General features: G+C 33.0%; 1 protein-coding gene and 1 long non-coding RNA gene across 3 annotated transcripts; one reads left to right on the forward strand and one right to left on the reverse strand.

Annotated features, from left to right (window-relative positions):
- Window positions 1–17,309: 17,309 nt before the first annotated feature.
- On the reverse strand, window positions 17,310–49,782 carry LOC149567339 (metal transporter Nramp3.2-like). Of its 2 annotated transcripts, XM_089820515.1 has the most exons (5): window positions 49,183–49,782; window positions 40,205–40,341; window positions 39,383–40,035; window positions 33,959–34,170; window positions 17,310–17,662 (listed from the first exon to the last, which is right to left on the reverse strand). In XM_089820515.1, exons 1-4 carry the CDS (start codon window positions 49,752–49,754, stop codon window positions 33,964–33,966), a joined length of 1,569 nt encoding a protein of 522 aa, XP_089676641.1. In that variant the 5' UTR covers window positions 49,755–49,782; the 3' UTR covers window positions 17,310–17,662; window positions 33,959–33,963. The 2 variants fall into 2 exon arrangements, with proteins under 2 accessions (XP_089676641.1, XP_089676642.1); XM_089820516.1 differs by lacking the exon at window positions 33,959–34,170.
- Window positions 49,783–54,130: 4,348 nt separating this feature from the next.
- LOC149567340 (uncharacterized) lies at window positions 54,131–57,270 on the forward strand. The gene is made up of 3 exons (XR_016362403.1): window positions 54,131–54,232; window positions 56,755–56,819; window positions 57,001–57,270. It is a non-coding gene; the product is annotated as an uncharacterized LOC149567340 (long non-coding RNA).
- The last annotated feature ends 14,263 nt before the right edge of the window (window positions 57,271–71,533 follow it).

Here is a 71,533-nt window from a genome sequence, read left to right on the forward strand (position 1 = left end):
TGGTGAGACAATTACTACCTAAGTAGAGTGCCGTATCAAGATGATTGATGAAGAGGATTTAAGAAGTGATAACAAAAAGACCTAATGGAAAGCTTGATTTATGTAGAATTACAATGGGCACTTGATCAGTTGGATTTTGACAAGATAATGTGTTGTTCAATCATAAAACTTTGTGCAGAAGTTAGTTGAGTTGAAGCCTAGAAGAGATGATCAATGATGGATCAAATACATAGCTTAACCAAGCTTCAAAGCATAAGATCAAGGAGCTTATAGTTGAAGCTGAGCTATGCTAGTGTTGACCAAGTAAATAATAGTAGCTAAGAAAATATAGTGTCAATTGAGCACCATTAAAGATAGAGCATCCAAAATTTGAATCAAGTGAAGACAGTATAAGACAAGAAAGAGAGTTAGTATTGACCAAGTTATCTATTGATGACCAAGGTTGAGGAACACAATTTTGGCTAAGTGTCAACATTTGTTATTTTGTGAAGGAATTGAGATCCCTAGCTGACATAGCTGAATTTTTGGATTGGTCAAAGTGTGTGAAGGATAAACATTGATGACATGGATCATTTCTAGACATGAATTCAAAGATAAGTTTTGAGAAGTATCTAGAAGGAGAAGAAAGAAATGAAATGATGGAAGGAATCCATGAATCTAACCTAACCCTAAGATCAATAGTGGTGTTTAAGAAAAAAGGGATCAAAGTTACCTATTTAAGGAGGCACAAGGATTAACCTATCAAGGTTAGCAATTGCTAATTTTGTTGACTAGTGAACTAGAGTAGAAGGCTGTGAAGGAGTAGCACAGAGGCAGAGAGTGATTGCTTGAAGGATTTTCCAAGAAGATTAGAGACATTGATGGAGGTATGAATGGAGTTTAGTCAATGACTTAGAAGATGAGCTACATTGTGATCGATATTTGCAAAGTGAGTTATACTTATTATATCAACCTCTTGTTACTTTGTAGCCATTGTATTAGTTAAAATCCTTTAATCAAGGTTGACCTAATAGTCATTTGTAAATCCTTTAATCAAGGAAACATTCTAATGTAATGTTCTTAAGTCCTCTAACAAGGCCTCTCCTAATAAGGTGATTAAATCCTTTAACATGGACACACCTAAAAGTGTGTATTGTAACCTTTGATAGGGTTGGCTCCTAATAGAGCTCACTTTAGAAGAGTGAAAAATTGGTGACATATTACTGGTGGTGTTTTCCAAATTGGGTTTCTACATGAAATCCTGGTATCTTACTTGTATGAACATTATTTGAGATGTTTTATTGTTTAATGTTTTACATTCTGCAAGATAGTGGTTATTGGGGCAATGGTCCGCAAGTTTATGTTACTATAGAGACCAAGCTACTTAATGAATAGATCTAAGTTGTTTAAAGAGTTCAAAAGTTCAATTGGTACATCTAGACCTGAGGCTAACTAATTCACCCCCCTCAGTTATTCTAAAAAATTCTAACAATTGGTATCTGAGCTTGTGGTGCTTGTGAAGAAAATTTTGAAGGGACTTAAAGCTAAAGATCAAGATATATAGAAAGGAGGTACCCAAGTTCAACATGGAAAATTTCCTTACATGGAAAAGTTTGATGAAGCTTCACATTGCTGGAATTGGAGACTCAATGATATACTACCTAGGTAATGAATACATAATAGTACTTGCACCTATGACAACCTAGCAAATAATGGAGAAACAAGAGCACAATCATGCAATGTTGGAGATAACATCTATCCTAAGCTATTCAAAATTTGATGATATAAAGGACTACAACACTATAAAGAAGATTTGGGAAAAGTTGGAAAAGATTCATGGAGGAGATAAGAATGTGCTAAGAGCCAAATTAGAAATCTTGAGAGGAAAGTTTGATGAAATGAGGATGACAAAAAGTGAGAACATTTCTCAATATGTTGGAAGAGTCAAAGAAGTAGTACATGCTATCAGAGGAGCTAAAGGAAAGACCAATGATGAGACTATGATTAGAAAGGTATTGAGAACTTTACTTTCTATTTATGCTATTAGAGTTTTCGCAATACAAGAACTGAGATGTACTCCTGCTAATGATTTGACCTTGGATAGTTTGGTTGGTAGACTTACTACTTTTGAATTGTCAAATTTGATAATTTTACTACCCCTGCTATTGAATCCGCTTTCAAGTCACAATTGGTTTTCTATAAGTCTAAGAAGAAGAAAAGAAAGTATGAGGATAGTGAGAGAGTCTTCTGATGATGATCTTGAGGATCTTGAAGCATTAATGGCTAGAAGACTACCAAAAGAAAAAAGAAAATTCAAAGGTAAACTTCCTATAATCTATTTTTCATGCAATAAGGTTGGTCATATTGTTGCAAGATGTCCTGACAAGGATGAGAAAGATGGAAGGAAAGATAACAAGTTCAAGGGAAGAAGAGATGGAAAAGATAACAAAGGATAAAAAGACTACAAGGTAAAAGGTAAGAAGTCTTGTTAAATTTTTAAAGAAGAGACTGATGATGATTTTGATAGTCATAATGAAGAAGTTGTTTATGTTTCTATGGAAGATGACTCAAATGAAGATGAGAAAACTACAATTATTTCATATGTGAGTGAAAGTGATAGATGGATAATTGATAGTGCTTTCTCATATTACAAGACTAGTGATAAAAGTAAGCTTGAAATCATAGAACATTATAAAGGAGGAAGTGTCAAGTTTGGTAACGATGCACCATGTCTTGTGAAAGGTAAAGAATCAATAAGATTGACTAATAAGATCAGATGTGATAATGCTTATTGGGTCGAAGGACTTACTATAATTTGTTGTGTGTGGCACAATTGAACAATTTAGGCTAGAAAGTTGAATTTCAACACAAGAAGGCTAAGATCTACAAAGGTTCTAGTGAATTGATTGGTAGTGGAGACCAAACCAGAGGTAACTTGTTCTATCTAGACCTATCTGATGATACATGCTTGTTTGCATAATGTGATGATATATGGCTATGGAATAAGAGGCTACATCATGTGAAATTTGATAATTTGGTAAGCATTAGTAAGATGAAGAAAGTAAGAGGATTACCAAGATTGAAGAAACCTGATAATGTAATGTGTAAACAATGTTAATTGGGAAAAATGACAAGTCTAGTTTCGAGAGAAAGACTTACACTTCTGATGCTATTTTAGAGTTGGTTTATACTAACCTTTCTAGACCTAATTGAGTGTAAAGCTACTATGGTGACAAATACTTTATTCTATTTTTTGATGACTACTCTAGAATGATGACTATGATGTTTCTTAAAGAAAAATATGATGCATTTAAAATGTTTAAGTGGTATTTGGCTAGAGTTAAAAAAGAAAGAGGTAAAAGCTTAAAGTGTCTGAGATTTGATAGAGGAGGTGAATCATATCTGAGAAATTCAACACATTCTTCAATAATAGAGGAATCAAGAGACAAATGTCTTCACCAAGGACCTCTCCACAAAATGGTATAGCTGAAATGAGGAATAGGTCAACCATGGACTATTCTAGGACATAGATGATGGAGAAGAATGTTACACCTAAGTAATTGAAAGAAGCTATAAGTACAATAGTTTATACATTGAACAAAGTACAAATCATGAAAGGTACACATATCACACCTTTTGAGTTATGGTATGGTTATGCACCTAATGTGAAATATTTTAAGTTTTTTGGAAGCAAATGTTTGAATTCTAATACTAACAAAGTTGTGGAAAGTGTAAATGTGAAAGTTGATGAATATACATAAAATAATAAAGTTGAATGTAACAAGAAACCTAAAGATTGAGCCCAGTACCTTACCTAAACCTGAGAAGAAAGTTTCCAAGTAGTAGCAGCCAGTGCATACCAAGTTACAAAAACAATGTGTCGAGCATTGGGTAATTGGTGCTGAGCATTAGGAAGAGCATGCCAAGAATCAACAAGTGATTGTTGAACAACCAAAAGAATAAGATGAGATACATGAAGTTCTCTTTGAAGCTAATTTACAAGATGAACGTAAAGAAGAAATAAGAAGACCTGAGCCTACCCTCAAAAAATATGTGAGAAGACACCATGCACCTGATCAAATCATTGGAGACAAAGATTTAGAACTTATGAAAAGGAAAAGATTGAGGGGTGATATATGCTTACTATGTGAATTTGAGCCTAAATCAACAAATGATTATTTGGATAATGAATACTAGATCCAAGCAATGAATGAAGAGATTGAACCAAAAGAGAAGAAAAAAACTTAGTCACTAGTACCTAGACCAAAGGACAATAATGCTATTGAAACAAAGTGGATATTTAGAATCACGCTGGTATATAAGTTGCAAAAAGAATTGTATGGATTGAAACAAGAGCCTAGAGCTTGGTATGAAAGGTTGCACACATATTTGGTAAATATTGGTTTTACAAGGACAAATGATAATGGAAATCTTTACTTGAAGACTAAATCTAAAAAAGGTATACGGCTAGCAGAGATATTTGTGGATGATATCATATTTGGAGTAAAAGATGCATTGTGTAAGTCATTTTTAGATCAAATGAGGCAAGAGTTTGGGATGTCTATGTTTGGAGAGATCAATTTTTTTGTTGTCTTGCAAGTCTATCATATGAAGAAAGTTATCTACACCACACAATCAAAGTCTATTAAGGAGATACTAAATTTTTTTGGTATGGAAGACTCAAGACTAGTTGGAACACACATGGCTATTGGACATAAACTTTCAAAGAATGACAATTCTACTAATGTAAACTAAACCTTGTATAGATTAATGATTGGAAAACTACAATATCTTGTTCATAGAAGACCAAATATTGCACTAGTAGTTGGGATAGTTGCAAGATTTTTTGCAAATTCTAAGGAGAATCACATGATGATAGTGAAAAGAATACTAAGATATCTAAAAGGCACAAAGGATTATGGATTGTATTACAAGAACAATGACAATTTTGAATTGAAAGTCTATACTGATGTGAATTGGACTAGAAATGTTGATGGTAGAAAGAGTACAAGCGATGGATCTTTCATTCTAGGAAGAGACTAGTTTCATGGACAAGTAAGGAGAAAATCTACATTTCCCAATCTACAACAAAAGATGAATATGTAGTAGTAACAATAGTTAATTATTCTAATATAGTGTCAATCGATAAATTATTGAAAGAAATGAAGGAAGAGATCACTGAACCTGTTGTTACATTCTGTGATAACACAAGTGCTATAAACATATCTAAAAATCATGTGATGCACACCAAGACCAAGCATATTGCTATCAAGTATCATTACTTGAGAGAGTTGGTACAAGATAAAGAAGGAGATTGAAGTATGTAAATACAAAGGAAAATGTTGCTAATATTTTCACAAAATCCTCACCTAAGGATGTACATGAATACCTAAGAGGTAAATTAGAGGAAATTCTTCTAAATGAGGCTACTTAAGCTAAGATGGAGATCTGCATCAAATGTTTTGATCAAAATATCTTACAAATTGATGCAGAAGGTCACACTTTAGGGCCTACCTAAATTTGTATAGAGAGTTTATTGAAGATGTTGAAGTGTCTTTGGCATTGTTGAAGTTTAGAAATTACCATCAATAGTGCAAAAAGATGGAGAGATCATGAAGTGGTTTCCTATGCAGTAATGAGAAAAGAGGGAGTTCATGTTCTGATATGGAGTTCTAAGATGTTACAATTGATGTCTAGAGGTATTGCATATCAGAACTACATGAATGAGAGTTAGAATGAAACTAAGGATATTAATGAAGATCTGATACTAAACATAGAGGGAGTTGATTGAAGCAAGTCAAGAATTTTGGATTGTATGGTAACTAAAGATGTTGCCATTAATGCCAAAGAGGGAGATTTTTGGAAACTATGATTAGAATAATTGTTATGTTGTCATTAATGTCAAACCTTATTGGTGAGACAATTGCTACTTGATTAACATTATACATCAAGATGATTGACGAAGAGGATTTAAGAAGAAGTGATAACAAGAAAACCTAGTGGAAAGGTTGAGTTATTTGGAATTAAAATGGGCACTTGATCAGTTGGACTTTGACAAGATAAAGTGTTATTTAATCATAACACTAAGTGGAGGAAGTTAGTTGAGTTCAAGCCTAGAAGAGATGATCAATGAAGGACCAAAGACACATGCTTAATTGATATTCATAGCAGAAGATTAAGGAACTCATAGTTGAAGTTGAGATGTGCTAGTATCGAATGAGTGAATAGTAGAAGTAGGGAAAATATAGTTTCAATCAAGCACTAGCAAAGAAATAGTATCAAAAAAGTTGAATTGAGCAAAGACAATATAAACTGAACAAGACACTTAGTATTGACCAAGCTATCTAGTGATGATTGAGGTTGAGGAACACAATTTTGGCCAAGTGTTAGCATTTATTATTTTGTGAAGGAATTGAGATTTCCAATTGACATAGTTATTTTTTTGGATTAGTCAAAGCAAGTGAAGGATAAGTATTGATGAGCTAGATCATTTAATGTGAGAGAAATCGTGTTTAAGCATTTTTAGGCATGAATTCAAAGAGATGTTGTGAGAAGTATCTAGAAGGAGAAGGAAGAAATGAAATGATGGAAGGATTCAATGAATCTGACCTAACTCTAAGATCAATAGTGGTGTTTAAGTGAAAACAATTAAAGTTACCTATTTAAGGATGCATAAGGATTAACCTAGCAAGGTTATAAGTTTCTAATTTTGTTGACTATCAAACTAGAGTAGAAGGCTATAAAGGAGCAGAGCAAAGGTGAAGAGTGATTGCTTGAAGGATTTTCCAAGTAGATTAGAGACAATGATGGAAACATGAAAGGAGTTCAATCAATGACTTGGCAGATGAGCTACATTGTGGTCTATATTTGCAAAGTGAGTTGTACGTATTAGATCAACCTGCTATTAATTTTTAACCATTGTATCAATTAAAATACCTTAATCAAGGTTGATCGAACAATCATTTATAAATCCTTTAATCAAGGTGACATTCTAATAGAATGTTCTTAATTCCTCTAACAAGGCCACTCCTAACAGGGTGATTAAATTGTTTACTAGGGTCACACCTAAGAGTGTGTATTGTAGCCTTTAACATGGTTGGCTCCTAATAAAGCTCACTACAAAAGAGTAAAAAATTGGTGAAATATTACTGTACTTTTTTCCAAATTGGGTTTCCATGTTAAATCTTAGTGTCTTACTTGTGTGAATGTTATTTGAGATGTTTTACTTTTTAATGTTTTACATTCTACAAGACAGTGGTATTGAGATAGTGGACTGCAAGTTTATGTTACTCATAATTTATTGTTAGCATGAATGTTGATGGTATTTATTTGGGGGAGTATCCTAAGAATTTCTAGAACACTTGAGGAGATTGTTGTCATGATTGATATGTTGCATTAATAATTGTGTTTTTCATTGATTTTAATATAGCATTGTTTCTACGAAGATTGGTAGAGTAGAAGATAGAGAACGAGTTCATACTAACTATGTATTGATGATCAGGTCAAGAAAAATTTAGTGTGAATTCTACACTGTATCATTATGATGTTGATAAGTGTGCATATAGAGAGTCAAATAAATGCATAAGATATGCTTCATTTATAGAAGATAGCAAGTAGATAGAGTACTTGAGAAGCAAGTTTTGATGATTGGTTGGTATCCCTTTATAGGGATAGAATCGTGATACATTCAACTAGATAGAAATAGTAGACATACTAATGATGGCATGAGTGAGTGCACAAGGTCTCAGGTCGCATGTGTGGTAAGTTGTAATGACTGTGACATGGTAGTGTTGTGTAATTGCAAAAAAATTGTATTATCTTAATCAGGTCCTATTATAATTAATTGAGAAATCCTCAAAGCCGACTCAACGAATTATTTTGAGGATATGGTATAAAGGAAAGATATTTTCCTTGTTATGAGACAAGTGATTGAAGTGTGATATGCAAAGTATTTTGTAAATATAAGTAAGCGATCCAAGGGATTATTAAATATGAAGTTAGTGATTTGCTATCAAGATTAGAAGAGGTTTGGTCTAGTGGGAGGACAAAAAAGGAGCTATACATTTATATTATTCTACAAGGAATAATATGGAGACTAGTTAGATAGTGAGTTTGGTGGCCTTTCCCCTAAAGCATTTTGGATAGTGGGTCCATCCGCCTTCTACAACTCCTAATAGGGTTGGAATCTCCCAATAGAGGTTTAAAGTCTCCTAATAGGGGCTGATATGTAATAAATGTATTTATTTGGCTCCTAATAGGGTTCATCCTCTAACAAGGAACTTATATAATAGTGCATCATTTTGTGGGTACCATCCTCATTGGGGTTTTTCCTCTGATCAAGGGTTTCCCTAGTTAACATATTTTTTGTTATTATGTATGAGTATCTTATTATGGTTGTTGATTATATTGCTCACACACTTAAGTATTAATATGGTTGATAAATGTTTTAATAGTTGGATAACTGATTCACACCCCCCTAGTTATCTTGGTAGAATTTACTTTCTAACAATTAGTATCAGAGCCTCAAGTTCTTGAAGAGAAAGCTTAACAACTTTGGAGGATCAATGGCAAGTAACTTCAGAAAAGAAAGACCTAAATTTTATGGAGTTAACTATGACAACTAGAAGGAAAAGATGAAGACTAATTTTCTATATATGGGTCCAAGATATTGGCTTATGACAAAGACAAAAAAGTCAATTGTGGAAGAATGAAAACTTGAGAAATACAGTGAAGTTGAAATAGATCTATTTATGTGTAATATGCTTGTAAGAGAATCATTATTGTCATCTCTTCCTAAGAATGAATACAATTAGTTAAAATCCTTAGAAACATCTCATGAAATTTGGAAAGCTTTAGAATCTACTTATGAAGGTGATAAACATGCTAAAAGAGTCAGACTACAAAATTGGATATGTTTGTTTCAAGATGATAAAATGATGAAATATGAATCCGTGGGAAGCTATGTTGGTAGAATATCTGAGATTATTGTACAAATTAAGTCTTATCAAGGAAATAAAGAAGAAGATGAGATTATTTGAAATATTTTGAAAATACTAACATCACCTTTTAGACAAACAACACATGATTGAGAAAGTTATACCTTGGACTGAGAATTTTACTAGAGAGACCTTACTTGGAAGATTGGAAGCATCAGAAGGATGCTTGAAGCAATCTAGAGATTTGTCCATAGTGGAAACAAGATTTAGTGCATTAAGTGTTCGTGCTTCTTTATCAATAAGTGCAAGCACCAATGGAGACTATGCTAGCAGCAACGGATCCATATTTGAGGAGGATAGAAGAATTGAAGAAAAAACTACTCTACTTGTAAGAAGAGAACCAAATGGTAAAACAAGTTTTAAATGTTGGACTTGCAATGAATTTGGTCATTATACTTCTAAGTGTCCTAAAAGAGAGAAAAAGTATAAAAGGAATTTCAAGCCTAGAAGACCTAGAGGTTATTTGTATGCAAATGAAGATGATGAGTTTGAGGAAAGAGTTTAGAGTGAAAGTGGTGATACATTAGAATTTGTGGCATTAAAAGGAAAAAAAATATTGAAAAAGAAATTAGAGAAGAAAAAGCCCTAGTTTCATAAGTTGAAAAGAAATATGTTTGGATTATAGACAAAGGATGTTCACATCATATGACTGGAGATATGAATAAGTTTGTTATGTTTAAAAATCATAATGGAGGAATTGTTAGAGTTGGTAACAATGCAACTTGTCACATCATAGGGATATGATCTATTACTCTTGATGGAAAGACCAACACTGATGATGTTTATTTTGTTGATGGGCTAAAACATAACTTATTGAGAGTTGTACAGTTGATTGATAAAGGTTATTAGTTGTAATTCATAGAGAAGACACACATTATCAAAGATAAGGATGGAAAGTTGATTGGAATAGGTACAAGATCTAGAGGTAATGTGTTTCAATTGAACCCTACTGAGATGACTTGTTTGGTTGTGAAAGTAGATAAAAGTTGGCTATGACATAGAAGGTTTTGTAATATAATTTTGATAATATTGTGAAGGCTAGCAGTACATTTCTAGTCAGAGATTTAGCTAGAATCATGAAGCCTAAGAGTATTGTTTGTGAATAATGTATTATAGCTAAGAAGAAGAAGGTTTCTTTTCCTAGCAAGAAGTTCACTACCACAAAAAATTTGGAAATTGTTCATATAGATTTGAGTGGTCCTACCATAATGAGAGGATTCTATGGTGAAAGGTACCTTATGATTTTTGTTGATGATTTCACTAGAATGATGTGGGTAGCATTTCTTCAAGAAAAGTCTGAAGCATTTGAAAAAATCAAGTTGTTCAAGAATAGAATTGAGGATGAATCTAGTGTAAGATGAAGTGTTTGAGATCAGATAGAGGTGGAGAGTTTACTTCTAGAGATTTTAACACTTTTTTTTTGAAGAAAATGACATTAAAAGACAACTATCAACACCCAAGACTTTTGAGCAAAATGGGATTGCAGAAAGAAGGAACATGTCAGTAATAGAAGAAGTAAGAGAAATTATGTTTTAGAATGATACATCCAAAACATTTTGTAGTGAAGAAATCAAGACAACAATATACACTATGAACTATTGTGAGGTTGATTGGGAAACTAATATACTGAGAGGGGGTGTTGATCTCATTTTGGTTTTGACAAGGTAGTGACAAAACACTTAAGTCATTACTTAACAAAACTCAATATGTTCTGAAAGTAGTGTATGCCAAGAAATATACGTAGTTAGTGCCAAGCACCAGTATGTGTCGAGTAGATGGTATGTGCTGAGTCACTCAAGTGCTGAGCAAGTCATATATGTTGAGTGATTTAGATGCTGAGTAAAATAGTGGATGTCAAGTCATTTAGGAGTTGAGTTACAACATTAGGGATATAGTGGATGTCAAACATCAGAGCTTTCAGCTGCTGAGTAAACAGTTTTTGGCATAGTTGTTTGTAATGGCAAAAAATCCTATGGAAACCATTTTTTGGTTGACTTAAGAATTGTTTTATGATTATACAAGATATATATGAAGGTATATTGATAATCCCTATGTAGTGCATGCGACCAATTAGAAAAAGGGATGTTCTAAGCAATAAAATGGATGAATCACAATCATTGATTCCTACCTAACCCTAGCTCACCTAAGTCTTCTTAAGGAGGGAAAACCCTAAAGAGTTTTTAATTTGTGAATAAGAAGAGAAGGTTAAATGCTAAATGCAAAGAGAGTATTCATGGTGACTATGGTGTTTATGAAAGAGATATGAATTGTAGAATCTATTAGAGAGAACAAAGGAGAGCAGTTAAAGGGCATAAGAGATACATCTAATCAGGAGGATCAAGTACACATCAGGAAAGAGGAGATTTGGTATCTAGCAGAGAGGTGCTAACCAAAGGATCAAGACTGAAACATTCTAATAGGTAAATCAATGAAAATATCTTAAACAAGTAGTCTTAATAGGATTTTGTAAATCCTTTAACAAGGTTCTTGTTTTATTTAAGTCCTCTAACAAGGCACACTTTTAGCAGGGTGTTGAAATTCTTTAATAGGGTAAGATTTAATAGTCTTTGTTAGCATTTAACAAGGCAAACCTTTCACAGGATAGATCATAGTTTATGATCAAATAATTGTAACCTTAATTGGATACACTTTACAAATGTAGTAGTGAAGATTTTTGGGTGTCATCCCCACTCTAGTTTTACCTTCTCATTGGAGGGTTTCTGGGTAACAAACTTATTATGTTATGTGTTATTTGTTCCATGGTATGGATGAACATGTGTAGTTAGCTATTTTAGTTTACATGTTAAATTGTGAGATGGATGTGTGGTGAATGTTTTATGGTTAAAGTTTTGAAGTACTGATTCATCCCCTTTCAGAGTTTACTTTCCCATTGTTAATTCCAACAATTGGTATCATAGCTTTGTTCTCTAGAAAAGAAAAACTTTACAACTTTGACGAAAGATCTTGAAGATGAAAGTCTACAAGTTGGGATAGACTATTGAGAATTAGAAGATTAAAATTCAACTTTCCCTACACCAACTCATGGAAGAAAGAGATGAACTACATCATTCATTAAAGAGAAGGAAACAAGTAGCTATTGAGCAAAATGACACACATTACCAAGAAGAAGGCACTACTAAATTTTTTGTATATGGAAACTCAAGTGAGTTTGATGCAACAGTTGCAGATCTGATGGAAAAGAATGGTGCCCTAATTGAAGAGGTCAAAAATATTAAGATAGAATAAGAAGTCCAATCAGTATTGCTATGTGAGGTGACCAAGTAGAAAAAGAAAGTTGAGGAAGATAAAGTCATGATTGAAGATGATAAAAGGACACTGACCAAAAGGTTGGAAGAGAAGATATTGGAGGTACAAAGGATTTCTAACATGCAACTAGGTATAATGAATTAATTAATGATTGCCAATCATGAATTGAATGGAAAGGACTTTGAGATAACAACCCTAAAGCTACAAAATGAACAACTAGGCAATGAGCGAAGAAAAGAAAAAGAATTTTCTAAAAGCTTCAACAAACCTACTAAAGCCATCAAATACTTTGAGAGACTAATGAGATCTCCCAGATCTAGCAATGATACTACTAGATTGGGATACACTAGCACTAAAGAAGGAGAATCATCTAAACGTAGTGAACAAAGAAACAACAAAGGTAAGAACTATAAACCCACTTGTCATAATTGTGGAAAGTTAGGTCACACAACAAATGTTTGCAGGACCAACAATGCAAATCAGAACCCTAAGTAGGAATTCAAGGGTTACTATCATAAGTACAACAAGTAAGGACATCAGGCACATGAATGTAGGACGAAGAACTTAAGCACAAAGTTTTGAAGGATATTGCCACAATTATCATAATTATGGACATATAGCATATGAATGCAGATCAAATGCCAAGTGGACATCAAACAAGTAGACAAAGGTACAAAAAAATAAAAAATCCTACAATTAGAATTACAACGCAAGGTACAGTTGTCACTATTGTCAAGAGTATGGACATGTTCCTGAGAATTTCATTAGAACACATTTCAGAGGCAATTATAATAGATGGTTGAGTGAGACTGCATGCTTTAACTGTTTAAAGACTGGTCATATTAGCAGAAACTATCCAACTAGATCACCAACACTGAGTAATGTCAAATATTCTTTTCTCACCAACAAAAATATTGAAGGACTTAATGGAAAATAGTACAGTATCAAAAGGAATACACAAAATAAGAGTTGAAGAAAGAGAAATTAGACAACAAACACAAATATTCTCTAATGCATAGAGAATATCATTAAAATAATAGAATGACACAATAAACATTTCCCCTAAAGATTGAATGATAAAGACATACCATTTTGTGTGTACCTCTTCTACTTTGAAATAATAAATACAAACCCTTGCTATAGAAAATTCAAGAAAGACAATACTCAACATATTAAATGACCAATTGACACCTAACACTATACAAAATAGACAACTATCAAGATACTGACAATTGAAAATCCAATTTGAACCTCATTCATATGATATGTCAAATCCATTTCAATGTGTGAGTCTTCTCAAATTCGTGATTTTTTGAAATATTTCACACTATATTTATAGGCAAAATGCATAGTTTTTTAGGCAAATTTAGAATACTAGAAAAAAAATTTAAATTTTTTTTTATTAGTTTAGACATTTCAAAATCTTTTAATTTTTATTCGAATTTTGGTATTTTAATTTAATAAAATAGTTAATTATATTGATTATTTTAATTATTATAAAATAGATAATTATATTGATTATTTTAATTATTATAAAATAGATAATTATATTGATTATTTTAATTATAAAATAGATAAAATCAGGCAAGAGCCTACAACACAACAGTAACGTGTAAGTCTCTCATGTGGGAGGTTTTGGGTTTGTATTTGCTTAACACATAATAATAAATAATTACAAAACATAACAATAATTAATCTAGGCTTCGGCTGTTTACTGATAAAAAAAAAAGATAATTTTTTAAATTTCATTGTCGAAATTAAAATTAAAAATATATTTTTTCAATTAATACAAATTTATTATATTTAATACAAATCTATTTTATTTAATATTCTAAAGATTTAGATATTTTATTATTATTTTATTTTTATTTTGGTATTTTTATTTAATAAAAAAAGTTAGTGATTATTTTACTTTTATTTTTACTTATTTTTTGATGGAGGGTTTAGACTTATAAGGCAACCCAATGAAGGCACGTGGCCTGCAAGCTATCAACCAACAAAGATCACTACTAAATGATTTAGAAACTCAATATGGGTCCACTCGTGCCTGGAACCTTTTTGCTTAGAGCCAAAGACTGAGGGGCATCCACTCCGCCAAAATCATCTTAAGCATGATCCCTACCTCATCCCTTATGGAGTCACAACCTTGCACTCAACAAGACTTGATTGATCCCTGGTGGACTCTTTGCGAGTCACTCTTTTGAATTAGAAATATTATTATGATTTATCTCAATTTTGATATTTTTATTTAACAAGGAAATTTAATTTTATTTATTATTCTATTTAATAAAAAATAGATAAATAAGATTTTTCAATCATATTATCGTAAAAGTTTTAAAAAATATTTTTCAATTAATAAAAAATCAATATTATTTATTATAGAAATTTATGATATATATATATATATATATATATATATATATATATATATATATATATATATATGATATTTATTTTTATGAAAATAAAATATATTTATTTAATTTTCATAAGTAATATTAAATTTAGCATATAAAGTTTTGAAATATTATTATAATTTATTTTTTTCTATTTTATTATATTATTTCTTTTTAAATTATTATAAAAATATGTAATGATTATTTTAACTAATTAAAAAATAGATATAAAATATATATTTGTTTTTAGTACTAAAAAGAACAATTAAATATGTTTTTGTTATCCTAGTACTTTTCTTTGATTAATACATAACTTTTTAACAATAAAAAACATAACTTTTAGATCTTATAATTAGTAATCATTATTTTAATGAATAAAAAATAGATAACAAAAAATATATATATATAATAAATATTGAACATGGTTTTCTTAATCTAACTCCAAAATGATTTTACAATTTTGTAGCGGTTGTTTTGTATCTTAAAAGTAATTTTCCCGTCAAAAAAGTGCATCGGCTAATTATTATATCCACTGATGTCTCATGCTGATCTTTTTTGTTTCTGTGGTACCAAAAAAATTGAAAGTTCATTCCGTCGGTTTTAAGCAGCGGCGCAATCACATGCCCAAACAACTTCTTCGGCAGAGGAGAAAGTATCAAGCCATTTTTCGAGTCCTCTTCTAGCGCATAGTTATCACACCTTATCGTAATATAATGTAAGATTTTCTTAATCTTGATAATCATATCTACAGTCATATAATTTTAGTGCCAAAATTTAGATACAGCCTCTCCTTTTGGAGGAGCCATACAAACAAAGTCAAAAAATTTATCATCAGAAAAGCGAATAACTTATTTCAGCGAGTCTCAACACAACACATCATTTGGGAAATTCACGAGATCTATTTTGCCCATTTTTTCAAATTTACGATTGCACTGGAAAATATCAAGGGCCAAAGTATACAATGCAAGAGAGGACTAATTAATGTGAAAGACGAGAAACTAGGATATCATGAAATCAGAATGTAGGCTGCCAGATTTGAGGATTTAAGTTATAAGCAGCTCTATTAATAATAATGGCCGCCGGGTTTCTAGGTACTTTTATTCGCCACGCCTTACAACCTTTAATGGCTTCCACATGAAAGGAAAACATAGTATCTTGGAATCAACGACAAATAGCTTGATGGCCTCCTTTCAATTAATTATGAATCACATGAGAAACTGCCAAGAAAAATGTTCAACTGATTGTCACATTAAAATGATGTACAAATGAGATGGGATAGTGAAATTTAAAAAAAATCTTCAAGGAGCTTGGAGTATATTCTAGAGTTTCAATTGTATGCGCAGCAATCCATGCAACTCCTATACCATAGTTCTATTTTTTATATTTAATCAAAGAAAAAATTACAACATTTACCCAACGGGTGCTCTGTGTTCACATTCGCAATGCCTTAGGTATTGATTACATTGGTGGCATATAATACGTTTTCATTTACCACTGAATTACTTAAGAAGGTTTAAGGAAAATGTAATTAAGTACGTCCTAATTTGATATAATGTGTGTTACATTAATGTAAGGATGCATGTGGGGTTGTGATTTTTCTTAAACTGGTTAGAGTCAATTATTTGAAGCAGAATGTCAACTTAAACTATTGTCTATGAGGGGCTCTTCCTTAGAGGAGACTTTGTCATTACAAACGTGGTGGTTCATGGGGTGTCCAAATGTGTCTATTGGTGTCGGCTTTGTGTATCTCTGCCATCGTTTGCTTGGTGTTGTCGTCCAAAATTTGGCACCTCATTAGGGACTCTGGATTTATGATGGCTAGAGTTGTGGCAGATTGTGATAGTTTCATGTACAACAGGGGGGTTATTGGATCCTGTTGGTGTCTCCATAAAACTATTCCCTATATTGTTGGGGTTTATTCCTTTGTGAATCTTGTGGAATGTGGCTTCTTCATGTTGGGACAAATCCTTTGTGGTATGGGGTTCTTCTTTCAGTTAGCCTCAAAATGTTAATAATGTGAAAATAATGGGTTCAAAAGTGTGTTACTAGACTTCAACAAACACATGGATGATATTAAGGAGTGAGAGCTGAAAACTGGAGTTGGGTTATCAAACTTATCTACACAAAAAAGATGTGGAAGAAAAACAAAATTTGACAATATAAGGAGAATATTTTAAGGACATAACTCCAACAAAAGAGCGAATGAGACTTCTTCTTGCCCAAGTACAAGACTTAGAAGCACAATCAGCTCCCAAGCACAAATTTTCAAATTTTATATAAGGTAAGCTTCTTGAGTTCTTGTAAATTGGACATTCAAAAGACCCACTTCATTAGAGGAGGAATACATTTATTGGAAAAGTGTTCCCACATGTGCAATATTATATACTTCATATAAGATTATTCTATACTTGAGCAAGTTCAGCCTTTAGTACGTCAAAAGTGACCAAAACAAATAAATATTAATTGAAAAGCATGCTTAAACTAATTAATATTATGAAAATGTATAAAATGTGCAATGGTTAATTATCTTTAAGTCATGCATTATTTGACTTATTGCACCTCCTTTTGGTGTTAAGTGCTAGTTGATAGCTTTAAAAAAAAAACCGAGGGAGATGAATTCATATTGATAACTCAACAGGCGTTCTTCTCGGAATATAGGGAGGCTTCCACATTTCCAATAGGGAACATAGTATACTATTATTAATAATTTAGTATCCAGAGATCCCTTAAGTATAAAATTATTATACCATGAATCGGGCATCTCTAGATGGGTTTTACCATCAGCTTTGTGCAATATACAGATAGCTTATCACAGGAATATCCAAAAAGGTGGCAGTCATCAGCTGATAGATATTAATAATACAAAGTTACATGCTGAGTTGCAGCGCATCAATTTTCATCTTGGTCGGTAAGACTGCAGATAGGAAAATTAATGGGTGTTTCCCATAATTCACTGTCAAATTGGAAATTATATGGACCTGCTCACACTCCTGAGAAGAATATATTATATGTGGTCTTCCCTCCCTGCACAAGAAACATTTGATACTCAGAACCTGAAAACCCTGAATGTGATCAAGATTCAACATAACGTGTACCTATCAATAACAAACAAATAGCAAACTGCACATTCAATGATATGAAATATTTAGTCTGATTAAGGACAGGCTTAATTGTACTCATTCAAGACCATAACTATTTAACAAAACTATAATTTGCCAAAAAAGTTGAATTGCACATGGTGTAAATATGTAAAATGAACTGGAAATTTAAAAACAATTAGCGTTCCTATGAGGAAGAAGAAAAACTGAATGAACGGTTCAGTGCATGTTTTTTAGCTGATCCAAAATTATCATATCACTTGTAAACTAAAATGGTTGATATCATCAAGTGAAAAGTATACCTGAACCAAATTTATAATATAAAATCTAATCTGCTAATAGAAGTGGCTGCAGTATTCTAACAAAATAAATGAGCAGAAATTAAGTTTACACAGTCCATGTTAAATTTATTTGTACTGTTTCTGGACTAAAAGCTGTAGTTATAAAACTAAGGTATCCATGTTTTACAATTGTAAGCTCAAATACTATGGAAAATAAACTTAAAGAAATATATCAAAGCTCAAGTCAATTATACCATCTTGGAAATGGATTTAACATATCTTATTTACTACAATCATGCTTTAACTTGTAGTCAAGGATTCAAGATAGCCAAAAACATGGAAAGGGACTTCAATTCCTGCCATGGTTATCAAAAGAACCTAAGATCCTCATTAGATAATGCTATTCAAGTTGCATCTATTACAAGTGTGGTTGTCGTGCACCAAAAGGTCGACCTGTCAATGTTGATAGAACCGCTAGACTTATAAATCTGTAGGTGGCGGCTAGTCCTTTGTCACAAATCTTTAGGGGAGTGCTGACCATTATGCCAACAATCTCCCCCACAATGTTACCAAAGAGGATTCAAACCCATGACCAAAATTTAATACCACTTATTATAAGTGGGGTTTTTGTTGCGTCAAAAGATCAACCTGTCAATCCAATACAATCACTAGACTTATAGAATCCATAGGAGGTGGTTAGTCCCTTATTAGGAATCCCCAAGGGAGCATTGACAATTTTTCCCACATCTTCACATAGAAGCCAATCTTTGTGTAAGAAAGAATGGTGCATTACAATCTGGTTACATAAAGATGATTGATTCAGAAGTGGCTTGAACATCAATTGTGAACCAAATCTTCAACTCAAGGTAGACTATTCCATTATCCATTGGCCTAATGAACAAGACCTATGATTATGTTTCATGTGGAACTCACTTGGGTTCGAAACCTTGTGTGATCCATCCAACAATTACTAGTGTAATGTCAAAAGATTTGAATACAATAGAATCAAACTAAAAAACAAGTTCTTGTGCAAACTAAAACAAAACCTCCAAATATAGCTCAACAAAAGAGTGTGAAAACAGCATTACCATCAAAAACCTGACTCAAATGTTACCAAAGTCTCCATTGCTTAATGATTTTCTCCTTGACTAATTGATATGTAGATGCTCATTTTCTTAAGGATGACTTGATTTGACAGCATATACTTTGCTCAAACTTGATGGATTCTTGGAATGGTTGATGGAGTGGCTCAATTTATAGAATTTGGAATGAAGAATGGATAGTAAAGATGAGATCAATGTGAAGGATGGTTGACAGGATCCCCGTAGGATGAAGGAGAAGATGAAAGGTGGAGATTGAGGGTTTTAAATTGTGAATAGCTCGGATGAGCTTACTAATCATAGTAAGTGGTTGAAACCATGAGGGAAATAGAGGATGTGTGCATCTAGAATGGCTATAATCTTGGGCTTGGTGGAGAGAATAATGGAACTATAATAACAAGTGCCTTTAGGTATTCCGATTCTTGAAACATTTTAAGGGGCTTTAGACATAATTAAATACTAATATAATTTAACTATTTTAGCCATGTATGAGGTGAAAAAAGCAATTTTTATTTATTTATTGTGACAAAGTGGAAAGAGAGATTAGTTAAATAATAGGATTATATACATTAGTGTAAAATAACTTAGGTGAAATGGATCTGCGCTAGATGAGTTTGGTTGATTAGGACTAGGTTATGGAGTTGACTTGGAAAAAGGGACTGTGTGCACCATGGAAGTACTTTGGGTGTCTACAACGTGCAACAAAAATACACAATAGTGACTCACAAATCCCAAAAGATCAATACTAGGTTCTATTCCAAAAACTCTATTGACTGTAGCAGAATATAGCCACGTGCTCAGAGTAAATTCTTTTCCATGTTCACTTCTAGTCACTGAAAACAAACAAAAAATATATCACAAAACGTAAGCTACCAGATTCTCTCTAGCAACCCTCAAAGTCTGGTTCAATTCTGTACAAAGTCTGGTCCTTGTCAAATTCTCCCCAGATTCTCTTGCAAAACTACAAATTTGCTGCAAATTCTATCAAAGGAAGCCAAACAAAATCTGCAGCAAATTCTGAAGAATTTGTTGCCCAACGTCTGAACCTCGGCTGAATTTGGCCTCAAAACATTTTTTTAGACTTTTTAAAGTATTTTGTTTGCCTAATTTGGTCTATTCAATCCTCCCAATCCTAAGGTGACCACCAAAAAGACCAAAAACGATGGGTCTATATGTCATTTATGCATTTGTGAATGAAAATGAACATTTGCTTAAAGAGGAAATCCCAAGGTTGCACGGGGATGAGGGTACATGGGGTACTTAGGGTATCAATACTGGTACGGGTACGACTATTTTTCATAATAGGGGACAGGGGTACTTGGGTATTTCAAACTTTATTTTTAATTATAGTTTTATATTTATAGAAAAACTGAAATTATGAGTCATAACAATGGTATTTCAAAGCAATAACAATGACAAAGTTTGCAAATGTAATGTATTGTTTTCAATTTCAGATTTTATATATGTTTGTAATAATAATATATGATAAACATTTAGATGCATAACAGAGAAGGCAGACTTTAAACATGAACAATAAAATTATAAATCATATGACAATGATATAGTGCACATGATAAATTTCTGACTTGAACAGTGATCAAATTTATTGTTAATTAATATTGTATCAAAGTTTCAGACTAATTAGGTACTGAATTAAGCTTGATGCTAATACGCAAGCGAAAAACTGAAAAAAATCAGATATCTTAATCAAGATCTTTAGCTATGATGCTCTCCACCGAGCACCGAGTACCCGGTACTTAGGATACATATACCTAGTACTTGGGTACGTGGCTACGAATACCAAGGGTTTGGGTATGAGTACCCATGTAACCTTGGGCTACCCAGGGGAAATCCAAGTTGACAATTATAGAGGAATTTCTTTAAAAATAAGATATCTTTGAATCTGGGGCTTAAAATTTGAATCTCAACTTTTGATTTAGCTTGGTTAGAAATTCTCTAACCGATTCAAAAAAAAATTTCAGATAAATGGACATATCTTTTGACAATTCCTTACATTCTCAAACTCTCCCCTTGATATGGAAATATGTTCCATGCATGTGACCAAGCAAGTGCATCATGTTGTATGTATGTCTAAATGATGTAATTAATATCATGTTGAACTAAAACATAGATGTTGTGGTGTATTTTGCTGTGTTGCTTTACTGTTAGCATTGTGATGTATAGACTTACTTCTTGTTGCATATATATACACATATATTTTTGTACAGATGAACCCAAAACGAATCTGAACCCAACCCCCAAAAAAATTGCAAATTTCGAACCCGCATCTGTACCGGAATTTGAACCGGCAACTTAGCACAAAACTCCAATCACATTCAAGAACATCTTTATGGGCTGAATACATTTTAACCATTTGCTCAAAGCATTAATTACTTAAATGATTCTAAAAATTTGCTGATATTTTGAATCATTTCATAAGGGATCCAGGCGACAATATCGGATAGAATTATAAACATAGCTTAACCTTACTATGCAGATCTGAGCTAATGATGAGAAATTTCAGCATTGAGGAAGTGGCAGAGTGATCTAGATGTTTTGGCTCTAACTGGATGGTTTATTCTACAAGATTTGGAGAAATAAGAAAAGAAGAAATGATGGCCAAGCTATGGCAAAGCAGAAAAAAAGTCCTAGATTCAGAGTAGTAGTGATTGAAGTGACATAGCCACTATTGTGGTCATTATGGTTGGATTAACCATAGTGCCTATGTCACTTCATGAAGGAGGTATAGCCATGACCATGTCACTATTCATAACTACATCCTGATAAAATGTCCACTCAGCATAAACAGTTCTACCGCACTAATCCAACCTTGTAATAGGCATTGACAGATTAACAATTCCATCTTCCAGATATATCTTTGTTTCTCATTGTACAGTCACTACATAATTCTATAAAGATGTGCCCCTTGATTGATAAAGACAACAGAGACTTCATGATTGACTGGTCGGATTAAAAGAACTTTGCTTCAGTTCTGAATCTTTCTTTTGTTTTGTGGTAGCTTTTTTATGTTAGTGTTATGTTTACTGTCATTTATGCCCCCCTAAAATACATCTGCATTCATGAATTTTGGTCTGTCATCTAATCCCTAAGAGGTTGTGAATATTTATAAACAAGATTATTGAATTGATGACCAATGAAAGAGAGAAACACAAGATCTCTCCTATACTTGAGGCCCTACAAAACCTAGGTGGGTAACCCTACCAAACAAACTAGATTCAAATTTACTTTCAAGATTTCATCTTAATGCAATGTAGAAATGACAATTTACACATCATTTGCAGGGATGTGTGAGATTATGTGGAGTGAATAACATTCTAATGCAATTTCATATATATATATATAAAGAAATAACTTTAATTTAAAGATGGGTTTATCATTTGAGGATTAGCTGGGTTGGCTACAATCCTTTGAACAATGAAATATGCTTATCTAAGAAAATAGAGAGTAAATTGTTAACTATCAACAATCATTCTTCACGAGGACATCCTTGATGGTTTGTAAACACACACCACTGATTTACATTGGTGAAACCTACAAATGTGGTTAAAACATGTTGGCTGAAAGTTTTGTATGTCACTGTGACCACAGCTTGCAAAACTGTAATGTAAGGCAAACGCTAAATGAGATTTCTCTCCTCTCAACAATAGGGGAGGCTCCTTTCTTACCGTAGGTGGCTGTAATAGAAACTTATTTAAAGTTACAAAATAGGGTGGTTCTCTTAATCTATTTTCATTTTTCAGGAATGATTTTACAGACTTAAGAACAACACTAAAACTTAACAAAAAATGCTTATTGCTATGATAATATCGATGGCTCGTGAGTTGATGTAAGAACAACATAAAAGACATCGATCTATTTTATATGGGTGGAACAGTTGCAGAAACCCAAAGTCTTCTCCACTTATCCCCAATAAAGATTTAATAACCTGAACAAATGGTAAGGAACAAAGTCTTTTATTGAATATTCACTAATTTCTATGAAAGTACTCAATCGCTGAAGCACAAAGTCTTTCAGTTTTATGGATTTGAAGCCACTATTAATTATAACAATTTGCCCTTCTACAACACGAAGTCTCCAAAAACTCAAATTGAACTTTAACTTTGAACATAATATGCAACTCAAAGTCTGCAAGATTAGACTCAAATCCCACTTGACCAAAGCATAAAACTCACAATTAATTTCAGAAAATGTCGGCACATAACAACTTGAATGAACACAAATTTTGTAAGCAAGTTGCATCTTTTATTGAAAACAATTTAATCTACATCCAATCACAAAGTCTTTGAGTGCACATATAGATTGATAGATTTTTCTTGCATTGCCAAAAAATGAAATATTTACAATAAGCACCCTCTTCTATTTATAGGTGAAAAGATGAGAGAGAAAGGTGGGAGAAATCCAACAAACTTTGACTAATTCAAAAACCTACTTTGACTTATTCAAGATTACAGGTCCTAATGCACCTACGATCTGATTACATGCAATCACTACATAGGTGAAAGTTCCCATGTAATTACAACTTAGCAGGAGATACCATCACATGCAATTACATCTTGTTGTTACAGTACATGCAATTACATCTTATTACAATACATGCAATCTGTCGAAATGAAATTGCAAATACATCATGAAATTATTCCAAGTGTCTGACAAGACAAGACACCTATTTGCATCATTTTTTGTCGGTCATCCTATCACTAGATTGATAGATGTCAAAAAGCTTAAAATCTATTGTAATAACCCTAATTGGTTATAGCTTAGACAAGCATCAATTTCTTTCATTAATCAACAATTATGCCCATGTATGGTTGAATCATGGATCTTAGTTTTTTTATTAGAATGTTAGCTGGGGAATTTAAGAATCCTCAAATCTTCTAATAGATTAATTAATAAAAAACAAATGTAACATTAATTCTCCGCTCATTCAGTTTTAAACTTCACATTCATATTGATATTAAAAACATGATAAACAGTTGAATGAACAATTCCTCTTCAATTATTGTCTTAACACAGATTACAATCACTAAAGAACATACAACTGAGTAAAATGTAACAATGAACTTGGAAATGTAAATGTAGTTCCACCATTGAAATGCAAACTGCTGTGACTAATGTGGCCTATCTCAGTGACACAACAGGTTGTCCAACACGCAACACATTCACCTCCAACTGCATACACAACCTCTATGATTTTACAGTCCTTGCAAAATAGATCATAGGCATCAATATTAAATGCAAGCCAAGATATTGAAAATGCAGACACTAGCAATTAATCGCAGGGTATATGAATTGGTTGTAGGCGTCTAGCAAATGATCACAGGCCTTGGGAAATTGCCAAACAGGTTCACAAAATGTAATGCAGGTCCTCCCAAATAAATATGCAAAGCCTCAAAGGTAAAACACGGGCAGAACAAACACAAACGCTGCCTCACCCAAGGATAACATAGACCTAAGAAGCCAGCTCGAATCTCAATATGACAACTGGTGAATTGAAGTGCAGCTACAACCAACACTAATTCTCAGTTGCTCCTCAAAGACAAATTCAAATCACCCTTGCATAATCAACTTCTCAGTGTCAGCACGTTAACTTTCAATGAATCATTGAACAAATCTTGTTTCCTTAGCCACAACATGAACGGTAGAAGACAATGATTCTCAACTCAACCAAATCTCCCAACCACAGTAAAGATAGTAGATGAGATACAACAAATATCTACCCTATAACAAATCACTATACCTCAGCAGTGATTTCAAAGCACCAACTTATCTCAATTCTCCCGATTAAACCCGTATACGGAATTGGAAATCAAACTCAAAAAAACCCACACAAGACAACAAAAAGAAAATAGACAATTGGATCATTTTCCTTCATAACGAGCTCATATTTATAATCCCCAAATGGCACTTACTTTCCCAAATGTAACTCCACTTAAGAAGCTTTATCAACACAACATCATTTTATAACATTAATAAATATGAGCTCGTACAATAAATAGCCCCATCTAATGCAAGTGATGACCAACTACCAGGGCCACCAACTGCACAACCAAATATGGCAACTGCCTGAATTAGACTTACTAAAAATAGTAAGTCCACTACTGAGACCCTCAAATTTCACTGTCAACTCATGAGGGTTGCTATGATGAACTAACTCAATCCACTGTTGAGACTTGCCAAAAAATGGGGACATCACAATCTTCCCTCCCTAAGATTACTTGTCCCCAAGCAATCTCAGAAACAAATAACACATCAGTCCACCCTCCCTAAGATTACTTGTCCCCAAGCAATCTTAGAAACAAATAACACATCAATCCACCCAAGTCCCAAGGGTAGAATTGTGTAATGTCCCTATGATCACTAACCAACTCTTGTAGCATCATCACCAATCTAACTAACAAACCTGAAATGAATGACTGTTGATGTCGCATGAGTGAACATCTCATAGGGAAGCAATTCAGTAAGTTGGCAAAGCAATCTCATAAACAAATAACACATCAGTCCACCCTCCCTAAGATTACTTGTCCCCAAGCAATCTTAGAAACAAATAACACATCAGTCCACCCAAGTCCCAAGGGTAGAATGGTGTAATGTCCCTGTGATCACTAACCAACTCTTGTAGCATCATCACCAATCTAACTAACAAACCTGAAATGAATGACTATTGATGTCGCATGAGTGAACATCTCATAGGGAAGCAATTCAGTAAGTTGGCAAAACTTGCTTCACCAAACTGGGAAAAGTAAGCTACCACACATACTATTTGACACATGCACAACTGAACCATGCACTTGAAGAAGATCATGCACAGAGAGTCAAAAGTAAAACCATATGTGCTTGGTACCATGTACACATCCCAGAACTCCTCTATGAGACATGTCTGAAATCCTGATGCACTAGTAGGATCCCAAACATTGAACAAAAGCCTACCCAAAACAACATCGTCCAACATCTGTTGCTCAACAAATGTGCTCATCCCAACTATATCAGCAACACCTGTAACTACAATGAATGTAGCCAAATCCTCATCATAATTTGTGGATACGAGAGCATCACCAATTGCTGTTGTAGGAAACTGAACTGTGTCAACAGATGGTGTAAACTATGTCCAACTCCACTTAGGTGAGTGATCAACACCAACCTCAAAAAGCGGATTGTCATAAGGTAATGTTGCATCCATCTCGAACATAGGATTTTCAACAAAGTGAACCTCAACAATGTGTTGATTTGTACTATAACATGACGTTGTCTCTACATCACTCACCTCATGAAGTTCAACATCATGTGTGCTATCATCAATGCACATCTAAACAACTAAGGTACTGCTGCTGGTTACCTCACTAGATGACCCCACTAGATGGCTCATCTAGCATGGAAGTAGCTGCAGATATGATTGTAACACCGCATGCTCTCACTCCCATTGTCATTGCATCGCCATCAAATACATGATCTTGGAAACCCATGCCAACAATTGTATCATCTAACTCAACCTAACATGAATTCCAATCACACTCCACATCCAATGTGTCCAACAACTGAGCACTGAAATGTTGTAACTCCAAAGGAATTCCTACACATCTGTAGCTACCACTGTATCATCATGGTGTCAAAAATCCTCACCGTTGTCATGCAAATAAGAACTAATGTGCCTATCAATATCCATGTGATCTTCCTCAATCTCATAAAAAACATGCACATTATCATCCATTACTCTATCCACAACATTTTCAGACTTTGCCATGAGACCAGGTGCAACTACAACCTCACATGGGCTACTGCTGATATAAAATTCAGACTTTGAGCTTTGACTGAATTTCTTGCTCTCTAATAATGTAATTGTACCATCACACTTCTCCCTTTGAAAAAAACAATATCATGTTCTACTCAAATTTTGGATTTGAAATAAATTTTGTAATCTGTTTTTAATTTTGATTCAACTCATTCACTAACACATTCAACTGTTTCACAATACCATTCCATTGTTTATTGTTAGTGGCCATAATTTTGATATATGCACAATAAATTATTAGTTGGAGCATTTGTAATATTTATTACCAGAATCTCATACTTATCAAGTCGCATCTCCACTGATCATTTTTCATTTAATGATATTACATTTGGTTCATGAAAGATAGTCGAACCTGCAAATACTTTTGAATTTTGTACATGTCTTATGCATGAAAGATATCAAACCTGCGAATACTTTTAAATTTTATACAGGTCTAATTCACGAAAGATATCAAGCCTACAAATGCTTTTGACTTTATACATGTTAAGTTTCATTTAAGCGTTCGTATAAGCATGATCATATAATTGCATGACCAATCCCTACCTTTTAAATATGAATGGCCCTATGAGAGCCAAGCCTACTATATTGACTCGTGACATGATAATAACTTATTAAGTAATTATTGGTCGGGAGAGCGGCAAGTACAGGGGTATCAATATCTATGTCTCTGAGATTGGAAAGCTTACCTCACAACAATGTGCCTTCCACCTTGTTAATCATACTCTAAATCAAAGAATAGCATCATATTCACATTCAATAACCACTCAAGGAATGGGAAATTTGTTTGTAAAAGGAACAAAAATCTATGAACATAATCAATATATATGGATACATTGATGAATCATCAAGGACAGCCAAGTGGGGCTGATATAAACACATAAAGTTTGGAGTGTGTGGGAATGTCCTGCAAATATGATATTTATATTAGTAAAAGCAATCAAGAAGGAAAGAAAACTTAAGTCTAGTAAATATAACCTAGTCAACTCATGGTGGTTCAATGAAGGGTGTCTTGTTTGTCAAGTCGAGCGGTGGGTGTTCGGGCACTCAATATCCATGTAAATCTCTTGCCAGGGTAGGTTTAGTGCAATTAATGTTGTTGTGATCTCAAGAGGTTAGAATAGCCACCAATTGGATAGATAGACTGTTAGGAGGGAATCCAAGGTCTAGTCAATTGGATGGTTGACACTCTAATGCCAGGATGCTTAGGCGACAGGACAAGATAGTGTCCCGTGCTCTTTCTTGCATAGTGAGGGCCTTTCTCAGTTGAGATTGTGTGGGTATACTTAGGGTCCATGGATGGAAGGTTAAGCCTCTGAAAATGCTTCTCCTCTCCACTAGATGCCAAGACTTGCACAAGACATATCAAGACTGCATTCTTAGTCATTACGATTAGCAGGTATCTTTCCTCCTTTCATGTTTATTCAAGTTCACTTAGTTACAAAACTGTTTATGTGGTTTTTGCATTTATTTTCTTTCAGATTTACAAAGTATTGTTCAATTGTATCAAGTGGGAAATAATCTCTCTCTCTCTCTCTCTCTCTCTCTCTCTCTCTCTCTCTCACACACACACACACACACACACACATTATGTTTTGGTTAGTTATAATGACAGTTTATAAAAGCATTAGTTAGATAATGATTTCTCAATTCCAATTATTAGTTAAGGCAATGCCTGAAAATCAATTAATCTGTTAAAATTGTTTATCCGATGCATGTGAATACGTAAACTTGCTGATTTTGATATTATATGGAATGGTAAATATAGGGATAGAAAAATTGGTTGTTATAGGTGCATAAACTGACAAAAGAAAACGATGAGCTAGAGACAAAAATATTGATGTTGAAAGAAATCATAAAGAAATATGTGAATCTAGCGAGGGATGAGGATACAACAGTTGTCTCATATGTTCCATTTCCCAAGGTTCTCATTGTGCTTGCAACACAGTAAACAAATGGGCAGGAGATATTACAAGGCAAGCAGAGGCTTTTCTCACGAAGATGGTTTGAGCACATGGAAAGATCACCATAATTATAGAACATACATGTGGATTAGAGGAAACTTCGAAGGAATATGAGCCCATCAGGCAGAAGGTCATTCCTCCTCTCAAGTCATTAAGAGCTATACCCACATCGATCTTGATGCAGGAGGGAGTCATTGATAGGGGGAGCACCTATGACTTTGGCTATTGGTATCTCTCATTGGTTACCAAGAAGACTACATATGAGCATGCTTGCACGTGATGCAATGTTTGAAGGTCCTTATTACAATCAAGGAGTTGCTTGATCTTGATTTTGATGTTGCTAGTGAGTTAGATTTGGAAAAGTTAGTGGAGAGGTTGGAATCACTTTATTTCACAAACATGGATTGTCTTGAGAGTAACCTAAATGACTTCCTCTCACTCACTATTAATGATCTACAATGGCATTCTTCAGATTGTGATAACATGCTAGACGTGTACATGGAGCAGCTAGAGGCTATGGAGATGCAACATTGGCTAATTTTGCGGTGCTTCATTTCTATTGGTTATTAATCTGGGCCCTTGATTTTAAATCAATTTTGGTCGTTTATTGTAATTGGGGTTCCTATGTAAACCCCACCCCCTCTCATTTGTAGGTGAGGCTGTTTGAGAATTATTGCTAATATTATTCCATGTTTGTTATATTTTTCATTGTGGTGTCTTGCATAGTTAATTATTGCGATCAAGTTTGCATTACTGCATGGTTATCTACATCCCTCATTTAGAATAGATTTTCATTCCAAGTTGTTAAATTGAATTTTATTTCAAGTTGTTAAAGAAGATTTTTCTTTTAGTTTAGATTGTGTAGATGGAAAGAATTGTGGATGTTCACATGTTAAACTCGAACAAATTCGGGCCACTAGCTTGTTACGGATTGTAAGAATTACCTTGTAGTAAGCCAATGTTCAAAACCTATAACTTTGATTGATATGGAATATTTAGTTTGCACTCACTTGATGGGACTAAAGGTGAAATATTGATTTGAAGATCTTTAGTATCTACCACAGAAGTGGGTGGAGTCATTGTTGAGATTACACCTAGTAGAGTCCAAGTCCATCAATTTTTCCTTGCATTCATTGTTAGAGGGAAAAGTAGTGGCGGAAGTTAAATTTAAGATATAGTCTAAGAGTTGAAAATCAAAGCATATTTTCATTGCACATTAAAGAGCAAAATCATTAAAGTCATGTTGACAAGTCTTGAATGAACTAGCATAAGTCCCTTGATGTTAACTTGTGGTGACCGATCAAGAAAATACTATACACTCATCATGTATCCTCGCGCAGGGTTCAGGGCTATCTTATCAGCTGTTTTATCAGCTATTTTCCAAGGGCTGACATTTTGTAATTATTCTAGCCCTAATCTTGTAAGTGGCAAAAATCTTGTATAGAATGGCTTAGAGTTAGGGATTTCATTATGTGTGATGAGTTAGTAGCTTCTTACTGCGGTATTGAGCTGTAAGGGATTGTAGATTGTAATCAAGTTGTAATCATCGAATAATAAGAATATTGTATTGACTATTGGTGGGCGTAGCCAAGGGATTGGGTGAACTACATTAAATCTGTGTCTTGTGTTCTCTTTTGTGTGCTTTATTATTTTTTTTTATTGGTTATATTTTGCATGTAATTATTATTTTTGTCTTGTTAATCCTAACAGAAGTTAAGCTTAAGATAGAGTTTGCGAGTTGAAAATCAAAGCATATTTTCAAAATCATTAGTCATGTTGACAAGTCTCAAATGAACTAGCATAAGTCCCTTGATGATCCAATGAATCACATCATCTCAACTGAGCAAGTATCCACAATAAAAGAACCTTGAAGTCACCTCATTATCTTAGTTTGTTGGCTTAGCATGAGAAGTGACTTTATATCAAGAGAGAGCTGAATATTTGGTGTTTAACTTTGAAACATTTGATATGCATGTTGTAGTGAACTAAATCTCACATCAACAAACTCCAAACCCCAAGCAAACCTTTTATTAAAATCTCAGCCAAAAGCTATCAAATTCCTTCTAATTTTTTATATTTGGCAATTGTTGATTTTTCAGAGAATCGCTGCAAATGTACTAAGCACGGCCTTGTATTTTTGGTATATTTGTTCCAAAGGCAGCTCTCCTCATATTAATAAGCATAAGCCATGAATAGACATGCCCCTTAAGGAACACGTCTATTTGTTATTTAATAGTTAATATTATAATCATAGTTATAATTATTACGATAATAGATAGTTTCTATTATCTCTATTTAGTATCTAATGGTTATCTATTGTAATCTTCTGTAAAAATTAGGATGTTTCTAATATTTAATTTTGTGTTTTTAGAATAAAATGTTTTTATTCTTTAGTTAGCTCTAGATAACTGTTAGTTTTCTCTTAGCTAGAATAGAATATTTCTATTCTTTATGATTGTTTCTTAAGGAAACATCATTGAGTCTCTTGTATAAATTGATCTCTTGAGCACTATTAATAACAAGCAAATATTTTCCAATTACTTTGTAATATGGTATCAGAGCCAATACTCTAAATCTTTTTGAAAATAATTATAATTTCTTTTCGAACATGCATATTTGTTTCCAACTCTCTATAAGCCAACTAGGGTTTCCGTTCTAAGAGATCTGAATCTGTCAACTTCTGGTTAGTTTTTGCAACCCATTTCTGTCCAAATTTCTCTGTTTTTTCTCCACATTTCCACCATTTTTTGTGGGTTTTTTTTTTGCAATTGAGTTGTTTTTGTTCAAAACCCTAATTTTCTGTACCGGATCAAAAAACAATTTACAGATTCTTGGTGGGTTTTTTGAGATCTCAACTAAGTTGTTTGTTTTTTCTGGGTGCCTCAATTTTTGAGCCAGCCAATCTAGAAACCTACAACACATTCTTTTTGAGTTTTTCGAGCTGTCTTCTAGGTCACCCTTCAATTTTTCTAGGTCTACTTTTTGAGGGTTGCATGTACTTGCATGTTGTTTGCATGTGTTGCTTTACCATGCAAAGTCTCTGTTTTGCCTCCCTTAAAAATTTTGGTGGGTTTGTAATATTTTTCCTCAAAAATTATTTGTTGGGTTTTAACGTTTTTCCTTAAAAAATGAAGCTTGCTATTGTCAGGTTTTGATTTTTTTGCACCTCAAAAATCATGTTGGGTTTTGATTGATTTTTCACCTCAAAAATCATGACTTTTTGTAGTTTGTTTTGGAGCATTATGCTTATCTGCAAAGTTTTGGAGCATTATCCAAAGTACCATCAGCATTCCTCTCGACAAAGATCCTCTGCTCCAAATTTAGAAGGTTCCCAGAAGAAAAACATTCAATGCAACTATTGCGACAAGTTTGGTCACATGAAGGTTGAATGTCAAAAGCCCCTTGAGCAAACAAAATCTAACTTTTATGTTTTTTGACAGCTTTGTGCTCTGGATACATTAATCATTACGAGAGGGTATTACGATAATAGATAGTTTCTATTATCTTTGTTTTGTATCTAATGGTTATCTATTGTAATCTTCAGTAAAAAATTAGAATGTTTCTAAGATTTAGTTTTGTGTTTCTAGAATAAAATATTTCTCTTCTTTAGTTAGTTGCAGATAACTGTTAGTTTTCTCTTAGCTAGAATAGAATGTTTATATTCTTTATAATTGTTTCTTAAGGAAACAATGTTCAGTCTCTTGTATAAATTGATCTCTTGATCACTATTAATAAGAAGCAACAAATTTCCTATTACTTCGTAATAATAATACTATATTAATTTATAATAAATATAACTATAGTTATATTTATTATTAAACATTAATTTATAATAATAAACACACATATATAACTATATCTCATACGGTTTATCCAACTGAACCTATCGTACAGTTCATCATTAGTCATGTTGACAAGTCTTGAATGAACTAGCATAAGTCCCTTGATGATCCAACGAATCATGTCATCTCAACTGAGAAAGTATCCACAATAAAAGAACGTTGAAGTCACCTCGTTATCTTAATTTGCTGGTTTAGCATGAGAAGTGACTTTATATCAAGAGAGAGTTGAATATTTGGTGTTTAACTTGGAAACATTTGATATGCATGTTGCAGTGGACTGAAACTCACATCAACAAACTCCAAACCACAAGCAAACCTTTTATAAAAATCTCAGCCAAAAGCTATCAAATTCCTTCTAATTTTTTATATTTGGCAACTTAGACAAAAAATAATATTTTCCTTACATTTGATAATTCAGCCCATGACCTAGGAAAGACTTAAGTTCGCCCCCTTTTAATACTTGTCAATGAATAATTAAAATCGTAATAGAATAACTTTTGTTTTTCCTCCTTTTATTTAATTAGACACTTTAACCCCCATTATTAACTTGATGCTTTAGCCCAAGGGGAGAATAGATAATAGGCTAGCATCAGTCCTTATTTATTTATTGATGTGCTAAGCAGAAAGGGGACATTGCAGATACACTTTTTCTAGCATTTCTTTCTTGCCCACTAGGTGTCATTTCCTAGTTGTTTGCACTGCTTGATTTTTTCTCATAAATGTTTATTATAGGAACTGTTAGCATTTTCTGTTATCCAAATAAGCATTATTCATTTTAAATTTCCATATATTATCTTCTCACAGTCTAGAATAACCCAACCATACACTTTGATACAATTTCTTTTTAGTCCAGGGTCATTCATTGTATAAAGAGGGTTCTAAGAAAGAAGAATCATCAAACAGAGATCTTGAAAGACCATTTGGTCACATCACAATCAAAGATATCCCAAAGGTAAAAGTGCCAGAGAACTCCACTCATCTACTTTGGAAACCCCATCTGATTTAAAGTCATCTTTTAAACGTCAGTTTTCTTGTAGACCTCTTAAGGCAATAGAGATTTATTGAGCATATCATAAGCTGCAAATATTCTAGCAGATTTTCCTTCACATCCGACTACATAAAGGTAGACAACAAAGTTGGGACCATTAACTAAGCAGTATAATGAATATTTCATGATACGGTTCTTTAGAAGATATATCAGCAAGATGAAATCAGGAAGAGTAGCAATGACCTGTCTCAGTGGAGTAGTTTAGTAAATGTCGTGCGTTGTTTATCTGGTGACAGAGCTTGGATGACCAGATATATTACAAAACTGAGGTAAACCACTGCTATAGCAACCAATATTATTGTAGCCCACATACCGACAACTTCATTTACAAAGAAGTCCTCCAAAAGGTAGCCATTGATAATTATTACAAGGATAGCTACCATCCAAGCCACACCCTGCACAATGAATTTTTAGCATTTGAATGATATATTAAATAATGAATATATAATACTAAAAAAAGGATGATTTACAAAAATATGATTGAAGTTAAATCTAGTGGCAATGATTCCAAAATAAAGATAACTAATCTAATTACAAAAAAGCGAGGCTGCCATTAGGCACTGAGTGTCAGTAGTCAATCACCTTATAGTTTTTCTTAGTGTGCATATCATATTGATCTCCAGCAGATTTAAGCGTGCAATTGAGCTCTATAGCTCCTTGATAGAAGATTAGTTCAGTTAGCAGGTGGTGGCATTCAGATTGTAAACGAAGCTTCCTAGAAAGGAATTTCATTCTGGCAACATTCAGGTAGTAGAGCTAGCTTCCAAGAAAGGAATTTCATTCTCTCTCATTTACAAGCATTCAAGTGTTTGTGAACACTGTTAGCATTCCAGCAAATCTGAAAAGATTTTATATCCTTCTTCCACCTATGGCACATGTCCCTTGATATCCGGGTCTCATCTTTGCAGGCCAGCCCATTATCCATAAGGTTCTGAATTGTGTTTTATAGAAATGCATTGGTTTTAGCAGATTTGTTGAGCTAACCTGATTTGATGTTTTAGTCAAGAACCCAAATCCACACATGCAAAGCTACAAGTTGCATTATGAGCTGAAATAATCTCTTTGCGCTGCATTCTCCAGGTCAAGCTTGTAAAAACTTATTAATGTGCTAATAGTAATTGCTTTGCATGGATTGTTAATCTCTGTAAATGGAGGGCAGGTAGCACTGCAGTGGATCCCTTGAAGTGTAATTGAAGGGTTATAGTTCAGCTACCGAACTAGTTTATAGTTTTCTCACATGTTATCAGAGCTTAAGTGGGTTAGCTCAAACTGATGTCTTGCTCGAGGTGGGTTGTTGAATGTACATTCAAACACCATTAGTTCTCAATATTAAGGGGACCCAGTAGCTCAGGTGGTTCACCAGGCAGGTCCTAGGTTTTAGCCCTAGCTGACAATGGTTGGTTCGTTAAGATGGCCAATCCCTATTTAAGCACATTTTGTTGAATATTGTAATACTTGACACATCCTCCCTAAAGTAAGTTTTGAAATACTTGTAACCTTATCTTCAAGAAGACACTGGTACCTCTGCCTTTCCCAACTTTATTTTTAATTGACAGTTGATGGCTGTTGCTCATAGATAAATGTAGCTGTATCATGTTCTATCAACTATACCAGCCCTATGTTGATCTCCAAAATCTTCAGATAGAGTTTCCAGAAGTGGAAATTCATAGCACCTCTATCCAAGACAAAGACTTATATAATTTAATTTTCAAGACAGTTTCAGAAGTTTGAGATCACTATTTTAACATACTTTAACAATCACTGAGAATTTCTTGCTACTCACTGTGAGAAATCTATCTTCCACATAATGATAAATGATGTTGAAAATTATTGATTCGTAAAGATCTGATTAGGAATGAAATGCCTCACTTTGCCTCCTTCCATAAAAGAAGACAAAACATTCCATAGACGACCCTTCATGACTGATGATCTTTAATGTATCCTGTGTAACTTCTCATGTTCCTCTGTAACGTCAAATGTCCCACACAAGTCCATTTGTTTCTCAAAGAAAGAAAATATATTCAATAGCATATTTAAAACAAATTAGAGCATTGGTAGGCATTTTGTGGTGAATATATCATTAATGGAGGCAATTTGGAGCTTTTCAGGGACTACAAAAAGAAGAATTAAGAGTGAAGTGGCAGTTGACAGTAAGCACAAGTAGAAATTGCATCTCTCCTTAATAGATAAATAAGCAATTTGATGCAACTGATTATTCCCTACCTAGTGATTTTCCAAGATTAAGATCTTGTGTTGTATTATAAACTTTCTTTATTTTGTGGTTATTATTTCCTGTCTAAACAACATTTCAATCCTCGTATTAACTAACATCTGAGAATTAAATTGCTCATAGTATTATAAATGTGTGGTTTGTTAATTTTCACTGTTAGTTACAAAATTGTAGATCAATTTGCTACTCAGAGGCATATTTCTTCTGAGAGAGCATCTAATTCAGGGAATTCCTGGAGTTGCAAATTTTGGGAGGGGCAGATATCAATTTTGCAAATACTAATTTTTTTCTTTCTCGTGTGTCTCCTCTAATAAGGCTGCAAAAGAAGAATTTATTAAAACTAAAAAAATATTTTTTATATCCTGGAGGTTTGACACTCGAGAAAGCATTTATTTTAAAGTAGTTGGAGTTCTGCAGAATAATATTTTTGCATTTTTTTTAATGTGGGATTTTTAAATATGAAGAAATTAGTAGTCAGACCATCTTTCAATGACATATATCTTCCGAGTAGTGAAGATTCTAACAAATTTCTCAGATAGATATTGGTAATTATCAAAAGATTAAATGACCCACAAAGCTCATAAGCATCTCTTAGTGAGGTCGATAATCAAGTGTAGGATGATAATCAAAGCCTGCTTCAAACATTGGTAATGCATTTGTCCCATAACTATGAAGAAGTTATTACTAGGTCAGCCTTCAATGACCTATTCTCCCATGAGTAGTGAATTTTTTCTATTGAATTCCTCAGATGAATATTGCTAAGCATCAAAAGATAAAAAGGGCCCACAAAGCACATAATCATCTCTAAGTAAGGTCAATATCTGAGAGTATGGCAGTGAGCAAAGCCCGCTTTAAACATTGCCAATGCATTTGTCCCTTATCATTCTTTCCAAGCCTACCTTGCCTCGCAATATTATCAATGTTGAATAATCTACACCAACACTCTTTTTAAAGTAACAAGAGTCGCTAAAGTGCTAAATTATTAAGAAACTTCTATTTTTATAGGATGTTTAGTTTAGTGTGGTATGTAATACTCAAATCATCAGTGAATGAACTATTTATCATGAGTAGCCATTTCTTCTATGGTATTTCTCTCATCTACATTGATAATACTCAGAAATCAAGCGAAACCACAAAGCATTCAAGCAAGTCAATGTAATGTTTGTCCCAAATGATGTGAGATTGCTAGGGATAATTAGAAATCAAAGGGACTAGCGAAGAACACAAACAACTCCAAGTGATGTTAGTCCCTTCTCTCAAAGATGAAGATTCTATTGCTAACACATCAACCCAAGGTCTTTCACTGTAGGCTTTTTATAATCTGGCCAATGTAGATGCAATAATGCCCTACAAGCCTACTATATCTCACAATTCCTAACAATGTGTGGTAATCAGCACGTAGTATATTTTCTGTTACTCATCTAATAAGATCCTGACTTCCACATCATCAGTTGCATGCAACTTGAAAACTTTAGGATGAGCAAGGACTGGCGGACTGGACAGGCATATAAGGTTTTAGAATGTAACAGCAGTCATAACTAAAAAATAAGGCACTACTAACGTCTTTTGACTGCTTCATGATTACAGGTCAACAATTTTAATCATTTGGTCCTGAATTATGTAATTGACCCAACAAAATCCATGTTTTTCTTCTATAAAGATTTTAAAAGTTATTTTGGAGTGAATTATTGTTGCTGTACTCAACTGGGTCTGAGATATTAACTAAGAATTTCCCTAGGGTGATGATAATTGTGCTAATGCAAGGGAAACCAATGAATTGAATATTTCAAGACTTGCCTTTTTATTCTTAGGTAACGGGTGCAATGCAACCATCTAGTAGAGCCCTTGAGCCATGCTGAGAGATGTTATTAAACCCTATTAGCTAACTTCCTAGATCTGGTATGGTCTTTTTAACATATTTGAATCTGATGTTATCATGCTTTTAGAGTTATCTAATATTGTCTTTAATCATTAACAGTTGCCTTTGACTCTCACATTTTTAATCATGAATGCGCCTTTGTTCCACTGATAAGCTATCTCCATCTCAGCCTCAATGTTATTTTCCTACTCAAAAATTGTTTACAGAATTTTGAGGTTACTTTTGGGCATTTCTTCATTGCATTCCCATGTTCCCTGTCCTCCTAGAAGATAACTTCGTGAGACATAGAAGCCTGTGCACTAAAACCACTGACTGTTTTGGGTTGTCCATGAATCTCATTACTTTTTTGCATCTCATCTTTCACCCCAGAAAATTATCTTCAATATTTTTGGTTATCCCTCTCTACATTCCAAATAGAAGTTGAGACAAAATGCTGTCATTGTTAAGCATTCATTTTTTTAGAATTCAGAAAGTAGTATTTGAAGCAGTCACACACTCTTAAGACAGAGACTATTCATTTCTCAATTATTGGATCACACTGAAACTGAACAAAACAGCTGAAATCAGATCAACCTCCCACTGCAAGTGCAAAGGAATACTCTAGTCGCTAGAGCAATTAAAGAATCACACCTTTCAAACTTCTACAGGTCCAAGAATCTTCAATCGCTAAAGCAATAGAATTTACCTTTGACTCACTATCATAGGTAGCTACAAAATCCATTCATGAACTTAAAAAGGATTTCAATAAAATTCCTGTAATATTGGTAAAAATACATCACATGGTAAGCAAATTCTGAACTCTAAAGTTTAAAGAAAATCAACTAACTCAACATTTCACCAAACCTGCATACACAAACTTCTAAAAGTTCAAAAAAATATAAGACAATAAAACTAAAATCAGAATTCTACAGTTGCTGGAAAAATATGTTTTATTATATAGAAAAATAATTAAATACAACAGATGCATGCCACAAGGCTACATATAACCCATAAACTTGCACCCAAATTTAGAAAATTAACATTATATACGGTATCCTATATTTAGGATGTTTCTATTAATTTTCTGCACCCAGAAATAACAACAGAGGAACCTAAAGTTTTAACACTGATTCATAAGCAACTCATGAAAAAGGGAATCCGAAAGAACCTCCACATTGAAGATAAGAACATTTTTCTAGCGCCTAAAAATTGTCATTTAGGGAAAACTATCTCCTACCTAACCATATTTAACTACAAAAATTGTCCTCATAAATATAGGAAAAGATGAATAATTCCTGAGTATTAACCATGGGACATACTGTCACTAAAATGTATATATTTAAACCTCTTAAGGAATTAAGGCAGAAAACTCAGTAGGGTACAGTTCACAGTACTTTGTCTTCCAACAATCTACAAGCAATTATTGTGTTTTAAACAAATTCATGCTACTGATTTTTCAACAAAACCATGGCAATAGATAAATTAAAATTCTTCACAGACTACTTTGATTAACTCATACCTTAAAGATTCTGCCAATTGTGAAAGTACCCATAATATGCTCATTGGAAACAAGGCATAGAAGAGGAATGACAGCAAATGGGATTTGCATGGACTGAAGGACATTAAGCCATTCATTTAGTTGATCCAGCTTGCCTTCAGAAGAATCAAATAGTAGAGCAACTATAACAGTTGGCACAATTGCAAAGCTTCTAGTGATTAACGCTCTTAACCATTTCTTTATACGAAGATTAAGAAAACCAGCCATGATAAACTGCCCTGCATATGTCCCTGTTATGGTACTGCTCTGCCCAGCTGCTAGTAAGCCAATACCCCAGATATAAAGTATTGGGAATAATCCTCCTCCATAACGCTTTTGAAGGTAAACTCCAGCATTTAGAAGGCCCATTTCTCCTGCAGTCTCTGTGCCATAGAATCCCTTTGCAAAGACTGTTGTAACAAGTAAGTTTATTGAAAAGGATACTACAACCGCAAGACCAGCTTCAATTGAGAAGTATTTAAGTGCTTCCTGGACTTTGTCTCTCCTAGATGTATCAACCATTCGTGATTGTACAAGTGCTGAATGCAGAAAAACGTTGTGTGGCATTATAAGACAGCCTACAACACTCACAGCCTGCTTGACAGCATTTTTATTGATGCGTGGAATTAAAAGCCCTGTGGCATGTATGCATCCATCAGTAATGGAGAAAAGTTAATGTCTCTGACATTTTGAAAATAAATGAAAAACGAAAAAGTTAGGCAATTGTAAACACCTCCTATATATCTGGTTACTGTTAACAGCAAGGAATGAGCACATGTATAGTTGACAGTACAAAAGGATTACCCATCAGTAATTCTGTTCCATTTGGCTTGGTTTCACCAAACATCCATGCAAATGAAATTGCCATCGTTCCAATAAGTAATCCAAACAGTGCCTCCAGCTTCCTCACTCCATAGTTTTCAAGAAGCAAGAAAATAAAACTGTTCAACAACATTTAAGAGTGTTACCCTGATAATTTACCCGAGAAGTTAAAAGAAATTTTAGTTCAGGAATGAGAGTAAATTTAAAATGCAAAAACCTTCTCTCTCCCAGTACTAGAATCTTCTCTCTCTACGTACTAAAAGTTTTATTTCTACGTACTCAAAATTCTCTCTCTCCACATACTAATGCTCTCATTCTCTCTCTACATACTAAAACTACTCTCTCTCTCTACGTACTCAAACCCTTCTCTCACTACTTACTAAAACTTCTAGAAAGAATTTTGGGTTTGGATTGTGTCTTTGCTCAAAACACATATTTGAAAGAGGTTGAAAATTAAGAGGTTAATTAACCTCCATGAAAGTTAGTTGTTTTGAATGTTCATGCCAAATGCAAGAAGCAATGGCCGCAATGCTAATGTTGGGTAATAGATAAAGAAATGTTGAAAAGCCACAAGAAACATAATTGATGGTCCCATAGTCAATCCCACCACTTCCAGCAAGAATGGACATTGTTAAAAGACCATGAGACCATTTTGAGAATGAACCTGGCTACTTTGGAGCCTAGCTCGGTTACATCCAACTTGGAGAATCTACAGAAAAGGTGTCAGCTCCATGTAGTTGATATTGGCATGATTATGGAATCCATGGAAAAAACCAAGTTGGTCATGCACGCAATCAGTAAAACATAATCAAACCCCATGATTGGTTGCGGATACCCTTCACAGCACAAACAAAAAAAATTATTATTGTGAACGAGTAAAGAATGTATAGCAGAGAATTTGCCGCTCGGAAAGAGAATAAAGTTGATGGATGAAGAAGCATTCTCAATGTCGGTAACAAAGCCCATCAACTGTTTGCAATGAGTGTGGTTTATGAATCCGAGCATATGAACTGTTTGACAAAAAACATTTGACATGAAAAAGCTTAGGCATTTTGATGCATAGAAAAAAGTGGAATCATATGTAGAGTTCCCATGATGTGTTTGACCAAATCCTCTCAAAGCAATGCTATAACATGGAACATACCCGCAACCCCTTCGAATGGCATGTATACATTCAATTGAGTTTATTGATCAGAAACACTGTGAGAAGAATCCTGTAATCATATGATGTTCACACAATAATATCAGAATAGAAACATTCAAATGGACAATCACAGCCAATGTAGCAAGTACCATGATTTTCCAGCCTAACATAAAATACAAAAGTTGACGTCTTGTATCTTGGTCATTTCAAGCAATGAATTTTAAGGAGGTCATTGTCTTCATGGCAAGGTTGATAGACGGAAACCCAGATATGAGCAGATTGATATGTAGGGGGAGGGAGGAGTTGGTCAGATATACATAAAAACATTGAATCCTGATCTAATCAATTGCTGGGAACAATTCACTAAACTCGTATTCATGATGGAACTTGGGAGCATGCATGCAAAACATGGAAACATAGACAAAGAATGTAAACTGTCTGACAGAATACCTCATCAAAGGGACAATATAGCTCAGCGAGCTTACACCAGGCAAGGTAAGGCACGTGAACCGTCTGATCAAAGGTCCTCCCCACAGATCTGTGGCTTTGACAGAACTTAAACCCGACACGTGAACAGTTTGATAGCAATTCCAAGGAGGTTTGATGTTCATGAAGAGGCACACAAACTTCTTTCCCAATATGCGAGGATTTGATGAATACGCAAAGTAGTGTTTGATTAAGAATTTACCCTCGGCAATAAATTGTTTAATGAATCATCCAAAGTAAATCCTTAGGAACAAGAATGGTATTGATAAAGGTTTGAAAATATCATGTGAATGCAATATATAGCAGGTTTGGAGACAATGATTCCACTAGAGCGTTACATTTGATTGTATGTTCATTCATAGGCAACTAATTTCTTTTTTCAGCAATCCTCTACTTATCATGGGCATTGAGTCTGGAAAGCACATGAGGATGATCATTCAACCAAATCAAGCTATAAAGTCAACAGTCAAGGCAACGTTGGTGAAGTATAAGCATGGCAATTGCTTGACAAAATGCTGGAATATGAATACAAAACATAAAGCTTGGACAAGGCACTGTCTCATGTTTTAAGATTGTTCTGAAGATGTGTCACGCCAAGGAATAGGATGATACAGAGGTTTTCCCATGAAATCAATTCTTTGCGTTCAAAGAATAGTCTCATTCTTTTTATGTAGAGAAGAGGAGAAGTTCAGACAATGGCTACTTTCGAGAAGACTTTCAGAGGATTATCAAAAGAAGGGCATATAGAGATAAAAATCAGCATCAACAAGATTAATTATGTTGTTCTCCTCTAAGATCATGGTTTTCAAATTATCTTTTTTGTAAAAATAATTTATTCATTTCTTGTATCTCATAAGTTAGGATCTTGGCTTTCTTGTAGTTAAGGTTAAGCTTTAGAGGTTGAACTTTGCATGAGTTAGAGTTAGTTTTCAAATTCATTCCAAATTCAAATACTCTTAACTTTTTAAGTAGTTACGAACCTGAGAAGGTGGTTATGCTAGAATAGAATATAAATTTCTGAATCTCATTGTAATAAGGGACTTTTTGGATTTAGAGACAAAGGACACTTATGTTTTGATAGCAAGGCAATTTCTGGAAAGTGTGTACAATTTTTGTTCTTGTAATCAGCAATTTTCTTATGTTCTTGGTGCTAAGAAATAAAAGAAAGTGCATTCCTTGTTCTCTTTTCTACAAAGTCTGAACTGTTTGGGTGTTGATTCTTGTTATAATTAATGTTTTCACAGTATGGTGTGTAGATGTTAGTAAACCATCGAATCATCGCTGAGCTAACGCTAGCCTTCAAGCATAGTTTTTAATCATTCTTTTAGTGATTTAAGTCGTTTTAGGGAAGCTTAGAAGTCACGTGGTGCATTTGTCATCAATAGCTTTCTTTTGATCTTCCAAGTTTGAATACATTTTCATTGAAAAATCATCAAATAGACCCATTATACGAGGGAGCTGCCCCTCTCAAACGCAGAGGAAGAATGTAATCTAGTAGTGATCGGTTTCAATCTCTCCAATTGTTGGCACAGTTGTCACTGTTCACAGGGAAAACAAAGTCAATTTCAGAAGTAACTATCACAATGACAAATCTGTTTACCAACAAATTTTTGGCAACTCTACTGGGGATTCGAACAAGAAAGATTAATCAGTCGCTTGTAATGAAGCAAGATGGTATTGCCACATGAGAATGTGTTTCCAGTTCTACAACTAAATCTTGGCTTCTAAGACACACAAGAAGACATTATTTCAGATTTGAACACTCTAGCCTAGAGGTGTAGACGAAGTGCTCAACAATATCATCAAGTGAATCGAGTTCTAGAAGAAGAAGAATTTGGGGAAATTTTGCAAAGAGCACCTATTGGTCAAAACATTTCAGTTGCTAAAAAAATAGTTGCTATTCCAAGAAGAGACAGGCAAAATCTTGTTCATGTCCAAGACCAAGTGAACAATAATAAGTGACATGGTTAATAGAAGGTACCTTCCCTAGAATGAAGGTTGGCAACTCTATTTTTAAGATTGATTATTGGCGAATCTATCTGAAAATGGCAATTTAGAATTATGGTTTGGTATAAGGGAAAAGTTGGCAGTGACAGTGATAGCGACAGTTTTGATGAATACTTTTCATATCCCAAGAAACAGATTCCTAATGAGCCTCTACAAGTTGAATTCTTGAAGAATTTCTATGGTGGCAGAAGGCTAGATCCTAGTATGGTTCATCCCTGCATGCTACATGTTTTTCTAAAGATCAAAGAAGATTATGGAAAAGATTAGGGGTTTCTTTCTCATGATCATGAGTCTTTATTTGAAAAAGGTTCAACATATAAAGATAAATAAGGTCTTTTAGAAAAATGTCTTTCATCTAAATCAGCGATGAAGAATAATAAAAATGTCTCTCATGCACGTGTGTCTCAACAAAATCAGATTTTCATTGATCCTAAGCAAGCTAGCTTCTTGAAGAGTTTCTATGGTGGGCGGAAACTAGATCCAGAAAAGATTCATCCATCTTTGCTCCAGACTTTGCAAAAGGTAGATGAAGAAGATGGTAAAGATAATCAATTTTTATCTCACAAGCCCAAATCATTTTCAAAAATAAGTTTTACATGCCATTATAAGGAAGCATTTGATCAGAAAAATTATTCATGTGAATTGAGGATGGACAATGGTGGTCAAAAAAGTGTCCCAACACTTGCACCTATTTCTCGTCAAAATCATACTTCCATTGATCCCTATCAGGGTGAATTTTTAAAAAGCTTCTATAGAAATGCACGCCTAGATCCTGACAAAGTACATCCTTCTTTACTTCAAACACTACAAGAACTTGAGAAAGAAGCCCCATGCAAGAATTATTTTCTTGGTAATAGAACATCTCTCGATCCCAATGTTAGAAAGGACTCATCTAAATCTCCATGTATGAAAGAAGAGGGAGATTCTATGTCTAATCAAGATGGTCGAGAAATGGAGTCTATAGGAGAAGAAGTGTCTGCTAATGTATCAAGGCATCATTGTGAAAATTTCAAAACCCAAGAGAAAATATTCAATCATCTTGATCCTAATGAGAAAGAAAAAGAAATATCAAAATCTCAAGAAACTACACAACATATGATTGAAGACGAGGGAAATATGGATAATCAAGGTGAATTTCATACTGCTTTTATTCCTACTTGGTGCCTCAATGCTTCAAATGATGACTTCCTATGTGGAGAAGATCTTCTTGTTCATCCTTCCATGATGATTCAAGGTGATGAAACTATTGACAACATCAATACTTCAGATATTATGGCACAATCTGAAACCACTACCACTGATGGAGATAAAAGCACCAATGAAACTCTACAAATATCTACTTTCCTTGTTGAAATGGAGACCTTTACATTTGATGACATTGATGAACTTGTGATTAAAAGATCGGTTGATGAAAAAGCTAAAAACCAGCTTCAAGGAGAAGAAGATGAATCATCTAGCCTTCATTCTTTATCATGCATGCTACAAGAATATCTACCTTTCAGATTTCATGAAAGATGTCTTGGAGAAGAATCAATGATTCAAAAAGACATAGATATCATTGAACATATTGAAAATGAAAGCTATATGGATATGACGACAATTTCATCTGATCCAATGGAAGTGCAATTAAAACCCTATGGATCATTCAAAGGTCAAAGAATTTTAGTTGGCACACGTCTATATATGAGTGCGAGAAAGAAAATCAAAGACCTCTAGTAATTAAGACCACAAAAGAACTTTTCACTGTTGAAGACTTCTTCCAAGGTATAAAAAGATTGGGAGGGGGGAAGGCACAAGATATAGATGGGCTGCAAGCCAAACATCTAAAGTGGGGCAGCAACATCTTAGCACCTCATATATGTCGCATCTGCAATGAAGTCAACAATGAAGGTTTCCCTAAAAGTTGGACAACTAGCATGGTGATCCCTCTCCATCAAAGCGGAGATACAAATAATCCATCAAACTATCATATCATAACAATCAATCCCCTCTTGGGGAAGCTCTTTAGGTGGAACGCAAAATCAGCAAATAGGCAGAATCAGAACGTAAAAGAGCTAAGGGGCAGGTGGGTTTCAGACCTAAACACTCCATGATCGACCTTGGTGCCACACTAAGATTCTTGGTTGAAAATATATGGAACACGTAGGGAGCAAAGGCTTTTTGCTGCTTCATTGACTTTAAAAAGGCCTTTGACATGGTGCCACGAGACAAACTTTGGCTAAGAATGGAAGAGCTGCAAATCCCGATTGAATTTAGAGCTGCAACTCACAGATTATATGAGCAAGTAATTGCTAAGATCAGAGCCATGGAGGGGATGTAAGAGAGCTTTGGCAGTGATATAGAGTTAAACAGGGTTGCCCCCTCTCTCCTACCTTGTTCGGGTTATATATTGATAAGTTAGGAATATCTAGACAAGAATAATGGCGATGGGGTTCAACTAGCTATGCGATAAAACTTCTTCTGTATGTTAATGATTTCATGCTGATTGCTAAAACTGTCAATGGGCTGAGGGAACACTTGAAGGCACTTGACATCTTTTGCCATACAGCTGGGATGCAAGTGAACGTTACCAAAACTAAGTGAGAAACGAAAGAAGCAGCAAAACACTTTTCTTTTGAGGGCAGCTCTTTAGAGATAGTAGAAGAATACAAATATCTTGGCATCGACTTCGACAACAAGCTCAACTGGGAAACATGTATAACAAAAAGAATTCAGGGAGGATGGAAAGCATTATACTCGCTTCAGAATAGATGCAGGATTGTAGAATTATGGTACTGGAAAACCAAAAAGATGCTCTTTGAGCTGTTGGTCATCCCGATAACCTTTTATGGGTGCGATATTTGGGGCAGCAGTTTGTTTGTCAGATCAGATATGGAGACAGGTAGAAAGAATCCAAAAGCATTTAATCACCAGCAATCTCAAAATTAAATCAACGGTTCCCTATAGGATCCTGTTGGCAGAAACATGAATGCTTCCTATAAAGGCTTCAGCTATGGTTCGGTAATTATGCTATCTAAAGAAAACTCAAAGTACAGAAATGCATCGCTGGCCCAAATTGATAAGAGAAAAAATTGGATAGAAGAAAGAACACATGGATGAAACAAAATATCAAGTGGATGGAAAAATGGAATGTTAATATACATGAATGATCAGATAACATTGATGGGATAAAAAAGTTTACGAAAGAAAAATTCAGGAGTCTCCTATGTTTAAAAATAAATGGGCACAAAAAAGACTATTATATCACAGAATTTAATCCGATGAGAGATCTTGAGGAGAGGACATACATAGGAGCAAACATAAGCTGGAAAGCTAAAATGATCATAGTGCAACCTAGAATGAGCTCACATCAGTTAAGGTGTGAAACTGGGAGATGGATGATACCAAAAGAAGAGTGGGAAGAAAGAGTTTCTCTATTTTGTAACGTGGGAGTGGTGGAGACAGAGTAAAATTTGATCATAGACTTCCCAACCTATAAAAACATCCGCTCCAGCTATGGTGATATTCTAGAAACAGGTAATTTAGCCACTCTTTTCAAGGAAGCACAGCTCGACAGGTCAGCAAACTTAGTGGTCAACATTTACTATCGAAGAACAGATCTGAGTAAACAGTTCCAAAAGCCCTTAGATTCCAAGCGTTGGACTTTTCTAGGTGGTCCCATAGACTGTTTTGGCCTCGTGGACATTATTAAAATCTTTCATTCATTCATCCATTCATCGCAATCACTTTGTTTGTGGTGCTCCTAGAAGAACTTGACTTTGAAGCCCCCCACGATAGTAAATCTTCCCAAATGAGATCTAAATAAAAACAATATAGTTTTTTGTCTGGAAAAGAAGGCTTGTTTGTTTTGTGTGAACTACGAAGAGAAATGAATTTCCCTAGCATTGGGTTCGTGGATGAATTCAACCAGTCGTGACGAAAACCGTGTTCACCTTAAACAAGATAATCGGTAGACTGTTTTGATCTGAAAACGTTTTTGTTCCTGGAAGTATTCGAACCCCTGACGGCTTGAACAAGACAAGCTCTCTTTCAAATATTTATTTTAGACGATCTTTATTCAATCCGGAACGCCCGTGAAAGATTAAACATAGGAAAGCTATGCTCTGTTGTGCGCTTCTGAAAAATTCTAAATCCCCGACAGCTTTAAAACAACTCTGGTGAATTCTAGTTTTAGCTTTTTGAAAATAAATATTTTTCAGCATCTAAAACCACGAGCAGTTTCATTTAAGCGGAAATTTATTGCGCCTCCTTCGACCTCAGTCCATCTAGAAAATTAAAATTTAACCGAAATTAACACTAGCAGTTTTCCAACGATCTGTGTTTGTTAGAGAATTCGAAGCTCCGACTGCTAAAAAGATGTTCTTGTCTCAGAACATGAACATAGAAAAATCCGGTGCCTTTCCAATTCAATATGTAAGACCTCATTGCAAGATATAATCCGGACTCGTACTTCAACGTTGAGTATTCTTGCGAGGTTTTGAACCTCGGACATCCCAATCACATAGCCTTAACTACAACTTTTTATTAAATTTAAACTGGATTTGTCAATTTATTTTTTCTGGGTTCGTCATTTTTTTCCTGGAGTCGTCTTTACTATGGCCAAAGGCTCTGCGATAAAGATGTTCTGAAAAAACTTAATAAGAATAATTTTTAAAAACTTATCCCTTATTTTTATTAATTTTATTTTGGAGAGTAATTAGTAGGACTGCAACCTATGACCAATAAACAGTCTAGTATGACGGTATGATGTTTGAACAGGATTCAACTCCGCATGAAGAATAATATCGTTGAATACTTTTCAATATTCACAACAAATAGTCTCAACTGTTTGACTCCTTCCGCAAATATCAATTTTGTGCAACATTTTTTACGTCAGCCGCTCCGTTGATTTTAACCTCCGACGCCTCAATAATCTTATTCTGTTCATCAAGCTCAATTTAAACATTTAAGAAACAATAATATCGTTTGAATATTTTTCAACATCTACAAGGAATAGTCGCCAATGTTTTGACTCTGTCAGGAAATCTCAGTATTTACCCGAAACCACTTCTCTGAAGGTGCTTCTGCGAGGATTCGAACCTCTGCAGCGTAAATCATGTTCCATTCAACATCCTTAATTTAAACATTACGAAATAATGAGATTTCTTTAATCAAATTCTAAATTTATGACTACTAATAAGATTTGCAACAATGATAAAAATTTAAAACTTGCATTCACCAGAAAACAAGCTTCCATTACAATATTTTCTGTATCTTTCTATATATAGCAGAAAACCGTTTCCTTTGCAGAAAAGAGGAAAAGTACAAAAGAGAAACAAGATACCAGTCGCACGCAGTAATGAGGACTCCAGCCCAGAGCGGCAGAAATCCATTGGTCAAAATGTTAAGAGCGATTGCACTGCCAATAACTTCCTGAATGTCAGCCCCTATGAGAGCAAACTCAGCCATGAGCCAAAGCACAAGCCTAGCCCAGAGCGGATACTCCTCTCTGCAATGCTCCGCCAAATGGCACCCAGTGGCGACCCCCAATCGGGCGGCCAGCAGCTGAATTATCAACCCCATAACACTCGCCCACATTAAGAGCCAGAGCAAAGAGTATCCAGCAATGGCTCCGGCCTGCAAATCCCCTTCCAAATTTCCAGGATCCAAAAACGCTATGCTCATCAAAAACCCGGGGCCTGTGAATCGCCATAGCTTTCTCCAGGAAAATGGGGGCGAATAGCTCGCATCCAAATATTTTCCCTCTTCTTCTTCTTCTATCTCCACGCGAACTCTTTGGCTTGATTCGTATGCTCGTTCTTCGAGCTCTAAGTCCAGCCTCTGGCTTCTTGCTCGCCTTGATTCATCCTCCGGCAAAAGTCGAATTGTTTCTTCGTCTGTGGATTTGCCAGCCATGGCAGAATGGTTTTCCGGTTGTCTGGATAAACAGGTAACTGAGATTAATTCTTTTTATATAGAGAGCAGAGATTTGAATGGGCAGTTTCTGTTCATTCATGGCTGCCAATCCGAGAAAATGGTTTGTCCACATCAGCGCTTGTGTACCTCGCGACTGTCCCACGCGTGGCAACGTGTCAAATTGAAGGGAATTGTGTTCGGTATTCGGAAACAAAGCAAAACAATTATATTTCTGCAGCCAATAAAATTCTACTTCTAAAAATTAAAATTTATTGAGATAAGGTTAGTAATTTGGGTGGTGGATAGTTGAGACAATATGTAAGATTAAAGTTACATATTTTAACGATAGTCTATATATTATATAATATATATAAAGGAAGCTATGATATGGAGGCTTTAATTTTTTCATTAGTTGATAGATATAATTCAAAATTGAAGCATCATATCTATTGGGCTTTCTAATAGTTGTAACTCAAAAAGAAGCTTAGTAATTGATAATTCTAATAATTCATTTATTAAGTTAATAATAATAATAAGATTTTCACAATCTATATGATACTTGTATATAAAGACTTCTGATTTGTAATTGTGCATGTGTTTTTATAACATCCAAGTCCCCTTATCTTTTATGACCTATCATGACACTACAATTTGGTGTGTTGGTTAAGTGGTCACTATGTTGTTGTGGAGCTATAAGGTTCAATACCCCTCCAACTTTTAGTTTCCAAGTATTGAAGATTAGTTTTAGGATTAAGTTTAGATTTGGTTCGTTGTTTTTTATTAGAATTAAGGATTGATTTGATTTAGTGTTAAGATTAGAGTTCAATTTGGTTTAATTTTTAATTAGGCTTAATATTATAGTTCAATTTGGTTTCTTGGGATTCAATTTAGTTTATTCTTGAGATTATGATTCTATTAAGTTTAGGGTTGCTATTAAGTTTGTTTTTGTTCTTGGTGAGGTTTAGGGTTCAATTAGTAACTTAGCATCCTATTAGTTTGAGTTGGAAATTAAGTTATTTTAGCATTATAATTTAATTTTTATTTCTCTAAATTTTTTGTGGCGTTGGGGATCTTTTTATTGGAGAGTTCAATTTGGTTTAATGTTAGAGATAGGCTTCAATTTGGTTTGTCGTTCATTTATGTTTACTATTACAATTCAATTTATTTATTGTTACGTTAGCATTCAATATGGTTTAGTGTATAATTTGGTTTAGAATCATGATTCAATTTGAATTATTGTTAGTTTTAGAGCATAATTTGATCTAGGATTAGTATTCAAACTATTAAAAATTGGCAAATTCAATAATTTTTCTTCATGTATATATTTACTACTAGATGCCAAAACATTTGGTTGATCTTGTAAATAAGAACTTAACTATGTATTATTGGAGCAAACTTGTATACTTGTTCCAAGTGAAAGTACTCAAGACAAGAAGTTTACCAAGAAATGCAACACAGTAAAAAATAATAATTTGAAATGCATGTAGACACACACATAGAGAAATCAAGGATTACGTGTGACAAATACAACAACTGCTAAAATGGATTGCTAACATTTCCCTTTTTCTTTATTTTATTATATAAGTGAATGAGCATAACAAAAAAAATTATTTAAATTTTGACTTCAAATTTGATTTTGAGTATAATTTTAATATACAAAAGTTGTCCACATATTTGTAAAACATACATTTTTTTCTATTATTACTCTGGGTGCTTCCATTAACTATTGTAAAGCACCATATTCCATTTGTAGAAGCATTAAATGTCTATCTTGTTCTCTTTTTACTCTAGTGTTACATTTTTTTGCAACTAGAGACTAGACTTGACAATTTTATTGAATAAATTAAATAACCAATATTACAAAACATTACATAGTAGACATGATATTTATAAAGTTCATAAGAATCAAATGAGACTAGACTTGACAATTTTATTGAATAAATTAAATAACCAATAATACAAAACATTACATAGTAGACATGATATTTATAAAGTTCATAAGAATCAAATATATTAAAATTGTGCACATTTTTTTAAAATCTAAAACTATAATGATTTTATTAGTATAATTATATGCATGTATCATGTGCGAGCCTAACTCATTTATTTATTACAAATGTAATTGTCATTTCATTTATGCAATAAGCATATTAGTTTTAATTTTTTGTGTCTAACTTCCATACCTTGTCTTACTATTTGGTGGTAGTCTCTAGTCTGTATGTTTGTTTGTTTGTTCTTGGTTTGGGTCAATTAAACCTTTTAGTTTCTAGAATAATTATGATATTATATCTCTTACAATCACTACCCCTTTACTTATATAATAAATAATAAATAAACAAATTTAATTAGATAAAATGATTCTAAATTATTTTTCCTATAAAATTAACACAAAAAATATATATTATTCAATATTGAATTTCAATAGGTATAAAACAAAATTAAATTTCATTATTTAAAAATATTTAAATTATAAATATATATTTATTTATGTTCTATTATGCATCAAACCCTTGAAAGACGTGATGTTTAGTTTGTAATATAAGCATTGAAGTTCAACACATAGCTAGCTATTTATGAATACACTCTCACTAAATGAGAAAATACAATATTTTAAGGAAAAAGTAAAAGAGGATGTCGAGGTGGAGAAAAAGGGAACATACTCGAGCCAATCCTAAATCCTCCCATTTTGTTGTGATATTGGAGGAATTTTACTATATTTTTAATGTTTTGAATTGTTTGGGAATCCATAAAAGTGACATTACAATTATAAATCGACCTTAGAACAGTTTCATTCTATTGTGAAAATAACATGTTGTATAAGAAAATAGGCTTAATGTTGTGTAAGAGGGAAAAAGACTAGACCAACGACAAAGGAAAAGCCTAAAAGTGACGTGGAGCTCCATTTATGCCAAGCTTTTAACATCTAAAGTTGACTCTTTATTGTAGGGAGAAAGATTATAAATTCAACTTTATCTCCATTAACATCATGACATGAAGTAGATAGGTGGAGGATTTGACAAGAACATGCAAGGATGTTATATCTTTGAAAATTATGGAGATAAAACATTTTCTTATTATGTTCATGGAATTAATAATCTATTAGTTATATTAGATTAGTATGATAAGATGTGTTTTAAGCTTTAATTCATCTAGCTAATAGTTTTTTCAAAAGATACTAATTTATTTCTTTGCATATAATTCTATCATGAATCTTTTTTTTGAGTATTTTGTCAAATTTTGTTTGGATACATGTGTATCTTAGATATCAAAGATGAAATGTCTTCTTTGTTTCTAACATTCCTATAATGCAAAAGGTAGAGACCCTCCTTCCTATTATTCTTCACGTTTTGTCCATTTACTTGTCTCATATTTGAACTTATGGGAGCTAATTCTCAGTTGAATAATGAACTACTCACCAGATTGTGATTTTTTTCATCCATGGTTTCATTTTTTTAACCCTTGTGTGACCCACCAATATCTATGTTTTATGTGTTTTCAAGTAATACGACAATGTGGTCCAAATGATCACCTCTAAATTAGAAGTATAATCATAGTAGTTACCTCTAAATGCAAAGTAATTTTTCCATACGAAAACTTTGGGAGCTAAAACCTTATTATTAAAATTATTTGGCATTGGATAATTTTAAAATGCTTTCTATTTGTCCCTCTTTCAAACTCAATTTGAAATTGGGTTTCATCAAATAGTTATATTATGGAACTTAATTTAGTGATTTATCATTTTTTTTAACGATGTCTATATACCTTGGACATTCAAGGATGAAATGTCTTCTTTGCTTCTACCATCACCAAGATGCAAAAAATACATACCCTCTAGATTCCCATTATTTTTCCTCCATTTGCATGTCTCATATTTGAACTTATGAGAGCCAGTTCTTAGTTAAAAAATGAACATATTTTTCCCCCATTTTTTTTTTCAACACCTACATATATTTTGTCATAATGGTCATTAATTGAATTAAATAGTGTAATACAATGTTTTCTTTTTGTGGTTGTTTGTTTCCTCTAAATTAGTACTCTGAAGGTTTCATTAACATAGAGTTTTTTTGAAAAGGTTTCATTTTTTTAGGATAATGTCTCAACTATTTATTCATTTGTGATATTATTGTAGCCATGTTTTATTTCTATGCTATTTTTTTTGCCTCCTATAGCCCTTGGTTGTCTGTCACAACCACTTCTTCACATACCGAAAAACTCATTATTGGACTGCCACTTGGATTAAAACAAATGAATCATTCCTTAATTAAAATCAAATTATTATATTAATTACATGTTCATCTTATCCGATGATGGGAAGTTATTAAGAGGAAACAATTGCTTTCCAGTTAAGAGAATCCTCTCCACTGAACTAAAAACGGTTTCATTTTAAGAAAACCAGGGAAAGATTTGGTCAGGGGGCATCGTCTGGCATGAAGGGATCTCGAGAGAGGAAAGGCACTGGAAAGCTCGGGGCATACCAGGTTCACTGCTCATCTTAGTTACGTTTAATGTTTGTCTTTGGGTTTGGAAGAACAATTTCGTATTCTTTCTTTTTATCATTGCTCTCTTTTCCAAGCAATAGCATAATTCATAATTCGTTGGGGTTCATGATTATTTATCACTTGTTGTATGGTAGCGTAAACTACTAAAACTGAGTTATAAAGACATTCCTTTCTTCTCTTTGTAACCAGCATTCTGTGGGAGGCAAAGTATTCTTGAATATGTAAAACGATATGTCTGTAGACTGCTCTAAAAGTTGCTCTTTGATATTGATTTCATGTTCCACAATGTTGAATGCTTAGTCTCTTATGGTAGTGCATCCTGATTAAAGCCATACACCCTCACACAGTAGACTGATGTTAAGCTAAAGATGTTGCGAATGATAAGAGAACATTGTTTGACAGTCGATTATTAAAACTCCAATGTGCTTGATGAAATTTGTTGTTTAATTCAAAACGTCCACCTTGAGGAAAGCGCTCAATAGAAGAAGTAAGGCACAACAACATTATTCATTGTCCTCTGAACTTTTTAGCTTTTCCCAATGTTGGAGCAAAACACTAGCCACATAAAACCTTCGATGCATGTGGGTTGTCTAAAGGTTGTTGTGAACTCTTGTACTCCTGTTAAACCATATTAACACCTTAGGAAAGAATTCAACTACCCCAAACAACTTAAGGGTTAGAAAAAAATAATAAAAACTGGAGGTTGTGAATGACCAATTTTGTTGCATAGCATAAGATGTAGGATAGATAGTGTAGTTGGAAATTTGCATTAATTACCTTGAATAAATTCTATTAATGTTTTTGTATATTATAGTTGGATACTATCTGAAGCCATTTTAGATAACGGTTTGGGAAAAATGCATATAGTATAGAAAATTAACAACCAAATCTGATTGCCTACCTATGGAAACATATAAGAACTCTCAGTGAGACCTCCTGTCGGCACTTTTAAAAAAAGATTCGCGTGCAGGAAAGAACTCAATTTTCTATTGAATTTTTGTGCAATTCTAATTGTAGTCTAGTGGAGTCTTGAGAATGTTGTTGTGAATGTGATGAACAAAGATGAGAGTGCCATTTTCTGATGCTTGTTTTGTCACCAGTTTTTACAAAATGTAATCTTGAGTTTTTGAGAATAAATGAATAATAGTTAAATTCGGTGGTTGTTCAAAAGTGTGTGAGAATCTTTATCAAATTCTTTTTATAAATCTCAGAATGATTGATATGATTTCCTTTACTTCATACCTTAGAGAATAAGGAATCTTATTCGATTCTAAACATGCGTGGAATGCAATTGTGGATCATACTGACTATGCATTGAGTGAGAATCTTTCTTGTTAAAACAGTTCTTGTTTGAGATTATTCTTTTTGAGTCAACTAGAAACCTCAATATTTTATTGTTGAAAAACAATAGAATAGAATGTATGTGTTGAGCTATGAAATAAGTGTTTGTACTCTCGGCATTATTAATTATTGAAGCCTAGTAAAATTGGAAACTAATGTTTTATCAACACCTCCTATAAAATTATTGAATTTTGATCGTACTCTTTGGTAGTTTTGGCTAACTATCTAAGCTTTTTGTTTACTTGGGTTGGCTGCTAAATATAGTTTGGGCACTTAGGAGTTCCCTTGGAAAATAATAATAACATGGCCATCCTTTTATATATGATTTGGAGATTAGTTTTATTCAACATTTATTATTAACTATGTTAAGGAACTAGTAACTCATGGAAGGTTGTTGACCTTTAAATTATCATGTTACATAGATGTGGTCATTTCATGATGCATACATGACATTTTAGAAAAGACATTATTGCATTTTTCATTGCTTCCTACATTATGTATAGAATCTATAAGTTTGGGAAGAGAATATGATCTCAATATGAATGGAAAGTAATGGTGTCATTCTTGTTACTTAATATATATCTTGTATATTTATGTTTTATGAGAGAAATTCAAGATAGGATAACATACTAGGAATATTAATTGATGGTGAAAGAGTTTCATTGTTAGCTATGTGATTGGCATAATATATGTGTATTTATAACTTGTGTCAATAGAGAATTGATAGTAGTACTTGTATGCCCTTTTGGAAGTTTGACTAAATTTCTTGCTAGAGATGAGCTAAGATGATGTAATTAATTGATCCATGATTAATGGAATTTATGGTTTTATCCTTTTATGTTGATGGGCATATGGAACTCATTATTGGATAAACCTTGTTATGTTTTTTTTTCTACTTATTATAAATGATGGAGAAGGGACTGTGATACTGAAGTGACAACTAAGAAAATGTTGTTTTGTTTTCTTGTTGACCGATTATTGTTCTTGACATTGTTTGTGTAGCACGATTCCATTACTCCTCTAAGTTTTACTTGTTTAGACTATCTCATTGCTGGGCTGGGTATCTTTCATGTCAAGAAAGATTTCGGGGAAGCTTAACAGCTTTGTGGTAGGTTGGAAAAGCATTCCTACAATATTCTCACCCTTGTATTTTTAGACAGGTTCTGGAACTCATTTCAACTTGGTCGTCATGGTTAGACTATATGGTATCCAGTATCTGGTATTGGTAATATGGTAACAAAATTATGGTTTCTTTTAAACTTGAACATATATGTATACGTATCATTTTAGTTGAAGTTAATGATAGTTAATCAACTAATGTTGACTAGTCAATTTTCAAAAGACTTTGACTCTCATTGAATCTTTCGCATTTTATGGAGATTGCTGATGTTGCATTGGTTTTGCAGGGAGCAATCCTTACATATGGTATCAGAGCTCTTGGTTCAACACTTGGACCTTGAGTTCACTATGCTAAACACATAACTGTAAGTCAACTAGTTTACTTTATGTTGTATGAGATGATGACATGGGTTGCATATTGTGTCTCTTAGCTATGATTACTTTTGACATAGAAGGACATGATGTTCCTTATGCATGTCATGATTGTGAGTTAAAAATTGCATTCCTTTAAAGATTGTCAAAATGGGAAGTTTATGGAATGATTGATAAATTGCATACCTCATATGGTTATAATTATATTTTGATTTAAATTATGTGACAATATAAAATGCCTATTGTTGTAGTATACTTGAAGTATTTATTCTTGCATACATGATGCAAGAAGGGTGTACATTTCTATTAATTATTGAGATAGTCAAATGATGGTTGACTTTTGTACTAGGTTGTGAGTGCTCTTGAATTCAAGATTTGGCTTGTGATAGCAATGAAAACGTCTTTTATTATGTAAATGACATGTGATGCACATGTGTTGCAAGAATTTGTTTTTATTCATTGATTAACCTTATATAATAAGTAGGAAGAACATGGATTTCATTTGCAAAAGTATTGCATGTTCCATTATGCATTTAGAAATGTGTGATTATCAAGATAAATTGCATATGATGCATGAGAAGTTTGGTTATGTTCTTAGTGACCCTTGGATGTAGGGTGTTGTTAAACATCTACTCCCTCTTGGTGACTAGTGAGAGTTGGTGTGCTTTAAGTGAATTAGGTTTTCATTTTATTACGTTCAATTTCATGAACTTGGATATGATGAAGGACTAGCTTGAAATTTAATGTTCTTGTGACCACCAAGCCACCAATTTCTTATGTGACCTATTTATTGTGACTCTTGTTCACTTTTATTTTGGTTTGTATCTCCTTTTTGGACTTTGACTTGAGAATTATGAATCTTTTTTTCAAGATTTCTTTGATCTTGAGGTGGTTAGGGTGTGTGTGCATATTTTTGATGATGCTAATCATGTGGTTTGAAAGTGACATCATATATCATGTTTAGTGTGGAACATTGATGTGATGTTGAAAGGAGTAGATTGCGAAGAACATGACATTCTTCCTTTATGCATTTATTTTATTTATGTTTTATTTTAGAAAGCTTGGACTTTTCGATGTGGGTGACGAATGTGGACAAACAGGGAAGGGTAGAAGTGCTACTTTCATTTTCCACTCTACTTGCTAGTGTAATACTGGCACTATAAAAATGCTTTCGCCAAATCTATGTGCATATGTTTATTTGATATGCTTGCCCATGTTTCATCTCCCTGCCACATCCATGATTATGGCTACTTGGACATATGTGGGAAGTAGTATGGTTCATGGTTGCACCAAATACCTCCTATCTTTGGTACTGTATGGGTATTCCATAATTGGGAATCCTACGAGTTAGGTGGGATCCCAAAAAAGTACCTTTTGTATTACTAGGGCATTTTCGGGTTGGGTAATTCTATGAGCTAGGTAGAATCCCAAGGAAATGCTTATTGGTAATATTTGGGCATTACAAGGTTGGGTATTATACGAGTTAGGTAGGATCCCAAGGAAGTGTAAGGCTTCATGGTTGGGAAAGAAAGCACCTCAAACCATATTTTATGTGATGATTTAATGGCATGAAGTTCATACATCACAACATGTGCTTATATGTTGGTTAAGCACACTATGGTGACAATATGGGCTTGAGGGCCTAATGTCACTAAATTGATAAAAAGTGGATTTATTGACCCTTGTAGGTGATTGGTGAGCATACCTAGATGATGTACTCAATGGTGTTGATCATATGGTAGATGACATTATACTTGTATGATGTGCTTATTGTTCCATGTTCGATGTGTAGGTCGACATTTTCTATGATTCCCATTGAGGTATAATGTTTTAAATTATACTTCATATATTTATTAAATCATGCATTTTGATGGATGGATTCTTTGGATAATGTTGTGTTACATTCTCAAATGGAAAATTATTTTCTAAACCTTTGACTATGGTGAGTTAAATAATTGTTGACTATACAACTAGGGTTTTACTTACATATTTATGTATTCTTGCAATTGATGATGTGGCAATTGATTAGTAGGGCATGGTTATTACTTATGATAGAATAAAGTTGGACGTGTAGGTCAACTTCTTTTGATATATTATTTATGGCATAGTCATGTGATGACATGTTGTGTTCGACAATTTGGTCGAATGTAATTTTTATTGCACCTATCATTTCGACATGTAAGTTGGAAACTAGAATGGAATTGCAAAATTAATTGGAAGATATTATATCTACTTGTTGATTCAACTATTTGTAGTCAACCTTTGACTGACCTGACTTGACTTTTTGACCTATGTGGCAAGTGCATCAAGAAATGTGATGTTCCTATGAGAATGCAAAAGGGTATGTATAGATCCTTCTTTTATTTATTTTTGGAAATATATGGTATGATCCACCATGTATGTAACTTTTACTTTATAGGAAGTTGTTGACTCATTTTATTTTCTCACCTTGGTTGATAAGCAATGATCGATGATTTGGTTGTATTATGTTTTGAACTCTTAGTCGATATGTTGTTCGACATAGTCTTGGTCATTATGTATTTCAACTTAGACCTTTGGTTGATATGTCAAGTTTTGATTTGGTTTTATTATCTATTGATGTAGGACTTAGAGTCAAAATTGATGGATAAATTTGACTTTGTGGCCTTTATATCATTCATTTACTTAACAAATTGGTTGGATATATGTTGTTCATTTTGAGCTAAATGATGCATTATGTGATGTAAATACATTTGGATGCCAAGTTTGCAAGTATTTAGATGCATAATGATGATTAAATGTTAATGACTACATTAATGAAGTTTTATGTGCATGTCATTATATTTCATGATGATTCAAATGAAGATGAGTTAGATGAAATGGGATTGCATTAATTGATTATGTTTCGTGGACACTGGTCTATTGATGAGAACAATTACTCACTTAGCAAGCACCACATGTTAGATGGTGTATGGTTGATTATTTAAGTTACTCATGATTAAGATGTGATCAAAAGATGAGTTAAGAAGTCGTAAAGTAAAAGGAAAAATGTTGACTCCTATTATTTGAATACTAACATTGTGAATGGGCTAAAACCACTATGAGTGTATGTGTATAAGTATGACAAGAAATGGATATGAAGTACCTACTAGCGGATCAAATCTAGTTGATGCCAAGGTATGATAAGTAAGCACAGGTATGTGTTTGCTATCATGTGCTTTAAAGGTAATATGTTACTTAATTTTGAGATAAGGAAGTAATTGATTAGATATTCCTTGGGTATTTGATTGAATTGTGAGATACTATGGACTAATATTTTGGTGTTGTTCCTGTAATCCAACAAAGGGAATGACACATCATAAGAAAGGGGGAATATTATCGAAGAGACGTAGTCTAACCTTGTAAAACTATAGAGACATAATGGAATTCACACACGCACACGTAGAAAATATTCTTGAAATGATTACTTATATATGTGTTTATATAAAATGTGTGTTATTTTCTCTAAACTCGTTACTTTAACTATGTGTTAATATGTCTTTGAAGAGATAGTTCCATGAGAGTTAATGTATTAATGAAATGTAGGTTTCATTTAACAAACTCAAATTTTGAATTTATTTTAGTAAATGTAAGTCAATTTTTTTGATAGCATTGTTATGAATAATAGAAGTTAGATTATTGATCATTACAATATGGAATTCTTAAAATTCTATAGATACGATTGTAAGCATATTTGCATTGGGACGATGCATTTTCTAAGGGAGGGAGGATGTCACAACCACTTCTTCACATACCAAAAAACTTATTATTGGACTGCCACTTGGATTAAAACAAATGAATCATTCCTTAATTAAAATAAAATTATTATATTAATTACCTATTCATCTTGTCCGATGATGGGAAGTTATTAAAAGGAAACAGTTGCTTTCCAGTTAAGTGAATCCTCTCCACTGAACTAAAAATGGTTTCTTTTTAAGAAAACCAAGGAAAGTTTTGGCCATGAGTCATCATCTGGCATCAAGGGATCTCGGGAGAGGAAGGGCACTGGAAAGCTCAGGGCATACTAGATTCACTGCTCATCTTAGTTACGTTTAATGTTTGTCTTTGGGTTTGGAAGAACAATTTCGTATTCTTTCTTTTAATTGTTGCTCTCTTTTCCAAGCAATAGTGTAATTCATAATCCGTTGGGGTTCATGATTATTTATCACTTGTTGTATGGTAGTATAACTACTAAAACTGAGTTATAAAGACATTCCTTTCTTCTCTTTGTAACCAACATTCTGTGGGAGGCAAAGTATTCTTGAAAATGTAAAACAATATTTTTGTAGACTGCTCTAAAAGATGCTCTTTGATATTGATTTCATGCTCCTTAATGTTGAATGCTTAGTCTCTTATGGTAGTGCATCCTAATTAAAGTCATACACCCTCACACAATAGACTCATGCTAAGCTGAAGATGTTGCAAATGATAAGAGAACATTGTTTAACAATAGGTTATTAAAACTCCAATGTGCTTGATGGAATTTGTTGTTTAATTCAAAACATCCACCTTGAGGAAAGCACCCAATAGAAGAAGTAAAATACAATAACATTATTCATTGTCCTATGAACTTATTAGCATTTCCCAATGTTGGAGCAAAGCACTAGCCACATAATAGCTCTAATGCATGTGGGTTGTCTAAAGGTTTTTGTAAACTCTTGTACTCTTGTTAAACCAAATTAATGCCTTAGGAAAGAATTTGACTACCACAAAATAGCTCAAGGGTTAGAAAAAACAATAAAAACTGCAGGTTGTGAATGACCAATTGTGCTACATAGCATAGGATGTAGGATAGATAGTGAAGTTGGAAATTTTCATTAATTTCCTTGAATTAATTCTATTTATGTTTTTGTATATAACAGTTGGGTACTATCTGAAGCCATTTTAGAACTATAACGATTTGGGAAAAACTTATATACTATAGAAAATTAACAACCAAATCTGGTTGCCTACCTATGGAAACACACAAGAACTCTCAGTGAGACCCCCTGTTGACACTTTAAAAAAAAGATTCATGTGCAAGAAAGAAACTAGTTTTCTATTGTATTTTTGTGCAATTCTGCTTGTAGTCTAGTGGAGTCTTGAGAACTTCGTTGCAAATGTGATGAACAAAGATGGGAGTGCCATTTTCTGATGCTTGTTTTGTCGCTAGTTTTTACAAAATGTAATCTTGAGTTTTTGAGAATAAATGAATAATAGTTAAAGTCAGTGGTTGTTCAAAAATGTGTGGGAATCTTTATCAGAATATTTTTATAAATCTCAGAATGATTGATACGATTTTCTTTACTTCATACCTTAGAGGACAAGGAATCTTGTTCAATTCTGAATATGCATAGAATGCAATTGTGGATCATACTGATCTATGCATTGAGTGAGAATCTTTCTTGTTAAAATAGTTCTTGTTTGAGATTATTCTTTTTGAGTCAACTAGAAACCTTAATACTTTATTGTTGAACAACAATAGAATAGAATGTATGTGTTGAGCTATGCAATAATTGTTTGTGCTCTCAACATTATGAACTATTGAAGCCTAGTGAAATTGGAAACTAATGGTTTATCAACACCTCCTATAACATTATTGAATTTTGATCATACTCTTTGGTAGTTTTGGTTAAGTATCTAAGCTTTCTATTTACTTGGGTTGGCTACTAAATATAGTTTGGGCACTTAGGAGTTCCCTTGGAAAATAATAATAACATGGCCATCCTTTTATATATGATCTGGAGATTAGTTTTATTCAACATGTATTATTAACTATGTTAAGGAACTAGTAACTCATGGAAGGTTGTTGACCTTTAAATTATCATGTTACATAGATGTGGTCATTTCATGATGCATATGTGACATTTTATAAAAGGCATTATTGCATTTTTCATTGCTTCCTACATTATGTATAGAATCTATAAGTTTGGGAAGAGAATATGATCTCATGATGAATGGAAAGTAATGGTGTCATTCTTGTTACTTAATATACATCTTGTATATTTACGTTTTATGAGAGAAATTCAAGATAGGATAACACACTAGGAATATTAATTGTTGGTGAAAGAGTTTCATTGTTAGCTATGTGATTGGCTTAACATATGCATATTTATAACTTGTGTCAATAGAGAATTGATAGTAGTACTTGTATGCCCTTTTGGAAGTTTGACTAAATTTCTTGCTAGAAATGAGCTAAGATGATGTAATTAATTGATCCAGGATTAATGAACTTTATGGTTTTATCCTTGTATGTTGATGAGCATATGGAACTTACTGTTGGATAAACCTTGTTATGTTTCTTTTTCTACTTATTATAAATGATGGAGAATGGATTGTGATACTGAAGTGATAACTAAGAAAATGCTGTTTTGTTTTCTCGTTGACCAATTATTGTTCTTGACATTGTTTGTGTAGCATGATTCCATTACTCCTCTAAGTTTTACTTGTTTAGACTATCTCGTTGCCAAGCTGGGTATCTTTCATGTCAGGATAGATTTCGAGGAAGCTTAATAGCTTTGTGGTACGGTGGAAAAGAACTCCTACAATATTCTTGCCCTTGTGTTTTTAGACAGGTTCTGGAGCTCATTTGAACTTGGTCATCATGGTTAGACTATATGGTATCTGGTATCTGGTATTGGTAATCTGGTAACAAAATTATGGTTTCTTTTAAACTTGAGCATATATGTAAATGTATCATTTTAGTCAAAGTTAATGATAGTTAATCGACTAATGTTGACTGGTCAATTTTCAAAAGACTTTGGCTCTCGTTGAATCTTTAGCATTTTATGGAGATGGTTGATGCAGCATTGGTTTTGCAAGGAGCAGTCCTTACATATTCTCTCAATCTCATGTTTTTTTATGACTCCAAGTAGTACAATAGTATGGGCAAAGTAGTTATCTCAAAATAAATACTTCTACTTTATGTAAGAAAAATATCATAGGGAGCTAAAAAGTTAATTTAAACTTATTTGGAAATAGACACTTATGAATCTATTATATTTTTCTCCATTTTGAAATCAACATTTCAATGGCTCATATTTCACAACCATACAACACTATTTTTGTGCTAAGCAATAGAAAAATTACTCTAGTAAACTAACATAATATTTTATTCATTGGAAGGAATGGGATACAATATACATCTCAAAGGTTTCAAATGATGAGGATATGAAGGGGTAGAAAATGTATTGCCTCTCTCACTTTCTTTTTGTACAACATCATGATGTTTGTGGCTTCAACATTATGTGAGTTAGCACTCTAGATGAGATGCCCTGTTTTGGCATGAGCCTTTGTACCTCCTAGGTGATCTAGTTTTCATTGTATCAACAAGCCTCAATGCCCTTATGACTAGTTGTGAGAACCATTGTGTTGTGGCTTGGTGCATATTTGACTTGTGAGGTTAGATCCTCTCAGGCTTTTATACTTATATTGAAGACTCATTATGTTCTTGATGTTTTAATCTAAGCCTAATTCACTTATTTGATTCGATGACATTTCTCATATTATGATTTTAATAGACATTGTGAGACGGACACATTTTAGTATACTATTGTGTTCTTTCTAGGATTAGTATTATTGTTATGATGTGAGTGATGGCTACACTGATGTATTCACCAATGGCTACTGGATTATGATTGTTATCTTGTTCAGATGATATCTAGTGTATTTTACATTCAAGAACATTGGATTAATAGATTATGATGAAAATCATTAATTTTTATTTTTATTGTGTCTTATATGTTGTTGAGTATCTTAATCAATATTTTTGATAATATATTCCTATATTGTTGTAAATGATTATTTTATGTAAATATAAATGAGATAAAGTCCTAGTTACTCATATGTGAGATCTAGCCAAAGTCTTGTTCTCCTTCTCCTTCATTGTTTGATATCATGCATGTTCATGTGCTTCCAATATTTATATTGTGAGGAAATGCACTTGATGTACACATATTTTAGTGAATAAATGCTAGACAGTATATCACTTAAGTTGCAAGTTTGAGCATGTCTCGTCCTCAACAATAGTATAGGAGATAGCTTCAATGACCATTCATTATTGAGCTAATATCATCCCTATAAGGAAAATGTATCTGGGCGATGTATACATGATTATAATATTAGGCCTCTGGTATGTATTGGTGAATCCATATTTTATATGTATTTTTGTTAGACTACTTATGTAGAGTCTATGCATTTAGAGTTGTCATAATTGATTTAGAATTAAACATTGATTGTAATTATTCAGGGATTTAATTTTATTGTCAGCTATAAGTCATAGTTGAAATCCATTTATTTGGAATTGATTTATTTTTTTCTTCTCTCTTTTGTGTTTTTCCCTTTTATGTGAGGTATGTCATCTTGCATCTTTCATTTCGCCTCATTATTCCTTTAGAAGTAACTTGCTATATAATTAAATACATTCCTCCACGTTCTCATTGTTTTCTTTACCCAATTAAGATATTATTTACTTTTTATGTTTTTATTCTCAAAATGTGAAATTTGTCGAGTTATTTTACTTTTTTTGTGTGCATGTGAAAAAGGAATTTTATCATATTTTTGAGATGGTTGAGCCTTAAGGGAAAATGAGCTTTAATTTCATGCATAGATTTATTTTTTGATTGTTGAACATTTTAGTGAGCACATTGTTTTGTGTGTCATCCAAATGTTATTTGATATCACATTTTTTTTAATAGGTAATGGGTCAAAACCTAGATCAATTATTATTTGTTGAGATTAATTATTATAATGTGTTAATTTCAAGTAGATTCAAACTCAAGATCTCTTAGATAAGAGGCTCACAAGTAAATGTTGTGTTGTACACTCTTGCCTATAATTGTTTATTTTCATGTTTTACATGATTGAATTCTTGGACGTTGTAGTACTCCATGATTGAAGTAGGATTTTTTGCCAAAATTGATTGAGGACATTTTGTGTTATACCTATCATGATCATAACACCTTTGATAATAAAAAATTATGATTTTGGAACCTTTGCCATTTTTTTCCTGAATTTGACATGTATTACAATCAATGAAAGGGTTGCATATGAAGATTTTACCATCACTCAAAGTGAGTGTAATGATCTTGTAATATCCATTTGCTAGTCTACTTTTTAGTATTGGTGTTAACATCTTTTGGACCACTTTTCATGTATGTTGGTTATTTTTATGAGGATTGTGTATAAGTTATGATATTATTTATGATTATAGATCACTTACCCCATGCTTGCATGTGGCTCGTGTGTTTGTCCATTTTACATTTCTGCTTGATGTGTTTGACATGGTTGAGGGAGAGAGTTGTGGTCACTTGCAAGTTGGGATCTGCACAATGTACCACTTCCCTCCATTGTCTATTATATAGATACATATTTGTACATACTCATCTTTTATAGTGACTCAAATCCTATCCTAAACCATCATGGTCTTGAAGAATGAACCAATATTTGACTAACTACATATCCAAATTTGTAAAGGTGATATGAATTTGTGAACCTAAGCTTGAGCATGATAGCCTTTTTAGTTGTTTTTATGTGGTTCAATCATGTAAGTTCTTATCATACGTTTACATGGTGAAATAAATTTACTAAGATTAATTATGACGGGAATAATTAAATCTTATGATTATTCAAATATGGAATGTTAAACATTTAACTATGAAAGATTAATTATTCACCTTTATGTAATTTAAAAGACTCGATTAAAAGACCAATTGTAAAATTATAAGATGTAATTAATTATTAAATTAAAAAAAAAAATTAGCTATACAAAAAATATGAATTAATTTTTAAAATCAAGTGGAATATTATTTTGGCTAAATTTGTTAATTATGATTTAATTATACTTTTTCCATAATATTGTGCTAAAAATATTAATTCTAAATTAAGTTATAATTATACTATTTAAATGCATAATAATTAAATAAAATTAATAATTAATTTTAAGTTCAAAAGTTAAGTGATTTTTAGTTGAGTTACATATTATAAACTAATTAAAATTTTAAATAATTTAGCTTATAAAATACTTTATTATAAAATTTGAACTTAAGATTTTGAAATTAAGTTAGGTTAACTGACTTAACTAAATGAATTAATTATTAAATTATTACTATTGAAGTTGATGAAAGATCAACCCCACAGCTCCCAAGAATAACCTGCATACAAACACCTATCATAGAAGGAGAGAAGCAAAAGCTATGGAGGCTAAAATTCCTAAATCCATAGATGAGACATTCTTGATGACTAAAAAGATAGATCGCTATAACCAAAACTGAATTGAATTAGTTACAAAGAGATCAATCCTTATAAAAGGAGATAAAAACCCTAACAGGTAACTAACCTAGGTTGGATGATAATAATTAATAAAAAAATTAATTATTATATGCCCAAAGTTTAGCTTAAGTAAACTAGAGATAATAAGTGACTTAATAATTAAATCAATATGATTTAATTAATAAGAAAAAAAACTTTATTACTCTAACAATTACTTTTAGAATTGGCATGATTGAATCTCTTATTTTAGAAAATCTACTTTCTTCTATATACGAGGGTCTTGGGGTTATTATTTTCATTACATTTATCAAGATGAAGAATAATTTTAGGTGCAAAGTTTACAGACTTGTTTTCAAAGCTTGGATTTGGAATTGCATTTTTTTCTTTGCTTATTATTTCCATTATGTTGTGATTATAGTTAGGCTTTGGAAGATCCATGTCAATATTTCATTCAAAAAGATTGTCAACCTTATGTTTGGAATTAGTTATTTCCCATTTGCTCATATTATTGGTAGCTTTGATTTTCATGTTTATGAGCAAACATTAGAAAAACCCTACTAGAAAACTCTAATGGGAAAATAAAATTTTATCTCATAGAGTTTTTGGAAATAAAAGGGGAAAAAGAGAAAAACATGTTCGTATACTAGTAGGAAATTTAATATTTCCTTTTTGCTTTTATTTAAAAAAAAAAAAATTTCCAGATTTAAAAAATAATAATTTATATTTTTAAATTGTTTTAGAAGGACTTATTTATGGATTTAAAAAAATTATTTATTTATTTTTAGATTTATAAATAAAATATAAATAAAGTTTAGTTTTGAATAAAACAAAATAAGTTAACCTTTTTCATAAAGTTATTTTATAGGTTAAGGCAAGAGCCTACAACACAACGATAAGTTGTGAGCCTCTCATGTGGGAGGTCTTGGGTTTGAATTCGTTTAACACATAAAAATAATTAATTACAATAAATAACAATAATTAATCTAGGCTTCGGTTGTTTACCAATCCAAAAAAAAGGTTATTTTATAGGTTTTAAATTAAGTTTAATAAATATTAATATTAAGATATTTATTAATGTACATAAACTTAAAGTTTTACATTAAGATTGAGTTTAAATATTTATTTAATTTTGTTAATGTTCAATTTTTTATTTTTTTATTATCAGTAAATGGCCGAAGTATTTTGTTATATTAATTTAATGAAAATACATCAGACTATCTCCATTCAAATGGACACTCATAAGAAAGAACGAAGAAGAAAACCTCCAATCTTGCTGGGGACCGTGGTTCTTTATTATTACATTATTAAAAGGGGCATACCCCAATTACTAGCTTTCAAATTTTGTTTTTAAATACAATATACATGACTAGATTCCTTATATGCATTTTGCAAGCTCCAATGATCTCTATAATGATCATTTATATTATTCAGTGTCTGAGATAAGAGTGAACATTTTGACCAAATATTTATATACTTTGTAAATACCTCTTCTTTTGCTATTTTGGATGAAATGGTTACACCTTGCTAACCTGTCAATTAGTGACACAACTCAAAATGAACATTAGTGCTATTATTTAAAAACATCAATTTAGATATCCCTGAATTCCTAACTGGAAATCCCTATGTATCTTTCATTTAACATTATGGAAAAGATTATTGAAATCAGTAGTAAATTTTGTGAATGATCTCACTTGAACTCTAACATAATATCTACCTATTTTACAAATTTGAGCCTAAAAGTTTTTAGATTAGTTTAAAATCTTTGTTAGTTATTCTGAATCCCTCTTAAAATAGTTTTTATTTAGAAGCCTTATACTTAAATCTAAGGCTTACTAAAACTTTGGCTTCAACCTAATGATCAATAGTTCCCAAACAGAGAATAGGAACCCTGGCCTCACATGTAAGTTTAATGCCATATCAGTTAACACGTTATGAATTTGTTCACTTTAGAATTTAATATGTAGTTTCCTATACTTAACAGAGTATGCTTAAATTAGATTTTGATTCCCAATTTACCCCTTCTTAAGTGTTTTAATTTAGTAGAAACTACTTAGTGTTGATCCCCAAATTAATATAAATCTTGATAATCTCTCACATTTTGGTATCAAGTACTCTATTGCCTCTAAACAATTAACCCAAAGAAAGAAGGACCCAATTTTATCCAGCAAATTCATAATGTATATAAATCATCCTTGACAGTTTCAACCATGACAATAAATCATAAACCATTTGAAGGGGGCAAAAAACAAGAGATAAGCCCAACAAACGGATAGAGATAATAACATTTATATGTATTTATAATGACAAGTATTTACAAATAGAGCTACCCATAGAAGGATAAGCTCGAGCTTCTATCCATTTCTACCATGCTATAAAGCCAAACTTTGCATTACATCTAAGATCAAAATCCATACAAACCTAGAGTATAATGGTTTGTCAAGGACAAAACAGAGCAACATATTGTCCATGAGACATAGAATCAGACACTAGCAAATGCCCTAACATAAGCCTTACAAACCAAAAAACTAACTGCCTGCATACAATAATTACAATCTTAACAGAGTAAATAGTATTCATAACAAAAAAACCTTAACCCACACACCTAAGAAGGTGTAAACTCAAAGACCTAATCTAATCCTTTAGCCATACATAAGCCAAGGTGGGTGAGGCTTAACAAGCACAAAAACTAGTAACCATGGTATCCTAGATAATCAATATAATCATCCATACAAACCAGGGGATTCCAACAAACTTAAACTACCTTTTTCCAGTATACCATGATGATTTTTGCTATGTCCTTAGAGTTCTCAGTTTGGAAATTCGACGAGAATTCGAAGGTGCTTTTCTCCCTATTGGATTTTTTCCATATTCAAAATATAGAATTCCAAAGCTTCCAAATTATCAAGCTCCACTCCTGAATGAATATATGAATTTAAGATGCTAAGGTAATGTTATAGCAAAGTCTAATGGTAACCCACTTCTCCACTTTTGCTCTAGCCAAATAGCCTATAATGAAGTTGACAATGCCATTGTTGGTCCTCCAAGAGAAGTCATAATTGAAAAGACCCTCCCCTAAGACATGAATGAGAACAATCCTAGTCATATCATCCATAGGATTTAAGAGTTGATTCCATATTTTTGGTTTAACATTGCCTCTAAAAGCCATGGTACGAACCTCTGAGGAATGAAATAGGCTCACATTTGTTTCCATTATATTAATGAAGCTAAAACAGAATCAACATTGTTAGGGCAACCTATGCCAAAAATATCTGGTTGATGTTAAATAGAGAACAAAAAACTCATTTGAAGGATCTAAAAGAACCTAGATTGTTTGATATCGTTGTCTGATGTCAACTAGATGACATTGAATAAATCTAAAATGAGATACAACCTAGTGTCACATAATGATGAGAGGAATAGGGGAGAAATAAAATGGTTAAACAAAATAGTAGTAACAGAGTTAAAAAGCACCAATGCATCCAAGGAATATATTAGGAATACACATTAATAAATATAAAAACTACTTACTAATCTCCTAATTCCTACAAAGAGTTCCTTTTATATGTGGAAGAATTATTAACTAACTATTTTTATTTTTGAATTAAAAAACCCCCCTTTTTAAATTATTATTTTCCAATTACCTTTTGAGTCTTTCAAACTCTTGATTAATATTTATAACTTCTTCTCTAACTACCCCTTTGTTTACTATGAGGGGCAAATGCTCCAATGATTATGTGGTATGCGTGTGTGTGTATAATGTATAAATGTGAAATTAAAATTAAAATATGATATTTCTAATAAACTTAAAATTTATCAAGTACAATGACATTTAAGAAACTAGAATTTCGTAAACATGAAATTGAACTATATAATATGTGTAAACATGAAACAAACATAACATATACAATACACTACATGTGTTTTTTGTACATCCTAAATTAAAATATGACATTTAATAAACTTGAAATTTGTTGTACCTTGATGACATTTAAGAAACGAAAATTTCATAAACACGTGAGACTAAATAATATGTGTTTAAATATGAAATAGAAATATGTTATGTACATGTACATAAAATTTTGTAAACATGAAACGAACATACATGTACATGTGTACATTGCACCATGTGCGACAACTTCATAAAATTGTTTCAATTAAGTCTAGATAGAGTCTAGATCACAT

Source organism: Cupressus sempervirens, chromosome 3 (genome assembly GCF_028749045.1).
Source record: "Cupressus sempervirens isolate cs-2001-9-10 chromosome 3, ASM2874904v1, whole genome shotgun sequence".
NCBI classification, from domain to species: domain Eukaryota; kingdom Viridiplantae; phylum Streptophyta; class Pinopsida; order Cupressales; family Cupressaceae; genus Cupressus; species Cupressus sempervirens.

Coding starts and splice junctions, on each gene's coding strand:
- LOC149567339 (XM_089820515.1), bottom strand. CDS start 49,754: ATGGCTGGCAAATCCACAGACGAAGAAACAATTCGACTTTTGCCGGAG. Junction 40,342..49,182: donor CTCATTACTGCGTGCGACTG/GTATCTTGTTTC, acceptor GTTGTTGAACAG/TTTTATTTTCTTGCTTCTTG. Junction 40,036..40,204: donor TGGAACAGAATTACTGATGG/GTAATCCTTTTG, acceptor TACATGCCACAG/GGCTTTTAATTCCACGCATC.